Raw genomic sequence first — 72,089 nt, 5'->3', positions numbered from 1 at the left:
TTCATATAATGATATCACAAAAAATTGAGAAATCATTATACTTCTTCTATTATACTTAATCGAATTGAAACATTACACTCATAAAATATCAAACTAATAAAAACTATATCAATAAAGACTAGGGTTTTTATTGATGCATATATTTGAGTTAAAGACATTTACATAAACGATCATTACATGAAACTTCCAAGCAAGCAACAATGATGCAACACAAATTTATCATCTTCTCTTGGTTCAAATCATCCAATAAAAGTTAATTAGAAAATTAGGTTAGATAAAAAGTTAGAATCAAATAAAAGTTGCATCAATATAAAAGAGAATTTAAATATTTATGATATAATAATTTGAATCTCTATTCTGCCACAAAAACATATATCAAGAAATATATAGGTGAAGAGAAACTAAAATTTTCATTATAAAAAATTAAATAGCACTACCAAAGATTTGTGTGTTGAACACGATGATGAAGATGCAATTTCTCGTATTTATATACACAATAATTATTGAAAGAATAATAACAAATAATGACTAATTAAATTATTGATTAAAATTTATATTAGTACAATAAATGACTAAATCATATTGATATTTAGGAAACTTTAAAACGTTACATATAAAAATCAATTTTGACAACTATAAAGTAAAAAATACCATGTTAATTTTACTTTTTATAAACATATTAATATTAATTTTTATTAAAAATTAATTATAATGTAATATCTTATGATCTAGCATTTTTCAATCAAAATTAAAAAGATTTAATAGTGGTGACATATGTTATTTTTCTCTAAAAATTATAAAATTGAAAATATTTCAATAAATTAATTTATACTATAATAAACTATGAAAAATTTTAATAAAAATATTAAATTATGAAATTATATTTATTAAATCTTTAAAAGGTTTTAATAACTCACATATTATGTAAAGTTCATAAAATTAATAGTATACTAATATTTCTATTATGTAACTTGCATGACTAATTATATTATTAATTAAAAATTATATTATAAAAATAAATTATTGAATTATAATAATGAATCAAAGTTTTAATAACCCACATATTATGTAACGTAAACAAAATTAATATTCTAGTAATATTTTTATTATGTAACTTGCATGACTAATCATACTATTAATTAAAATTTATATTAGTACAATAAATGAGTTAATTATAATAATGAAAGAATATGAGTTACATAATATTAAAAAAAATAGTTTAAAGGTCATGAATATGAGTTACATAATATTAAAAAAAATAGTTTAAAGGTCATGAATATGAGTTACATAATATATTTATTTATAATGTCAAAATCTAAATCTTGTAGTAATAAATCTAAATATGAATTGAGTTTTTAATAGACATAATAAATTTCCAAATTAAATTTTCAAAATATTTTAGTAAATAATTGAAATTAATGAAATGTTACATAGTTTTTTTTTTTTTTTTGACAAAAGCAAACTTAACACATTTCATTTATCAAACATTGTTCAATACAAGGAGGAAATATATTAAAGAACATACGCCTAGTCCAAGAATTGGCCGCCTTAGCTAACGTATGGGCAACCGAATTCGCTTGGCGCCTAATGAACTTAACCTCAAAGTTTGGAAAAGAGCATAACAAATTTTGAATAGACTTAATTATAAAACTAAACTCAGAGGATCCAACATGCTTAGTATGGATAGCACTGACAATAACTTGGCAATCGCTTTCAAATATAACATGAGAAAATTGGGAGAAGATAGCATGCTGGATAGCTTCCTTTAAAGCAATAGCTTCGGCTTCAAAAACGGACAAAAGTCCCACATCCCACGAAGTACCTGCACTGATGAATCTTCCCAAGTGATCTCTAAAGCACCACCCCCTATTAGTCGATCCACGACCATTATTAAAACCTGCATCAACATTGCATTTCACCCGATGAACCATAGGTGGAATCCAATCAACCGAATTATTATTATTAACGCACACCATAGACTCCTCTTTGGCTTGAAACCAATCATACCAATTGTGATAAGCTTGTAAACCAATTCTTAGTGCGTCTTCTCGACTATCCTGCCACACCACGTTATTCCTACTTCTCCATAGAGCCTCAAGCATGACCGCAAATCTCCCTGCATCCCTACGGTCCTCACGGCTACAGATGTCCAAAATAATTGCCTTAGCATCATGAAAAGAATGTAAACGAGTGTCAATTAAAGAGGACAAACCTGCTGTCCGCCAACTTTGACTCGTAGAAATACAACCAAAGAAAATGTGCCACTCATCTTCTTCCTCTAACTCACACCAAGGGCAAAGAGAGGGGCAAAGCACATGGTGTTGTTGTAGCTTTGTGCGAGTTGGGAGGCAACCTCTACAAATACGCCATAAAAGATGCTTCGCTCTAGACGGAGCAGATATGCTCCACAAATTCTTCCAATTGCCCTCCACCCCAAGATTCCTAGTACTACTTTGCTTCTCTCTCAGGATCCTATAACCCGATTTGACACTATATTCACCATTTTGCTCCTCTTGCCAAACGAACCTGTCCTCCTTAACCTCCTCCACCAAAGGAACTTTAAGAATAGATTCAGCCCCCGCATGATCAAAGAGATTAGTCACCTTCCCCACATCCCACTGTTTGACATTGGGAAGAAAGAGATCCTTAACAAAGAGTTCATACTGTAACACTCCATTTATTTTCATAATTTAATTTAATTAAATTAATTGAATTATGAGGAATTAAGCAATTGGGCTTGAGTTGTGGTTAGTAAGGGAGGGGGTGCATTGGTAGGCCCTATTACCAATTAAAATAATTTTATTTTATTCTTAATAAAATAGAAGGAGTGGTAGAATAGAGAAGGTTACAGTATTGGGAAAGGAAGTCTGAACGTGAAAAGAGAAGAGGAACGGAGAAGTGCGACTGAGGAAGAGCGAAGAATCAACCTTCAGGTAAGGGGGGACTCTTCCGTTTATCTTCTATTATGGGATTATAGGTAGTATGATAGAATTCGATCGTGTTATTCGGATCAATTGGGTTATGCTTAGGTTGTAGAAATGTTAGGTTTGGGGGAATTGATTTAGAATGAATTGTATTGATCGTGTGTAGTGATAATTGGACGGTTGAATGTATTATAAATGTGTTATAATATGTGTTATTTCACTGTATGCGAAATCTGGTTGGAGTGAGTTTGGTTTGGTAGTGATTTGGTGAAAGAGGGACGAAATCGCAGACTATTTTCTGCTATTCGGAGCGCTGGAAATCGCCAGTTCGCGCCGCGTCCAGGAGTTGGCGCCGCGAACCGCTTGGCAGAAGGCCAGGAAGTTTTGTTGTGCTCAGTACGCGCCGCGAGGGTATGGCCGCGCCGCGAAGGCGTAGTTTCTTCTCGTTCCGCGCCGCGAAACCTTGTTTGCGCCGCGAAGGCGTTGTTCCGATTCGTTCCGCGCCGCGAATGTGTGTGGCGCCGCGTGCTGTTAGTTGTTGCGACATGCCGTTTTGAAAAGTTTAAAAATGTGTAACTTTTAAACCGTAAGCCGGATATTGGTGCCGTTTCGAGTACAGTGAAGCTAATCAAATAATTTATATACTCAAATGGTGTTTTGAGTTGTGGCTTGAATTATTTTTAAAACACTCAATCTTATTTGTTGTAGTGGGATATGCTTATAGGTTCACTAATGAATGTCTTACCTGTATGATGACGTGGTATAACTGGTGTTTATTATACATGTATTGTTGGTATGAAATATGTGTTTTATTGATGATTATGACATTGATCGATGTATGTGGGTGATGAGCATGTTATGGTTGATGCATGCATTCATAATCATTTTGGTGGCTGGTCCTTGACGATGGTGGATCAGTGGTAGCTAATTCCCATTGTGTGGAATTAGTGAGTGGGTGTTACCGTATCCTTGACGATGGTGGGTCGGTGAGTTGGGTTATCCCAGATTTTGGTACCACATGCATGTAGTTGCATTGCATTAGGCTGTTTTGCTATTATAACATGAATGGAAGATTGTCCAATGTTATAATATGTGTTAATTTGGTTGTTTGCTTGCTGATTGTATGGTTTGAATCTGATCATAACTGTGATTGGGTGAATGGCATGTGAAATGATATTTTATTATCTATATCTTATAACATTAGTTAAATGTGAATGAGACTCACCCTTACTGTTGTTATTTTTCAGATTGAGGAGTAGCTCTCGTACTTGGTGAGGATTAGCTCGTCAAGTAGTTCGTTAGAGTCAGTTGGGTCCGTGTCATGCTCTGGTCGTGTAACACTGGGGGCGTCGTTTAGAGTTACTTGTTAAGCTTTTTATTTTGGATGGATTTTTATGTTAACGTCTTAAGTCTGTGACTTGGCTGTTTGTTATTCAGATGTTAAAGATAATTCCGCTGTGTTAAACATGACGATCTGAATAAATTTGGTTGACGTTCTCTTTTATGGCATGACATGAGTATTATTGTTTAATTATTTGGAAGTTGTAATGCCCTTTTTCATGTTTACTCTGATTATCATTTATTATTTATGCGGGGTATTAGAAGGGTGTTACAATAGTGGTATCAGAGCATTGTCGGTCGTTTGAGTCAGAGTCTTAGTGTCGGTTAATCCCTCGTATGCGATTAGTGTAAGGTTGACACTGTCGATACTTCTTGTTCTAATAGATATTGTTTGATATTTAGCAGAACAATGGCTGGAAGAGGAGGAAGAAACGATGATGCTATCGTTGAGGCTCTGGGCATGATTGCTGGTGTGCTGGGAGGGAATGCCAATGGAGCTGGAATTGGTGCTGACAGGCAGCTGAATAGTTTTCAGAGGAACAACCCTCCGTTGTTCAAAGGCACTCACGATCCCGAAGGCGCCCAGAAGTGGCTGAAAGAGATTGAAAGGATCTTCCGGGTGATTGATTGTGACGAAAATCTGAAGGTGAGATATGGGACTCACATGCTGTCTGAAGAAGCTGATGATTGGTGGATGGCTAGTAGGGACGAACTGCAAGCTGCAGGTGTTGCAATCACTTGGGCTGTGTTCAAGAGAGAATTCTTGCGGAGGTACTTTCCTGAGGATGTTAGAGGCAGGAAAGAGATTGAATTTTTGGAGCTGACACAAGGTAACATGACTGTGCCAGAGTATGCGTCCAAGTTTGTGGAGCTAGCAAAGTATTATGTCCACTACAATAATGATGAGGCTAGTGAATTCTCGAAGTGTGTTAAGTTTGAGAATGGTCTCCGCGATGAGATTAAACAGGGTATCAGATACCAGAGGATTCGCAGGTTTGTCGATTTGGTTGACTGCAGCCGAATCTTTGAAGAGGACAATATTAAACTGAAGTCGTCGCACTCTCGCGAGTTAGTCGACAGGAAAGGGAAAAAGCATATGGATCGTGGTAAGCCTTATGGTAAGGGTAACCAGAAAGCTGGAGGCTGGAAGAAGCCTAGTGGGGGAGACTCTAGTGCCCCTATTAAGTGCTTCAAGTGTGGAGAACCTGGACATCGCATTCACGAATGCAAGAGTGAGGAAAAGAAGTGCTATAGATGTGGAAAGGCAGGTCACATTGCTATTGAGTGCAAAGGGAACACTGTAACTTGTTTCAACTGCGGGGAAGAAGGTCATATCAGTCCTAAGTGTCCTAAGCCGAGGAAGAATCAAGCTGGTGGTAAGGTGTTCGCCTTATCTGGTTCAGAGACTACTCCAGATGATCGGTTGATTAAAGGTACGTGTTTTATCCATGGCACTCCTTTAATTGCAATAATAGATACTGGGGCAACTCACTCGTTTATTTCATTGGATTGTGCTAAACGACTGAATTTGGAAATATCTGAGATTAATGGAAGTATGGTCATTGACACTCCTGCGTCGGGTTCAGTGACTACTTCGTTCGCTTGTTTGAACTGTCCAATTGATATTTTTGGTAGAGAATTCGGAATGGACTTAGTGTGCCTTCCGTTGGAACAACTTGATGTTATCTTGGGTATGAATTGGTTGCAATTTAATCGGGTTCATATCAATTGTTTCACGAAGACGGTTATTTTTCCTGAAGATGTCAGTATTGAGGATTTAGCGATGACGGCTAGACAAGTGGATGAAGCAATGAAGGACGGGGCTGTCGTGTTCATGTTGATTACATCCATGGAAGTGAAAAAGAAAGCGGTGAGTAGGGACTTACCGGTAGTATGTGAATTTCCAGAAGTCTTTCCAGAAGATGTAAGAGAATTGCCGCCAGAGAGGGAAGTAGAATTTGCTATTGAACTAATTCCCGGAATTAATCCTGTGTCGATGGCACCTTATCGTATGTCGGCATCGGAATTGAATGAGTTGAAGAATCAATTGGAAGATTTACTTGAGAAGAAATTTATTCGTCCTAGTGTCTCACCGTGGGGTGCACCGGTGTTACTAGTGAAGAAGAAAGAAGGTTCAATGAGGCTGTGTGTGGATTACAGACAACTCAACAAGGTTACTATCAAGAATCGGTATCCCTTGCCGAGGATTGATGACTTGATGGATCAACTAGTTGGAGCATGTGTGTTCAGCAAAATTGACTTGAGGTCGGGATATCATCAGATTCGGGTGAAGACGAACGATATTCAGAAAACAGCATTTAGAACGAGGTATGGTCATTACGAATATACAGTGATGCCATTTGGAGTAACCAATGCGCCGGGGGTTTTCATGGAGTATATGAATAGGATCTTCCACCCTTTTCTGGATCAGTTCGTAGTAGTATTTATTGATGATATTTTGATATATTCTAAGAATGAAAAAGAGCATGCGGATCATCTTAGAGTGGTATTGGAACTATTGAAGGAAAAGAAACTTTATGCAAAACTGTCAAAGTGTGAGTTCTGGTTAAACGAAGTGAGCTTTCTTGGGCATGTAATTTCTAAGGATGGTATTGCCGTTGACCCAACGAAAGTAGAAGCAGTGTCTCAGTGGGAAGCTCCGAGGTCAGTTTCCGAAATCCGTAGTTTCCTTGGTCTGGCGGGTTACTATAGAAAGTTCATTGAAGGTTTTTCAAAGTTAGCATTACCGTTAACTAAGTTGACTAGGAAGGGTCAAGCGTTTGTTTGGGATTCGAAATGTGAAGAAGGATTCCAAGAGTTGAAGAAGAGGTTGACTAGTGCGCCGATCTTGATTTTGCCGAATCCGGCGGAATCTTTTGTTGTTTATTGTGATGCTTCGTTGTCAGGATTAGGAGGTGTACTGATGCAGCATCAACAGGTAGTCGCTTATGCATCGAGACAACTCAAGGTGCATGAGAGAAACTATCCGACTCATGACTTAGAGTTGGCAGCAGTGGTATTTGTGTTGAAGTTGTGGAGGCATTACTTATATGGTTCAAGGTTTGAAGTATTTAGTGATCACAAGAGTTTGAAGTACCTCTTTGACCAAAAAGAGTTGAATATGAGACAAAGAAGATGGTTAGAATTTCTCAAGGATTATGATTTTGAACTGAATTATCATCCGGGTAAAGCAAATGTTGTTGCCGATGCATTGAGTAGGAAGTCCTTGCATATGTCTATGCTTATGGTGAGAGAATTGGATTTAATTGAGCAATTCCGAGATTTGAGTTTAGTATGTGAAGACACTCCTACCAGTGTTAAATTGGGTATGCTGAAGCTGACTAGTAGTATTCTTGAGGAAATTCGAGAAGGTCAGAAGACTGATGTAGAGTTGGTTGATAAGTTGGCTCTGATTAATCAAGATAAAGGAGGTGAATTCAGAATCGACGAGAATGGTATAATGAGGTTTGGTAATCGTGTTTGTGTTCCTGATGTTGCCGAATTGAGGAAGAGTATTCTTGAAGAAGGACATCGTAGCGGATTGAGTATTCATCCTGGTGCTACCAAGATGTATCATGACTTAAAGAAGCTGTTTTGGTGGCCTGGAATGAAAAAGGAAATAGCTGAATTTGTCTATGCTTGTCTGACTTGCCAGAAGTCGAAGATTGAGCATCAGAAACCGTATGGAGCTATGCAACCGTTATTTATTCCAGAATGGAAGTGGGATAGTATATCTATGGATTTTGTTTCAGGTTTGCCGAGGACGGTGAAGAATTGTGAAGCTATTTGGGTTATTGTAGACAGGTTGACAAAGTCTGCTCACTTTATACCAATGAGAATGGATTACCCAATGGAGAAGCTGGCTCAATTGTATATTGACAGGATAGTGAGTTTACATGGTATTCCTTCGAGTATCGTGTCGGATAGAGATCCAAGGTTTACATCCAGATTCTGGGAAGGTTTGCAGAGGGCTTTGGGTACTAAGCTGAGATTGAGTTCTGCTTATCATCCGCAGACGGATGGACAGACGGAAAGAACTATTCAATCACTAGAAGATTTGTTGCGTGCTTGTGTGTTGGAAAGAGGCGGTGCTTGGGATAGTTATCTACCCTTGATCGAATTTACTTACAATAATAGTTTTCACTCGAGTATTGGTATGGCTCCGTTTGAAGCTTTGTATGGTCGGAGGTGTAGAACGCCTTTATGTTGGTATGAATCTGGCGAAAGTGCCGTGATTGGACCGGAAATTGTTCAGGAGACAACAGAAAGGATCAAGATGATTCAGGAGAAGATGAAGACTTCTCAGAGTCGTCAGAAGAGTTATCATGATAAAAGGAGGAGGACACTTGAATTTCAAGCAGGAGATCATGTGTTCTTGAGGGTGACCCCCACAACTGGTGTTGGTAGAGCACTGAAATCAAGGAAGTTGACTCCGCGATTCATTGGTCCGTTCCAGATTACGGAGAGGGTGGGGGAAGTGGCGTATCGTATTGCGTTGCCACCGACGCTTGCGAATCTGCATGATGTATTCCACGTATCACAGTTGAGGAAATACATTGCTGATCCATCTCATGTGATCCAAGTCGATGATGTACAGGTAAAGGACAATCTGACAGTTGAAACTTTGCCTATGAGGATTGAAGACCGAAGGCTGAAACAATTGCGTGGCAAGGAGATAGCACTGGTCAAAGTAGCTTGGGGAGGACCAGCAGGTGGGAATGTGACTTGGGAATTGGAGAGTCAGATGAAGGATTCCTATCCAGAGTTATTTGCCTAAGGTATGTTTTCGAGGACGAAAACTATTTAGTGGGGGAGAGTTGTAACACTCCATTTATTTTCATAATTTAATTTAATTAAATTAATTGAATTATGAGGAATTAAGCAATTGGGCTTGAGTTGTGGTTAGTAAGGGAGGGGGTGCATTGGTAGGCCCTATTACCAATTAAAATAATTTTATTTTATTCTTAATAAAATAGAAGGAGTGGTAGAATAGAGAAGGTTACAGTATTGGGAAAGGAAGTCTGAACGTGAAAAGAGAAGAGGAACAGAGAAGTGCGACCGAGGAAGAGCGAAGAATCAACCTTCAGGTAAGGGGGGACTCTTCCGTTTATCTTCTATTATGGGATTATAGGTAGTATGATAGAATTCGATCGTGTTATTCGGATCAATTGGGTTATGCTTAGGTTGTAGAAATGTTAGGTTTGGGGGAATTGATTTAGAATGAATTGTATTGATCGTGTGTAGTGATAATTGGACGGTTGAATGTATTATAAATGTGTTATAATATGTGTTATTTCACTGTATGCGAAATCTGGTTGGAGTGAGTTTGGTTTGGTAGTGATTTGGTGAAAGAGGGACGAAATCGCAGGCTATTTTCTGCTATTCGGAGCGCTGGAAATCGCCAGTTCGCGCCGCGTCCAGGAGTTGGCGCCGCGAACCGCTTGGCAGAAGGCCAGGAAGTTTTGTTGTGCTCAGTACGCGCCGCGAGGGTATGGCCGCGCCGCGAAGGCATAGTTTCTTCTCGTTCCGCGCCGCAAAACCTTGTTTGCGCCGCGAAGGCGTTGTTCCGATTCGTTCCGCGCCGCGAATGTGTGTGGCGCCGCGTGCTGTTAGTTGTTGCGACATGCCGTTTTGAAAAGTTTAAAAATGTGTAACTTTTAAACCGTAAGCCGGATTTTGGTGCCGTTTCGAGTACAGTGAAGCTAATCAAATAATTTATATACTCAAATGGTGTTTTGAGTTGTGGCTTGAATTATTTTTAAAACACTCAATCTTATTTGTTGTAGTGGGATATGCTTATAGGTTCACTAATGAATGTCTTACCTGTATGATGACGTGGTATAACTGGTGTTTATTATACATGTATTGTTGGTATGAAATATGTGTTTTATTGATGATTATGACATTGATCGATGTATGTGGGTGATGAGCATGTTATGGTTGATGCATGCATTCATAATCATTTTGGTGGCTGGTCCTTGACGATGGTGGATCAGTGGTAGCTAATTCCCATTGTGTGGAATTAGTGAGTGGGTGTTACCGTATCCTTGACGATGGTGGGTCGGTGAGTTGGGTTATCCCAGATTTTGGTACCACATGCATGTAGTTGCATTGCATTAGGCTGTTTTGCTATTATAACATGAATGGAAGATTGTCCAATGTTATAATATGTGTTAATTTGGTTGTTTGCTTGCTGATTGTATGGTTTGAATCTGATCATAACTGTGATTGGGTGAATGGCATGTGAAATGATATTTTATTATCTATATCTTATAACATTAGTTAAATGTGAATGAGACTCACCCTTACTGTTGTTATTTTTCAGATTGAGGAGTAGCTCTCGTACTTGGTGAGGATTAGCTCGTCAAGTAGTTCGTTAGAGTCAGTTGGGTCCGTGTCATGCTCTGGTCGTGTAACACTGGGGGCGTCGTTTAGAGTTACTTGTTAAGCTTTTTATTTTGGATGGATTTTTATGTTAACGTCTTAAGTCTGTGACTTGGCTGTTTGTTATTCAGATGTTAAAGATAATTCCGCTGTGTTAAACATGACGATCTGAATAAATTTGGTTGACGTTCTCTTTTATGGCATGACATGAGTATTATTGTTTAATTATTTGGAAGTTGTAATGCCCTTTTTCATGTTTACTCTGATTATCATTTATTATTTATGCGGGGTATTAGAAGGGTGTTACACATACGTCTCTTGATTTTGTGGTCCTCCAACCCACCGACTTCCTTTATCACGAAGCCATGGTTCATGCATCACCTTAATACTCCTTCCATCCCCTATACTCCACCTACTCCCAATCTTTAACACCTCCTTAGCTTTCCACAAACTACGCCAAACAAAACTCGGATTGTTGCCAACCTTTGAATCTAGATAGGATGAGTGAGGAAAATACCTTGCTTTGAAGATTCTAGATACAAGAGAATTGGGCTTCGACAAAAAATTCCAACCTTGTTTTGCCACCATAGCCATATTGAAAGCTTTGAAATCCCTAAATCCAAGACCTCCCTCCTTCTTCAACATAGTCATTCTCTCCCAAGTCAGCCACCTTATACCTTTGTTACTGCGACCTCCCCCCCACCAAAACGAGTTGAGCATTTTTTCAATGTCGTTCACCACCCCATCCGGAATCAAGTAGATACTCATAATATAGGCCGGAATCGACTGAAGCACTGATTTAATCATAACCTCTTTCCCCGCTTTAGATAAAGACCTACCACTCCAAGAATTGATTCTTCTCCATATCCGATCCTTAATAAAAGAGAACACTGCTTTCTTACTTCTCCCAATCATGGACGGTAGACCCAAATATGTTCCTGTTCCTATAACACGTCTCACCCCCATTACTTTGGCTAAATCCTCTTAAGCTGGCCCACTCAGGTTACGACTGAAAAACACTTCGGATTTAGAAAGATTAATCACTTGACCCGTCGCATCAGCATAAATTTTTAGAATCTCCATAAGGTTAGACACCTCCATAAGATTTGCCCTGCAAAATAGAAAACAATCGTCAGCAAAAAGCAAGTGAGACACACTAGGTGCCCCCCTGCATATATGTGCGCCGTGAATATCTCCTCGTGAAACGGCTCTTTTAATGAGCGCAGAAAGGCCTTCAGAAACCAGAATAAACAGATAAGGTGACAAAGGATCGCCTTGTCTCAATCCCCTTCCAGGAAAAATGGGTCCGACTCTATCAGAATTAACGAGCACCGAATAATGCACCGAAGTTACACACATCAACAACCAATGAATCCATCTCTCATCAAACCCCATGCGCATCATAATCTCTCTCAGAAAACCCCAGTCAACTCTATCGTAAGCTTTACTAATATCAATCTTTAGCGCCAGATTAGCCATGTTACCACTCGTCTTTCTTTTCAACGCATGAATAATTTCAGTAGCTACCATAGCATTGTCAAGAATGGATCTCCCTTCAATAAAAGCAGATTGCTCCTCCGAAACACACTTGTCTAATACCACCTTCAACCGATTAGCAAGTAACTTGGAAATTAACTTGTAAACAACATTACAAAGAGAGATGGGTCTGAGATCCTTCATATTCTTAGGATTAGCACATTTAGGTATAAGACATATGTTAGTTTCATTAAGCTCAGGTGGGAAGAAACCCCTGGTCATCCACGTAGTCACTGCATGAAAGATATCATCACCACACAAATACCAAAAATGCTGGTAGAAAGCCGGGTTGAATCCGTCGGGACCCGGAGACTTATCCGGGTGCTTCTGAGTTAGAGCTTCATATAATTCTGCTTTGGTAATATGCGAGATCAACTTGCTATTGTCATCCTGAGAAATAACCGGCTGAACACAATTTAAGACCGGTTCATACAGCCCCTGCCTTGCAACAAACAATTCTTCAAAATAAGATTTTGCAACACGACTTAGATCCTCTTGCTCTGTTACCACGGCCCCTGTATCATCCATAAGAGAATCTATTCTCTTGAATCTCTTCCGAACAGTAGCCGACTTATGGAAAAATTTAGTATTCGAATCGCCATATTGTAGCCAATGCATTTTAGCTCTTTGTTTCCAAAAAATCTCCTCCTGAATTATAATCTTATTATACTCCCTCTGTGCCTCAATAAATCTAGCTGCTGCCCCTTCGTCATTAGCCGATCTCGCCGCTTCCATGGCTGCCATATGAATTGACAGTGTGTTGAGCTGTTCTTTTGCTTTCACCTTATGCCAGCTTGCTAACTCTTTCACACAGTTATTTATTCGGTTCAGAACCCCATTATTATTAGTAGCCTGCCAACCTCTCTTTACCACATCTGCTAGTTCATCATTTTTTAGCCACGCGTTCTCGAATTTGAAAGAATACTTCCTCAGCTGATTACGTTTAATCGGATCACAGTGCAAAAGAATGGGACTATGGTCCGAATGCGAGGCTAGTAAATTAACTAGCTTAGCTTCCGAGAAAATATCCAACCAATCTTGTGTTACAAGAGCTCGATCTAGCCGTTCTTCGATAACATGATCCGAGCCTCGACTTTTAATCCACGTAAAAGGGTGACCTTCCAACGGCATATCTAACAAATTACAATCCGTAACAGCTTCCCGAAAACCTGCGCATAACCAGTTGGGATGTTGGTGGATACCGATTTTATCATGTTGTGAAAGCAAGTCATTAAAATCACCAATGACACACCACGGTTCTTGCGACATATCTCTAAGCTCACGAAGCATAGACCACGCCTCTCTTCTCCGGTTTCTCTCCGGATATCCATAGTAACAAGTAAGCCGCCAAACTCCTTTCATCTCATCCTCAACCAATATATTCACATAATTCCTAGAGAAGTTGACAATTCTACAATTAGCAGAGTCCCTCCACAGCACCGCCAAGCCACCACTTCTTCCGACGACATCCACCGATAAACAAGAGTCAAATTTTAACATAACACGGATACTTTCAAGCTTCTGCTTCTTCGATAATGTTTCCGAGAGAAATAAAACATCAGGACGATGTTTTTGAGCTAGCTGTCGCAAATTCGGAATTGCACGCGGGTTGCTCAGGCCCCGACAATTCCAGCTGAGAATCTTCATTTGTCCCGGCAGTCCTGGCTTCCAGGACCTGCCGATAAAAAAGACTGGGACAGTTGAACATTATTTGTGCTACTGCTGGATACTTGCTCTCTACGCCTTTTTCGTTCCAACTGATTCTCTTCACAGTCGTCGTCATTACCTTCAGGATGTGATGGTTGGTAGGTCACGGTCAAATGTGGAATAACAGCTTTAGGAGTGTGATATGGGTATTGACTAACTTGGTTGCTGGTGGTCATTTTTGGAACAGTAGTTTTTGGTTTAAATTTATGGGGTCTGGTGTTCAAGTTACTGGTTTTCTGGATATTTGGACTACTAACACTGTGAGGCTTATTCACGACTTTGGGCTGGGAAAACACAATTGGATTTTGTTGATGAGTATTTTGTTTTTGCATGGTGGGGAAATATGGGCTCGTGATTGGTTGGTTCAGCAAAGGTGGGCCGTTAACGTTTTGTTCCAAACGTGGGGGAACATTAGTGATCCATTGTCCCGTGACGTCACCAGCATTAGAATCTGGGGGAGCATTGTTATTAAATGCAAATGATTGTCCTGCCTGCCTGTCTCCAAAGATTCCTTCTGCAATCACAAAGGAGTTATTGCGTAACGGATCTGCTTTCTCCAAATGATTAATTTGCATTGATGGGCTGATTTGACGTTTTAATGCAGAATCTGTGTAATCATGTGACATGTTTATTGATCCTTCAACAATAGTCAGCTCCTGGTGGGTCCCTGCCTGCGAAATATTCTGATCTGACGCTACATCCTGGGAGTGTTGTGCACGCGCCATGCTACCTTCTCCATCAGGCTGCCTTGCACCCATATTCTCTTCTTTCAGCCACTTGGAATTTGATGCACTCATGAATCTTCTATTTTCCACTCTTATCTCATTTGACCATCCTCTAAAACCATCATCCTCTTGCATTGCGAAACGAACTTCACACTTTTGTTCCGAATGTCCCAAAACTCCACAGACAAAACAAAAAAGACCTAGGTTTTCATACTTGAACATAACGGTACACCATTCTCCACCTTTGTTTTTGACTCTCGTATTCTTCTTTAATGGTTGTCGGACATCCACTTTTACTCTCAGACGCATATACTGCCGCCAGAAACTTGAGTTGTTATTCTTATCATATTCCACAAATGTTCCAATATAATTAGCAATGGCTTTGCCCACTTTCTCCAGCATGAGACCGGCAGGGAGATTGTGAATCTGCACCCAGAATTCGACATGAAACAACGGTATTTTTTCTATTTGGATACCTATCTGGACTCTCTCAATGATCAGCAAGTGACTTCCAAATGTCCACGGTCCTCCTTTCAGCGCTGCCTCCATATCAAGCTTATGAGAAAATTGAAACAAAAACAAACCTTCCATGGCCTTCTTGATGATGACCCCCTTGACCGGATGCCACATATCCGCAACTCTCTTCTTCATTGACATAACATGAATTGGTTTATCGCATAAGAATCTTCCTACTAGGCACAACCGCATATCACCCGCCTCCGTTCCTTCATCCTCCACATCGAAACAAAATCCTCCTTCCTCATCATCATCTTGCAAAGATAGATCGTTGATGTTAGTACCCGCCATTCTGTGATAGAACGAACCCAAAACTCACTAGAAAAAGATAGAGATCAAAGCTTCTCAGTGGGAGAAGAAAGAACAAACCCTAGCAGAACTATGAGAACAAACCCTAGAAAGAACAAAAATAGAGATATTCTTTTGATTCTTTAAATGTTACATAGTTTAAAAAATTCAAAAAGTAAGTTTGTAAAATTTAATAATATCTTGTACCGATAATATAACAAATTATAATAAAAAAATTATTCAATAGAAAATTTAAAACAATCATATTAATTAATATTTAGTTGTATTTATAAATTATTATTTTTATAATATTTATCCACTTCAATTCTTTAACACATATTTTTTTTTTTGTTTAGGAGATTTTATAAATAATAGTTATATCAATATAATTTGGGAAGACTTAAAGTATTACATATAAAAGTATAAAATAAAATATACCATGTTAATTTAATTTTTATTAAAAAGTATTATATTAATTTTTATTAAAAGTTATTTTTAATATAATATCTTATAACCTAGCATTTTTTACTCAAAATAAAAAAGATTTAATAGTGGTAGTTGTTTATATTATTGTTATTATTATTATTATTATTATTATTATTATTATATATTTTTTAATAGTGATAGATTATTATATTAATATTATTATAATTTTTTTAATAGTGTTAGTAAAACATTATTATTATTATTATTATTATTATTATTATTATTAGTTATTAATGTAAAATTAATTTTAAAAACATAGAATTAGGGTTGATGTTAGAGTAGCTATGAAGATGACATGTGTCTATGATTGATGTTAGATTAGCTATCAACATGACATGTGTCTAGGGTTGTCATCATGACAACCTTAGATTTATATTAAGTAGATTTTAAAAATCCAGTATGAGTTTTACCGGTTTTTTTGTTACATTTTATCACTTTTTTTTAAAAAAAAAACTCATCATTTACTTGCAGTTTTACCATATTTCTTGAAAAAATTCAAAAATTTCTAAGTAGTAGTTGAGTTCTTACCGGAGGTTTCAAAAAGTTCGGTACATTACTAATATTTTAAAATATTCGGAAAACATTGAAAAGTACCGGATTTCTGGAAATTTTGATATATCAAAATTTTCTCATAAACCTAACAATCAGTAGTTCAAAATGCTTCTTTTGTGCGATCCAGATCCTGATGGTTCCCCTGTAGATTTTACTCTATTTTTCACCACTGACGTAATATGTTTTACTTACATGTGTAATTTTTAACTTGTTCAAAAAGTAATAGGTTTATGATATCTCTGACATTGAAAATTTATTTTGTCTATGTTATAAATAACAGATATTTCCCTCCCAAGCTGACATTTTTGGAAGGGCACAGTCTGTTGGTAAACAACATGATATTATTTTTGTTACTATTCATTCTAATACCGCAATTGAGATCAAAGGGAGAAAAGATAAATGATTATGGGTTATGAGAAATGACGAAACTTCAAAGGAAAGAATGTATCTGAAGGTAGTTATAGTATAAAAGTGAAATGTCCCTTTATGTTGAGATTTATGCCAAGTGGAAGTGGTTGGAAGGTTACAGTTAGGTGTGGGTTTCACAGTTACATACTAGCTAAGGACTTAGATGAACATGACATATTAGGTCGTTTAAGAGATAATGAAAGAAATGTTGTGAATGACATGACCAAATACAATATGGCTCCTAGATACATATTTGGTGCTTTGAAAGACAGAGATCCATAAAACTTGACGAGTGTTACATAGGTGTATAAGGCAAGATATACATACAAGACGAGCAAGAGAGGTGTCTATTGACTGAAATACAACATCTGTTGAGTTTTATTCATGAAGAGAAATACATGTACTAGACCAGAAACATGGACTCTTCAAATATTGTTGTTGATATCTTTTAAACACATATTGATATTGTGAAGTTGTTGAACATGTTTTATTTGGGGTTAATTTTTTATCACACATACAAAACAGACGGGTACTGCATGCTCCAATTGCTTCTATTATAATTTATTAGATTTTGGTTGGAAGTTATTGATTATTTATTGTACATACAAAACAAACAGGTACTAGCCACCAATACTTGAGATTGTTTGTGTTACATCCAGGAAGTTGATGTTTTCGGTTGGATTTGTCTATATGGAACTCGCATTTTCAGTATTATAGAAAATGAAAAAGTTTTTTGCTTCTAAGAAGTTGATACCGAAGGTTTTTGTGACAATTTGTGAACTCGAGTTGACGAATGATGTGGAAGTTATGTTCTCAAACTCAACTCAGATGTTGTGTCTGTTCCATATTTCAAAAATGTTACTATGGATTGTAGGGAGTAGTCGAATCACATACGTATGAGCATGTTATGAATCTAGGGAACAACATCATATATTCGAATAAGGAGTCTGAGTTTTTGTTCCACTTGAAGCATTTTGAGGTTGTATGTGCTGATATTCCTAAATTTTTCAGTGTATGCACAAAACATGGTTGACAACCTATGAAGAAATATTTGTTACTTCTTTGACTAATAGAATCACTCATTTAGAGAACACGATAACAAACAGGTAAATCGTTGTGACTTTGAATATGGGTACATTACTAATTATCACATAATGACCTCCTTTTTCTATTTATGTTTTTTAGGATTGAGTCTGCTCACTAGAGACTAAGAAACATGTTGACATCTAGTAGTGGAGACTTATGTAGAAGTTAGGATGTTGTGAACACCATGTTAAAGTTGCAATTCGGTTCAATTAAAGTACCAATTCGGAAAAGTATTGCCAACATTGAGCATCGGTATAACACTCTGTTCTACTCTAGATTCCACGAGTTCGTTTCAAGAGAATGTATACAACACATTGAAAAGGAGCTAGAAAGGGTAAGACTCGTTGGTTCTAACAAAGATACAAGTGGTTGTTTCATTAGAACAACACATGGGTTACCTTGTGTGTGAGAACTTACATGTCTTCAAATACAAGAAGAGCCTATGTTAGAACCAATTCATGTTATTTGGAAGAAATTATTCATTAAAGAGCATGAGGTCACTAAAGAAGATAGTGGGACACAGTTGGATTTAGAATAAGAATGTGAAGAGTTGAAGAGGTATTTTAGTACATTAAATATTGTAGGTCAGAGGGTGATGGAGAAAAAAGTTCGGGAACTAACACATCCATCCATAACTTTCATGTGTTCATCACTAATGAAGCATAAGCCAAAGAGGGAAAATAAGAAGAGTAAAAAGGGTGAAGAGAGTGATGTGCATCGTGATCCTTCGTAGTGGGAGTATGCTGAGGGCTCGTAGGGAAGTCAAACTACAAGAGATCATGTACAAAACTAATTGAAAGTCAACCGTATCGTCAATCATCAAAACACAATAGTTGTCCCAGCTTCATGTGCTATTGAAGGTTTACTTGGTTATGGCGAAGAATCTTGGTTTTTGGCTCGGACACAATTAGATACTGAAGTTTATCAACAGCATCAAATGTATTCTAACATGTTTTATGACACGATACCTAAAGGTATGAGTGTGTTGCGGGTAGTTAGCTTGGGTATATAGGGTCGTATGATGATTCCTGATACGGGTTACCCTTTGCTTCTATATACTGTGTCATTTTGGTCTCGTTCTCCATGAACCTTAACATCACATTCTTTCCATTAGTGATAGCTCCGTGCATTAGCTCTGAGTAGACACAAAATTATAGCAGTTGGTTTTGTTGACAACTGTCATTGGATTCAAGTGAAGTTGAAACACGGTTGTCCTTCACTTCCTATCACAAAACGACGGAGACAGAACTGTACTGAAGGTGCAAAAGCATGAGAATCAACAATTGAGGACGTATTAGGCATTGATGAAGTTCTGGTATGTCAGATTCCAGATGTCGTACGAAGTGTTGAGATATCTGATCTAAACACAACACATTTGCAAGATATACACAATACTGAAAAGTAAACAGCACACAAGAGTCGTTAACCCAGTTCGGTGTACAACAACACCTACTTTGTAGGCTACCAAGCCGGGGAGAAGATTCCACTATCCGTAGTATCAAATTATAGATTACATAGTTACCACACCCGGTTACAACCTACACACTTAATCCCTACCAATGCAATATTTCTACCTAGGACTCACCTAGGTTTGAGGCCCTCCAAAAGTCCCTTCAATCACAAACAGTAATAAACGACAGTATCAATCAATTTCAGAAGACACGCTTCCATGACAAAACCTATCCAAGACTCTTGACTAAGAACAATAACTTAGAGTTGCTTCAAAGCTTCCTCAAAGAACAATACACCTCTCACCTATAGGCTTCAAGGTGGACAATACTTCTCTTGCTTCACAGCTTTAAGAAGAACATGGTGACCTTCCCACAATCTGGGAAACTCACCTAGACAAACCCTATACTCCTACATCTTGAGCCATCAGAGGACTAGGTTACAAACCTTCTATTTATAACATGTACCCAACTGGATTTGGGCTTCTCAACACAGCTAATATGTTGTTACAAACCAGCAGTAACTTCTGCTACAAACAAGGTCTTCCATTATTTAGTTTCCAAAAATATCTCCATATTTAGAAACTATATATATTATGATTGAACCTTCTGACCTGTTAAGAATACCTCTATATATGATTGCATCATATCCCTGAATATTCTGCAACAATTTGTAATTGTTAAATCATAATAGGCTTAACTAATTAACTACAGCTCAGGCGCGATGTCTTATGCTTCTTCATAGGACATCTCATATGAGACGTTGTCTCAGATGTTGAACCATTTCAACACAACATGTCTTAACATGAGATATGGCTTCTTGCTCAACCTGATCCTATCAACAAGTTAATCCAACCTATCTAAACAAACTGCTACTTTATTTGTTTTACCAAAATAATGCCAATCCATAAACCATGAAACTAACAATCTCCTCCTTTGGCAAATTTTGGCTAAAACAAATGAATTACAAATAAAACCTTAGATAAAATATGAATTACAAATGACACCTTATAAAAAACTCTATACTAACAAAAGTAGATTTCAGCAACTGGGCAGTAGACTGCTGAACACACTGGCATAGCAATATAGACTCAATCTTCAGGTAAGATGTCAGGACACCTTGTGCAACATCTTGAATCCAACATTCTGAATGAGCTCCATTCCCACCAAGAACTTAACACCAATGAGCAGCAACCTGAGGACCAATGAGTAAAGAGTCTAGAGTTCATTTGGTGTACATGAGGAAGAAGATAGCTTACACTCCCCCTCAACCCAGGAACCAATTCTCATCACTGAAGACCAATGATGGCATAAGAGAATGTAATAAGCATTTCTTAATCAGAAGCCACCAATCAACCTATAGCATAAGAGGAAACTTAAGATGTATCCACATGCTACCCTGGGTAACTCACAACACAGGTCACAACTGTGTTCATAACTCAGATTACGGGTGTTCGTGGTGCGGTTTGGGCGGTTTTAACAGAAAAAATCATCCGAACCGCAAGAGAAAAAATTGTGCGGTTTGGTTTGGTTCGGTTGACTTTTAAAAAAAATCTGAACCAAACTAAACCAAATTAATGCGGTTTGGTTCGGTTTGGTTGGTTCGTTTTTTTACAAATATTTTATTGAGCCATACATATACATATAGATGACAACATAATTTTATATTTAGACATTCATACATTATCAAATAACAACAAAACTCGTCATATTTTGACAACAATTTTCCATTTAATATGTAAAAATTAAATTAGACAAAAGTGGAATATTAAACATAAAATAATAGCATAAAACAATATAAAAATTATTATAATGAAATAAAAAAATATAAGAGACAAGAGATTAGTGAAGGTGAAAAAGAAAAAAAAGTGTTGAGAGATTAGAGAAGAAGATGTGCGATGAAAACGAAACTGAGATACGGAACATTTAAATAAAAATGAGAAGGTGGAAGAGAAAGAATATAAAAGAGTAGAGATTATAGAAGAAGAAAGAAGATGTATGTGGCAAAGAAGGTGCGATAATGTTATTAGAGATTTGAGAAGATCGGGACTGAAATTATATGTGTAAGAATGAGAAAATTGTTGGTAATCATAAGGCTAAGGTATAATAGGTTTAAGTTTGGGTTGGATGTGAGTTAAGTAAAACTTAAGTTGTAACATAATGCGGTTTGATTCGGTTTGATTCGGTTTACAAAATACAAACCGCGAACCGAACCTAACCATGCGATTTTGTTAAAAGATGACCCAAACTAATCCGAACCAAATGCGGTTTCGGTTTGGTTTGGTTTGGTTTGCGGTTTTCTATTGGGTTGGTTTGGTTTTGAACACCCCTAACTCAGATCACAAGTCATAAAGAAAATTTCCTCTTCCTCCTTCTTCCTCTTTAAACAGACATAGGACATGACTTCCTCTTTGACATGTCTCGTCAACATTTGAGAAGCCAGGTACCAGACTCATTTGAGTTAATCCTTTCTCCCCCTTTTTGGCCAAAAATTGACAAAGAAAGTGTAACACCCTTCTAAACCCCCGCAAAAATTAGTAAAATACTCAGAGTAAAACATGAAAACAAGGGTGCCACAATTAAAAAAATTAAAACCAAATATAATTCAACTGTCATGCTTTATCAGAAACGATTCATCAAATAAGAATCTCATGTTTATCACAGCAGAATAGTATAACATCACCAAACCAAACCAATGGAAACACAACCCAAAAACCAATAAATAGAGTATAATTACTAAACTCTAAAACTATCGTTCCCAGTGTTACAAGACCAGAACATGACCGACACGACTCAAAAATAAATGGATAGACTCTACGAGATATCCTCACCAAAGCAATAAGCTGCTACTCCTCAATCTGAAAATTATCAACATGTAAGGGTGAGTCTCATTCACAATTATTAAATATTATGCACTCATTAGCAATAAACATCATAGGCATATCATTCACCCAATTATAATACATTCAGATTTTCATACAATCGTTCAGCAACCACACCAATAGATATATCACCAAATATAACACTGAAAGTCATTCAATCATGTTTTATCAATATGCATATGTATGTACTGAGTCTATGCATGTGGTACCAAACATCATGGGATTAACCCATCTGACTGATCTAAACATCATCGAGATACATCCCTACCGGCACAAATTCCACACAATGGGAATTATGCCCACCATTGATCCATACATCACCGGGATCCATCACCAAAATAATTTTTGAATGAATGCACACATATAACATACTTATAACATCACCGATCCGATGCACCGCATCGTCTCAACAAAACTCACCATTATCATCACCGATAAAGTATGCACATGTCCTAGCATCATTCAAATCATATCACACACATTTATATGAAACATATCATCCAATCATGATAATAATCACAACAATTCCATCAACGCATCAACACATTGTCCCATTCAAGAATATATGCATACAATGTTACATTTCATCCACTTAATTAAATCGAGATTTAAAATAAAATCAAGCTACTACCCATCCCACCAGATTATCACATAAAGCAATTAACTAGCTTCGCAACGCCCAAAATGGCAAATAAATCGAACACATGGATTAAAAGACATGAATTTTAGAAAATAATTTATTTTTCAAAAACACACAGCGGTAACCAATTACCTCAATCCAAGTAACTGGTTATTGCCTCTGGTAGTAACTATTTTTTTCAAAAACGTTCAATGGTAACCGATTACCTCAAATGGAGTAACCGGTTACTACATGACGGACAGACCAACATTCTTATTCGTAACATCGGTAACCGGTCACCTCAATCCAAGTAACCGGTTACTGCCTCCCCGACAGCAACACACACACTGCGTACAACAGAGGTAACCGGTTACTACCTCCAGGTAACCGGTTACTTCGTACAAATAACCCTAAAAATCACTTCTAACAGCACTTAAGAATTTCCAATTCAACCAATTTCGTCCCAAACGAACACCACATACAAACAACACCAAATTACATGTTACAACACGATTCTAACACGTTTTAAACATTAATTAACAACTTAGATCATCATCATCATTCAATTTCACCAAATCATACAAAAGTTATGAATTTACTCAAAACCTAACAATCCCCAAAACCCAACATATATCAATCAAATCAAACGATAACCTAATCAATCTTACTACCTTTGAACACATAAGAGAGATTAACCGGAAGAGTCCCCCCTTACCTTAGAGTTTGGTTTGGTTATTCCCCTTCCTATGCTCTTTAGCTCTTTCATGTTCTTCTCTTTTCTTCAAATTTGCCTATTTTGCTTCTATTTCCTCTTTTTCACAATCTTCTCCATTTTATTAAAAATAGTTAAATAATTAGTAAGGCCTACTCAATTAGTACCCCCTCCTTACTAACCACAACATAAAAGCCCATTTAGCATTCTTTCACTATTTCTCAATAATCCATTCAATTAAGTTATTCCAAATAATTAATTTAATTTCCCATTAGATTAATTATTAAATTATGGGGTGTTACAACTCTCCCCCACTAAAAGATTTTTTGTCCTCGAAAACATACCTCAAGTGAAAAGTTCAGGATAGGAGTCCTTCATCTGACTCTCCAGCTCCCAAGTAACATTTCCACCTGCTACTCCTCCCCAAGCTACTCGGACAAAAGCTCTTCCTTTACCACGTAACTGTTTCAACTTTCGATCCTCGATTCTCATAAGCAAAGCTTCAACTGTCAAACTATATTTCACCTGAACGTCATCTACTTGGATCACATGAGACGGATCTGCAATGTATTTCCTCAACTAAGACACATGAAATACATCATGCAAATTCGCAAGCATCGGCGGCGATGCAATATGATAAGCCACTTCTCCCACTCTTTCCATAATCTGAAGTGGACCAATGTAATGCGGCGTCAACTTCCTTAACTTCAAAGCTCGACCAACGCCAGTCATAGGAGTGACTCTCTGAAACACATGATCTCCCTCTTGAAACTCAAGTGTTCTTTGCCTCTTATTATGATAGGTCTTCTGACGACTCTGAGAAGCCTTCATCTTCTCCTGAATCATCTTAATCTTTTTTGTAGTCTCTTGGACAATCTGCGGTCCAATTACCGCACTCTGCCCAGATTCATACCAACATAATAGCGTCATACACCTTCTACCATACAAGGCCTCAAACGGAGCCATACCAATACTCGAATTCGAACTATTGTTGTATCTAAATTCAATCAACAATAGATAACTATCCCAAGCACCGCCTTCTTCCAATACACAAGCACGCAACAGATCTTCCAACGATTGAATCGTCCTTTCCGTTTGACCATCAGTCTGCGGATGATAAGCAGAACTCAGTCTCAACTTGGTACCCAATGCTTTCTGCAAACCTTCCCAGAATCTCAATGTAAATATTGGATCTCTATCTGACACGATACTCGACGGAATACCATGCAGACTCACTGTCTTCTCAATATACAACTGCGCTAATTTCTCCATAGGATAATCCATTCGCATCGGTATAAAGTGAGCAGACTTCGTCAATATATCCATGATAACCCAAATGGCTTCACAGTTCTTAACTGTCATCGGAAACCCAGAAACAAAATCTATAGATATACTGTCCCACTTCCACTCAGGGATAAACATCGGTTGCATTAATCCATAAGGTTTCTAATATTCAATCTTCAACTTCTGGCAAGTCAAGAAAGAGTAACAAATTCAGCAATCTCTTTCTTCATTCCAGGCCACTAAAATAACTTCTTCAAATCATGATACATCTTGGTAGCACCAGGGTGAATACTCAATCCACTACGATGTCCTTCTTCAAGAATAATTTTTCTCAACTCGGCCACATCAAGAACACACCCGATCACCAAACCTCATTACACCATTCTCGTCAATTCTGAATTCACCTCCTTTGCCTTGGTTAATTAGAGTCAACTTATCGACCAACTCAACATCAGTTTTCTGACCCTCTCTAATTTCATCAAGAATACCACTTGTCAGCTTCAACATACCCAATTTAACACTATTAGGAGTACCTTCACATGCCAAACTCAAGTATCTGAATTGTTCAATTAAATCCAATTCTTTTACCATTAACATAGACATATGTAAGGACTTCCTACTCAAAGCATCAACAACCACGTTCGCCTTACCCGGATGGTAATTCAACCCAAAATCATAATCTTTAAGAAATTCCAACCATCTTCTCTACCTCATATTAAGCTCTTTCTGATCAAAGAGATACTTCAGACTGTTGTGATTGCTAAATACTTCAAACCTCGAACCATATAGGTAATGTCTCCATAATTTCAACACAAAGACCACCGCTGCCAACTTTAAATCATGAGTCGGATAATTCCTTTCATGCACTTTGAGTTGTCTCGATGCATAAGCCACTACCTGTTGATTCTGCATCAATACACAACCTAATCCCATTAGTGAAGCATCACAATATACCGCAAAAGATTCCGCCAGATTCGGCAAAATTAGAATAGGAGCACTAGTCAACCTTTTCTTCAATTCTTGAAATCCTTCTTCACACTTCGAATCCCAAATAAACGCTTCACCCTTTCTAGTAAACTTAGTTAACGGCAATGCTAACTTTGAAAATCCTTCTATAAACTTCCGATAGTAACGTGCAAGACCCAGAAAACTACGAATCTCAGAAGCAGGCTTCGGAGCTTCCCACTGAGAAACCGCTTCTACCTTCACCGGATCTACGGCAATACCATTCTTGGAAATCACATGACCAATAAAACTTACTTCACTTAACCAGAATTCACACTTTGATAACTTGGCATAAAGCTTTTTCTCTTTTAATAATTCCAACACAATTCTAAGATGTTCCGCATGTTCTCCTTCATTTTTGGAATATATCAGAATGTTGTCAATAAACACAACAACAAACTCATCAAGGTAAGGATGAAAAATCCTATTCATATACTCCATAAAAACACCAGGTGCATTAGTAACTCCGTATCACTGTATATTTGTAATGACCATACCTTGTCCTGAATGCAGTCTTCTGAATATCGTCCATCTTCACCCGAATCTGATGATATCCAGACCTCAAATAAATTTTACTAAATACAGTTGCTCTGACCAGCTGATCCATCAAATCATCAATTCTCGGCAATGGATACCGATTCTTGATAGTAACCTTATTCAGCTGTTTATAATCCACGCACAGTCTCATCGATCCTTCTTTCTTCTTTACCAGCAACACCGGCGCACCCCACGGTGATACACTAGGACGAATAAATTCCTTCTCAAGTAACTCTTCTAATTGACTCTTCAATTCAGCCAACTCAGATGCCGACATACAATAAGGCGCCATCGACACGGGACTCGTTCCAAGAATCAACTCAATAGCGAATTCCACTTCTCTCTCAGGTGGCAACTCTCTAACATCTTCTGGAAAGACTTCTGGAAAATCACATACAACCGGTAATTCACTACCCACCGCTTTTCCTTTCACTTCCATAGACGCAAATGACATAAACACGGCAGCCCCGTCTTTAACCGCCTCGTTCACCTGTCTCGCGGTCATTGCCAAATCTTCAACACTGACAGCTTCAGGAAATATCACCGTCTTTGTAAAAAAATTAATATGGAACCGGTTGAATTCCAACCAGTTCATTCCCAGAATAACGTCCAGCTGTTCTAATGGAAGGGACACTAAGTCCATCCCGAATTCTCTACCGAAAATATCAATCGGACAATTCAAGCAAGCGAAAGAAGTAGTAACCGAACCCGACGCAGGAGTGTCAATAACCATACTTCTATTAATGTTAGATATTTCTAAGTTCAATCTCTTAGCACAATCCAAGGAAATAAACAAATGAGTTGCTCCAGTATCTATAATTGTAATTAAAAGTGTGCCATGGATAAAACACGTACCTTTAATCAGTCGATCCTCAAGAGTAGTCTCTGACCCAAACAAAGCAAAAACCTTTCCAGCAGATTGGTTCTTCTTTGGCTTTGTGCACTGCGGACTGATATGACCCTCTTCGCCGCAATTGTAGTAAGTCACGGTCTTCATCCTACAATTAGAAGCAATATGACCCGCCTTACCACACTTGAAGCACTTCTTCTCCCCAGTCTTGCACTCATTCCTTCTATGTCCAATCTCGCCACAATTGTAGCACCTAACGAGAGCAGTAGAATCTCCCCCACTAGGCCTTTTCCAATCACCAGCTTTAGGATTTCCTTTACCATATGGCTTACCTCTATCCATAGGCTTCTTACCCTTCTTGTCAATTAACTCGCGAGAGTGAGATGACTTCAGCTTAGTGTTGTCCTCCTAAAAAATTCTACTACAATCCACCAAGTCAGCAAATCTTCGAATCCTCTGGTATCTGATACCTTGCTTGATCTCATCACGAAGACCATTCTCAAATTTGATGCACTTTGAGAATTCACTGGCTTCATCATTGTTGTAGTGATTACAGAACTTTTCCAGCTCAACAAATTTGGAAGCATACTCCGGTACTGTCATATTACCTTGCTTTAGTTCCAAAAACTCAATTTCTTTCCTTCCCCGAACAGCTTCATCAGTGTTGTACACCATCAGCGTTCAACTCAGTTCTAGTAGAAACCCACCAGTCATCCGCTTCACCAGACAACATGTGAGTACCATACCTCACTTTTAGATTCTCAGCACAATCAATAACTCATAAAATCCTTTCAATTTCCTTCAGCCACTTCTAAGCACCTCCAGGATCATGAGCGCCTTTGAACAATGGAGGATTGTTCATCTGAAATTCGCCCAATTGTCGGTTAGCACTAATTCCAGCTCCATTGGCATTTCCTCCCAACACAACTGTAACACCCTTCTAAACCCCGCGACAATTATTAAAATACTCAGTGTAAAACATGAAAACAAGGGTGCCACAATTAAAAAAATTAAAACCAAATATGATTCAACTGTCATGCTTTATTAGGAATGATTCATAAAATAAAAATATCATGGCTAAACTCTAAAACTATCGTTCCCAGTGTTACAAGATCAGAGCATGACCGACACGACCCAAAAATAAATGGATAGACTCTACGAGCTATCCTCACCAAAGCAATAAGCCTCTACTCCTCAATCTGAAAATTATCAACATGTAGGGGTGAGTCTCATTTACAATTAATAAATATTATGCACTATTAAGCAATAAAACATCATAGGCATATCATTCACCCAATTATAATACATTCAAATTTTCATACAATCATTCAACAACAACACAACAGATATATCACCAAATATAACACTGAAAGCCATTCAATCAAGTTATATCAATATGCATATGTATGTACTGACTCTATGCATGTGGTACCAAACATCATGGGATTAACCTATCTGACTGATCTAAACATCACCGAGATACAGCCTTACCGGCACAAATTCCACACAATGGGAATTATGCCCACCATTGATCCAAACATCACCGGGATCCATCACCAAAATGATTTATGAATGAATGCACGCATATAACATACTTATAACATCACCGATCCGATGCACCGCATCGTCTCAACAAAACTCACCATTATCATCCCTGATAGAGTATGCACATGTCCTAGCATCATTCAAATCATATCACACACATTTATATAAAACATATCATCCAATCATGATAATAATCACAACAATTCCATCACTGCATCAACACAATGTCACATTCAAGAATATATGCATAGAATGTTACATTTCATCCACTTAATTAAATCGAGATTTAAAATAAAATCGGGCTAGTGCCCATCCCACCTGATTATCACATAAAGCACATAACTAGCTCCTCAACTCCAAAAAGGAAAAAAAATCGGGCACACGGACTAAAAGAAATGAATTTTAGAAAATATCTTAGTTTTCAAAAACACACAGCGGTCACCGGTTACCTCAATCCAAGTAACCGGTTATTGCCTCTGGCAGAAACTATTTTTTTCAAAAACTTTCAATGGTAACCGGTTACCTCAAATGGAGTAATCGGTTACTGCCTGACAGACAGACCAACATCCCTATTCGTAACAGCGGTAACCGGTTACCTCAATCCAAGTAATCGGTTACTTCCTCCCAGATAGCAACACACACATTGCGTACAACAGAGGTAACCGGTTACTACCCCTAGGTAACTGGTTACTTCGTACCAGTAACCCCAAAAATCACTTCTAACAGCACTTAAGCATTTCCAATTCAACCAATTTCGTCCACAAACGAACACCATATACAAACACCACCAAATTACATGTTACAACACGATTCTAACACGTTTTAAACATCAATTAACAACATGCATCATCATCATCATTCAATTTCACCAAATCATACAAAAGTTATGAATTTACTCAAAACCTAACAATCCCCAAAACCCAACATATATCAATCGAATCAAACGATAACCTAATCAATCTTACTACCCTTGAACACATAAGAGAGATTTACCGGAAGAGTCCCCCCTTACCTTAGAGTTTGGTTTGGTTCTTCCCTTTCCTATGCTCTTCAGCTCTTTCACGTTCTTCTCTTTTCTTCAAATTTGGCTCTTTTGCTTCTATTTCCTCTTTTTCACAATCTTCTCTATTTTATGTAAAATAGTTAAATAATTAGTAAGGCCTACTCAATTAGTACCCTCTTCTTACTAACCACAACATAAAAGCCCATTTAGCATTCTTTCACTATTTCCCAATAGTCCATTCAATTAACTAATTCCAAATAATTAATTTAATTTCCCATTGGATTAATTATTAAATCATGGGGTGTTACTGAAAGCCCTCACAAAACCAAACGCAGACACAACTCATCCACACATAAGCAAAACCCATGTTAAATATGGTAACAAACACTCACAGGATGACAGAGGTAATAGGAGACCTCTATAAAGATCTGGATCTGTTCTTTGATATTAACGATCCTATAATGGTTCAACTGTTCTTGGTCAAAAGGAAACGTTATTCTAGGAGAAACTCTTATCAATTTAATGTGAACTAGTTAATAGCAGCTTTAAACGCCTTTGCTAGATCCTGACTGTTTCTGCTGAAAAGAATTAGTCCTGATACATGCACATGCACAATTAATTCACCTCTCTGCATTCCTATTTGTCACGTGCGTGAACACACTATCAAATATGTTCTTCTCTTAGTCACTCAGGAAACGTGTCCTGTATAATATCCTGACATTTTGTTAGACATTGTCTTATTTTTCTGTCCAACATCAACAACCTGTCAAGGGATGCTTTATCCATATGATACACAATTTAAACAGAGAGGCGTGACTGCCCCATTACTAAGTACTTGTAAAGCAAGCAAATTCTCCTAGAAAACCAAGGTTGTCCATCATACTACTCCTTGAAATATTATGTGTACTAAGATTCAAACAACTAGCTTCATGAAGCTAGAATCACACATGCCATGTTAAGAGCACATTATACCTCCCACCATTAGCTTAATGTCATAACAAATTGACTTAATTCCCTATTTTTCTTGACCAGTACGCAGGCTGCTTAAAAACTGTACCACACAGATATAGATCATGGACATGTACCCCACTCCCCCTGTCATGAAAACCTAATGTTCCTTTAGAGAATTTGCAATTGAGCACCAGATTAAAACACATGAAAAACTACACTCTTTCATGGTGAAGAGCAACTATACTAGGCGTTTTGGGTTGAACCCATCCACATACAAGAAGCTTATTTTAACACATTCTCAGACTGAGATCTAAACTAAATCAGCCTCTTCCAAGGGTAGAATAGGGAGACACCAAAAAGGACAACTTCCTTATCAGATCACATTATCTATCAATATTCCTCTATCCTTACATTTACTAGCAATTGCTGGTACTAGTGAAGTCTTGAACATAATAGCCAAGCATACTATTGAAGACAAGATCAGGATCTGCATATTTTGATCCACAGAATCGTAATTCCTTCTTCTGATAACCATATTGATCCTTAAACATAATCCCAGACATCCTTCAGGAATAATCGACCTTACAACATCATTCAGGACATCTGTTTTTCTTCATAGAACCCAACCGATTGGTTCTTGATTTACCATTTAAAGAACTCATTAAGCTTTATAGTCCTTATATTAAGAAGATCTCAAAAGACCCCACCTTCTATAGCTTATTCAGGTTGTCAAAAATATATGAACACCGGATGAGAGAAATAAACTCTCATACAGTTTCTGACGAATTCAGAAGTTAGATTTGTATCCACACATCAGATAAGTACCCAGCTCTCGATAAGGTCTTTACCATCAGTCACATGCATCAGATCAGACTAACACCCAGCTCTTGATAAGGTCTTTACCATCAAATACATGCACCAAATCAGACTAAAACCCAGCTCTCGACAAGGTATTTGTCATTTGAGGAAAACTTCCCCAAGACATTTGTTCTCACATCCATCTTCTTCATATTCTTGGCAGACGAGGATCCTTCACAACATTCCAGACTTGGTCAGAGACTGGACTTCAACTCCGTCATGGTTAGATATTCTAGCTTTGGAGCCCCATGGTGAACAACAATACTCACCCCATGATCTTCAAAGCAACTTCCTTTTCAAAGGAAGCACACACCTTGAGATGATGTCACAACATCGTATAAGACATCAATCTCAATTATATGGAGTCCACCAATTACTATAGTTCTAGAGATAACACCCATAGCAACTCCATAAGAAAAAATCTTGAGGGAGAACACAAGAGCATAACACTTCAGCAACTGGTCAATTATACAGAAAAATTGGTAGCTATCACCGTGCACCAAAGACTTTCTTTATAAGCAAGTTTCAGACCACCTGTCTGACTATAAGGTTCTATCCTTATCACCAAAAGAGGAAAATCCCTCTTCAAATAGACCTCAATATCCATGGTATTTACTGATCTTCATACCATGAACAGGCTGTCCAAACAAGTATGCATCTCCCATTCTTCAGCCTTAAGAAATTCATCCCAAGTAACTTGGATGATACCAATAGACCACTGGCTGAATCACACCATGACTGTAAGTTAATTTTCCAGAATATTAACTTAACTTAGATTGATGCATCTCCATTGCACACAACCCGTCGTATGTCTCTCCTAATTTATCAGAACAAGAGTTTCATATTCTCATAAACTTGACAAGTGATATCAAGTTTGAGTAAACAACCTATATCCTGTTTGAAAGAAACACCAGTCGTACATATTGAGAAAAATAAATTCTCAATAAATAGATGTCAAGACATTATAGCTGACATCTCAAGAAACTCCAAATCTAGATTTGGAATTCTTCATCATCAACTGTTATGAACTCCTTGAGAATCAGACATTCTTTTCCTTAATAGCAGCACACCACGTGGTTAGTGCACACCCACACAAAGCTCTCTCAACAGAATTTGTTCCACGGCCACAAACAAGATTCCATAAATCTAGCTCCTTTGATCAGAATGATCTCCCAGATATTAGAGAGAATGACATAAGAATTTGACCTTCATATTCAAAAACCTGGATATGATAACAAAATTCTCTTGGACACTGAATCTCAGCCTTTGCACTTCCTACTTACTTGAATTAGAAATAAACTAAATCAAGAAGTAGACAATTTGGTTGACCATCATTAAACCAACCAATCTAAGCCATGTTTTTTGGACTGACATCTTAGATACACAGCCCAAATGTCTCCTCTTCCAAATCAGGAATAGGTTCCAACCATATGTGATCATCACACATTTGTTCAGCACCCATAGCATCTGTTATGCAGCAGGAATCCACACACCTGCTAACAAAATGTCCCGACATCCAGTAGGACATTAGTTTCCTTCTAATGTAGCACAAACACGAAGCTTAGTTCTGCATCCATCCCTTCTTATAGACAAGCACAACAACCCTTGATCACCTTCAAGGTTCACAAAAATCCAAGCTCCAATTACACCAACACTAGCAAGACTTAGAATCACTTTCCTAATTAGGTCAAGTATTAGGAAGACCCTTTTAGAAACCAAAATAAATGGCTCTAATCATTCTTCAATAGTCTGTCAAATGCAAGTCAGGCTTCTTGAAAAATACATCAACCACACACTAAAGTGTCTTTTTGAGTGGACTTGAGAGATAAAACTCAAGTATCGTTGGCAACTTTACATGGTTAGTTGAAAAACAGTCTTGCACACCTCCTATCACCATAGGATACACCTGCTGAGGAGGCCAACCCCAAATTCTTTCCAAGAAAATACCTTACCTGGGACCACTAGGGTTACAAAAGATACCATGCAGCGGAATACACAGACACAACCTCCTCAACAACCTTCAGGCACAACATACACATTTGCACAACCCTCCAGGTGCAACCGGTCAACATAGGTTTGAAAATAAATCAAACCATAGAGTAGCTTATCACCAAAGCTACACGCCTGCAAAATAGCAGACAGGTCCAATTCTCACCCTGTCATGAATAGTCCATCCTCCACTTCTAGGAACCATTCAAACAACAATATGGATTTTTCCCAATTCAAACACCTTTTCAGTAGGTAACATCTACCTTGCCCATAACCAGAAAGTATCTTCCCTAGGATCTCACCAAGAAAATAAAATAAGATGCCTGCTCTGATACCAATTGAAATTTTGGTATGTCAGATTTCATATGTCATACGAAGTGTTGAGACATCTGATCTAAACAAAACACATCTGCAAGATATACACAATACTGAAAAGCAAACAGCACACAAGAGTTGTTAACACAGTTCAGTGTACAACAACACCTACTTTGTAGGCTACCAAGCCAGGGAGAAGATTCCATGATCCGTAGTATCAAATTGTAGATTACACAACAACCACACCCGGTTACAACCTACACATTTAATCCCTACCAATACAATACTTCTACTTAGGACTCACCTAGGTTTGAGGCCCTCCTCAAATACCTTAAATCACAAACAATGATTAACGACAGTATCAATCAATTTCAGAAGACACACTTCCATGACAAAACCTAGCCAAGACTCTTGCCTAAGAACAATAACTTAGAGTTGCTAGCTTCAAAGCTTCCTCAAAGAACAATACACCTCTTATCTACAGGCTTCAAGGTCGATAATACCTCTCTTGCTTCACATCTTCGAGAAGAACATGGTGACCTTCCCACAATCCGGGAGATTCACCTTGACAAACCCTAGACTTCTAGATCTTGAGCCATCAAAGGACTAGGTTACAAACCCTTCTATTTATAACCTGTACCCAACTGGATCTGCGCTTCTAAACACAGCTAATATGTTGTTACAAACCATCAGTAACTTCTGCTACAAACAAGGTCTTCAATTATTTAGTTTTCAAAAATATCTCCATATTTAGAAACTATATATATATATATATATATATATATATATATATATATATATATATATATTCGAATTGAACCTTCTGACCTGTTAAGAATACCTCCATATATGATTGCATTATATCCCTGAATATTCTGCAACAATCTATAATTGTTAAATCATAACAGGTTTAACTGATTAACTACAACTCAGGCGCGATGTCGTATGCTTCTTCATAGGACATCTCATATGACATGTTGTCTCAGATGTTGAACCATTTCAACACAACATGTCTTAACATGAGATAGGGCTTCTTGCTCAACTTGTTCCTGTCAGCAAGTTAATTCAGTCTATCTAAACAAACTGCTGCTTTATTTGTTTTACAAAAATTAATACTAATCCTAAAACCATGGAACTAACAATTGAGAATACGAAGTTAGGACGTCAACATAATTTATTTTTTATTGATATTGTAGCCTACTTTACATTATATGCATATATTTTATTGAGTATAATTTTTTAAAATGTCAAAAAGTTATGTTTTGTTTTTCTAAATCTCAGTACTGTTTATCGGTTTATTTAAAATTTGGTTTTTACTGGATTTTTCAGAATATCTAGTAGGTCTTATAAGTGATGGATTTTTCAAAAAATCTGATATAAGTGTATCGGATTTCTCAAAATAACAGTATATCAGCTCTAGATTTATAAAAAAAATAACTGTTTTTTTATCCACAATTTTGCACATTCCATGATTTTTTACCAACAATTTTAAACAATATTAAGGAATTCTTCATAGATTTACAAAATATCCGATATTTTTTGAAAAAGTTTGATATTTCTTCATCCACGAAAAAATTGACCAAAAAATTATGATACTTTAGCCAAAAATCCGATAATGACATAAACTTTTCAAAGATCCAAATTTTTTTTAAAAGGACATAAGGGCAATTGCATCCCTCGTGTGAGGGTGTCAAAGTGGAGTGTGAATGCCACGTCAAGATAGAGTGTCAAGTCAAGGTAGGGTTTCAGAATAAAATCTCATTTGGATGAATGACTTAATTTCCTTACCTTTGAAAGACTCTTTCTCATTTTGTTATATTTCAAACATCGAATGGATATGAGAAAATAAAGGAAAATCGATAAAGTTTAGATATTTTTCTTCAGTACACACCAACGTAATATTCTCATGATTTTCTACTATATTATACTATATACTATATTATAGTACATACTATATATTATACCCATTTTCCTTCTATATACTACAAAATCTTTTATTTTTAGTGAGTATTTTCTTATACTTGTTTTGGATTATATTCTACGATTCTGTAATTATTTTCAGTCCATTCTTAAATTCTTATCAAAATCATATACATGTATATATATGTATGAAGATTTGATCTATTAACATCAATATTATCAGAAACAATCTAATAGTAAATATGAATGCTTGTAGCAAATGTGGTGACTCTAGGGCTTGTGACTGTGGTGAAGGTAACAGTAATGGTGTTACCATGGGGAGTGCTGGTTTGAAGAAACAGCAAAAACAAAAACAACCTAAGATTCTGAAAAGGGGTCCCGGCGTTGCTGAACTTGAGAAAATCTTGAGAGAAACAGAGACGCCAAGTGATTTACCAGCAACACAAAAAGGAAGCAATGGAGGGTTTTCGATTTCGTTGTCGTGGCCGTGTCCAGATTCGAGTGTTTTGCAGTCTCATGTACCATCGTTGTCCATGGGCGTTGGATCGATGTATGGTGGTGGAGAATCTAGCGAACGAGAACTGTTTGCTATGAATCATGCTGCATGGGAGTCTAATGGAATCCAATCTGATGATTCTGGAAGTTCTCCAATGAATCTGTCTACTGCTATGGTGAGGTTTTACTAAAGAGCTTGCTACAATCGAAGTTTATCTGATGCCGTTTTTAATATGACTACAATCGAAGTTGCAGTTTGGAACTTATTTGGAGTTGCAGACTGCAATTTAAAACCCTAACAGTATAAATATTGTCGGTTAATTCAATGTTTTTAACACTTTAGATGTTAAACATATTTTACATATTTAAAAAATAAAAATTAAATCTATACACTTAATTTAGTGTGGATTTTTTATTTTATTTTGTGTTGTTATATCATTATTATTATTATTTTTACCTAGGGTTTTAATTAATGTGTGTGTACCTGAAGTTTTAATGGTAAATCCACGTAATTTTATATATGCAGATTAATCAGTTTCAAGGGAATTTCATGCCACAGGAGGTACACATGCTTCTCCTATTTGATGTTTCTATTGAGCATAAGCAATATATGTTGGTAGTTTATCTTTTGTCTTACACAACCCAAAATTTAACTGATGATGGTTACATGGTATTCTATAAATATTTAACGGATGCAGGTAAAATTATCAAGATCTTGATCTAGATCGTAAAATCTTATGATTTCACGATCTTACTGTCCAACGATCCATATATTAAATAGAATCATGCGTGGTACTAATCACTTGTGTTCAAGGAATATGAAAATGGATCATTTTCCTGCGAGCATACTTGCTACCAAATTATCATGTAAAAATACTTCAAATAATTTGTAATATTTTTCATTTTAGTAGTATTTTATGATTTTTGTTATTATCTTATTTCTTACAATTTTTTTACCCATCTCGATCTTATAAAAATAATTGAAATAACGCAAACTAACACTTCATCTTTGGACAAATTTCTGATTCCATAGTTCATTGAAAATGATGGTGTTAGCAGCCACAATCACACAGATGAGTATTACAGGTAATAATGTCTTAATTATAAATTACTGAATTTTTTTATCACTAACTTTTTCTTTCTTATCTTTTTTCCATTCAAAGAAACTAAAGTTGTTACTATCATTTGTCATACTAAATTCTCTTCATGTATTATCCAGTGATGCACAATGGGGCAGCACTTTGGAGATCAATAACCAACAGTTCAATTCTGAGTATGATGTCTCCGGTGATGCGAACTTTCTACAATATGTTGTTTCTGAAATTCCTCCACCTCCGATGCCTTCGTCTCCAAGTGTTCATTTTGATGGACATGGTGGTAGACCTTACTTTAACTTCTTAGCAGTGAAAGAAGAAGAAGAGCTGACTGGTACAAATAGTGATGGCATTGATCTTACATTGAAGCTCTGAGTTGGAAATTTCGAAGAATAATGCTTTTTTTATCAGATTGTAATATTCCACCTTCGTTTCTTTGTTCGAGAATATTCATAATACTTTTGACTAAATTAGTAGAAGACCCGTGCGTCCGCACGGGTATCGCAAAACTTAAGATGTAAAACGAACGAAAAATGTAAAACAAAGTTTAAAAGCACGGTAGAGAAATGTATAGTTTCATCCACAATATCATAGAGTATATATATTATAATTAAAATAACCTCAAAACAATGTTTTATAAATATACTGAATGATTGTTTAAATAAAAAATATAGATAGATATGCAATATTAATAAATTTGTCTACATGAGTACTTCGACTATAGATGAAAGTGGATATTATAGTGTAACAAAAGAATCTGAAAAGAATAGAAATAAAAGAATTATCAGTAAATCAAAAATGATAAATTCGAAAATATGTATGCAATTGGTAATAACAATGACAATATGTATGGTTGTATAAGTGTAATACCTGAATAATTGCCATGCTGAATTGTTAGAAGTGAGATTGCCGAACATCTTCGTTGATGTTATAATTGTTTTTCCTTGCAAAAAAGATAAAAAGTACGTATTAAAAACCCCATTATGAAGGGTAAAAATTGATACATTTAAATTATTCATTAACGGAAATAAATAATTGCAACTATAAGAAGGAGAATACCTAAACAACATTGTGAAAAACTTCTTTGAAAACGGCATTAGTGGTATGTTGTAATGCAACTTTGTATTTGTCGTGAATTAGGATTTTCAAACCTGCTTTACTTTTGACTCTTGACATTGCAACATATAGTTGGCCATGGCTGAAAACGTCCTTTGGCAAATATAATCCAACATAGTCTAATGATTGCCCTTGTGATTTATTTATTGTCATTGCAAAAGAAACAATAATGGGGAATTGTCTTCTTATTAGCTTGAATGGCCAAGGTGATTGAGAAGGGGACAAAGACATTCTAGGTATGTAAATAGTGTTTCCAACATGTGTACTTGAAATAATCTTAGCCTCAATAACATGGTTTGCTAACCTTGTTACAGTTAATTTGGTACCATTGCATAGTCCCTCAGATTGGTCCAAATTCCGAATCAACATTACTGTTGTGCCAATCTTTCATTTCATGGAATGATTAGGTAATCCTGAAGTTTTCAAACAGCTTAAGAATTCTGGAGTCAAATGCTCAAAAGCCTCATTGTCATTAGCTTCAGATCTATCAATAGAATCACTACTCAAATACTCATTTTCATCACCTAATAAGAACATTACATGAAAAATGAATAAAATGTAAAAGTAAATGCAGTGCTAAACCATTAAGTTGGTTAATATGAAAGAGAATTGTTTACCTGGAAGTAGATTAGTAATGTAATTGTTGATTTCGTCCACAACCTCTAATGTAGACGCTATAATAGCTCTACTTTGGAGAAATTCAGGATTGGTGAGATTTTCAATGAGGTTTGGGTAGGTACTTTTAACAATAGTCTCAATTGGGTCGAAGAAATTTGCTAAAAGAAAGTCATTTAGAATAGTAATTTCAGCATATCCATCATTTGGTTCAGATACCTTACCATCTCCAACTTGTAAAATCCATTTTGAGAAACTCTCTATCTCTTCAACATTGTTTGAATTTGACCCAGATACCAAGCACATGTTTTTGGTGAGTGTTAGAACCTTGCAATGTTCCCAGATATATGAGGCATTTATTGTTGAATGCATTATATTAGACCTTGTACCTCTTGGTACAACTGGTAGAATTTGTCTAAAATCACCACCAAAGACAACAACCTTTCCTCCAAAAATCTTTTCACATGGTTTCTCAGTTGTACCCATTATATCTTTCAATGATTTGTCAAGAGCCTCGAAACACCACTTGTTAGCCATTGGAGCCTCATCCCATATGATCAACTAAGTCATTTGCAACAATCCAGCAAGGTCAGATTTTTTCTCAATGTTACAAATAGATGTATCAATACATGGAACGAGAATTTTGAATCTTGAATGTGCAGTTCTTCCTCCTGGTAGAAGTAGACTTGCTATTCCACTTGATGCAACATTCAACACAATATCACGATTAGAACGTAAAGCGGCTGAAAGTGTGTTCCACATAAATGTTTTTCCCGTACCACCGTAACCATACAAAAAAAACACACATCCTTTCTGCTCAGTGACCGCATCCATAATTTGGTGAAAAATTCCCACTTGTTCATCTAAATACGAAAAAAAAAGTTAGTTATCATGTTAAACATTAGTCATTGTCAAGTTAAGTTAAAAAAATTACTATATAATTACATAATAATGGACCCCATAAAATTTAATATTTATTGGCAATTTGTAATATATATATATATATATATATATATATATATATATATATATATATATATATAACTTAATGTTGTCAACTTATAATGGCATTGAATCAGTTGCCAAATCACCATATCTTAATAGTTTCTTTGATATAAATGTCCCCATACTTAATGCACTGAAGCAGGTGCCAGTTATCCCAATTTATTTAACAAAATCGATGCAATGCGGTCATGATGGTGCTTAATTGAAAAGCAAAACGCACACAAACTTTATTTAATACACATAACATGCAGTAGGTTAATAATTAAATGCGTAGCACCTAAAGAATGTTTGTTGTTTCAGCATTTTCCCAGAGAAGCATCAGAGTCATTCCTATTGACACACCAGAGGGAAATCGAGATGTTGGACTTCGACACTGGGAAGCTGTACTACTGTAAGATCATGGATGCCAAAAGGAACATTTTTGAGAAATACATTGGCAAGGCATGGTATGAGTTTGTCAGGACAAGGCGTCTAAAGAGGGGGGACGTTGTTGATATCACTCTGTTGGATCCTCCTAATAGGTTGCATGTGTTTGTGAAAAATCGTTTCCCTAATGGCGGTATGTTTATGTAGGAAGTTTTATATGTAGTAGCCTTAAGGTTTTATAATTTATAAGTAATGTGTAAGTTGGACTGGTTTTTGGATCTTCTTTTTGGTTGGAAAGGACATTAGTGATATGCTGTATGGACAAGAAGACGTAAAGAAGCTAATAGGCTAAGTTTTGATTGTTTTCTATGTGTAATGAAAACTCTCCTAAAATGTTCAATGTTGTCATAGTCAAAGTTAACGTATTGCTTACAAATGTTATGAGTTGTTGAGAAATGCTTACTGACAGCATACATTTATAAGAATTGATGCAACTAAAATAATGTGAGAAATGAACGGCAAACATAATGGTTGATACTTTAATGTGCATGAAAAAAGTACAACCCTCACAGTAGCATATGTAAATGCTTTTTTCACTTATTAATTATAAAGAGAATTGAAACCATGTAAATATGGAATGACAAAAGATTGTATATATGATAGATAATAGTATAGAGCAAAAGAAAATAGTCTCTATATACCTATTAGTGACTTAAACAAATTTTGGAATTTAGCTATCTTAGCTGGAATATCATATTGCCTTTCATCGTATATTAACCGATTTCCAAGAAAATCCAAAACATAATATTTAGGATATGGCTTCGGCTTAAACTCATGGAGGCTGCGTCTGTTTTTTTTGTAATTGCTTTTCAATTTCCATCAATGTAAGTTGCTGGAGCTCTTCAGCAGTTAGAGACAATTCTAAAATCATGGAAGAATGAATGACTGTTAAAAAATGTGTTATATAAATTAAACATTATATGACAAGAAATTAAATACATTACCTGGATCCATTGACAATCTTCTCTGTTTGTAATACGGTGAACTGACTTTTTTGAAATGTCGTGGTTAAGCAAGAGTCACCACCGACTTTTATTTTATCCAAATTAATAGAAAGGCTAAAAGAACAGAAAAAAACCTTTTAAAAGATTTTGAGTTCGGGGGGTAAGTTATACGAAGGGAAGGTGTAAGGCACCCTTTGCATCCATGGTTTTCCATGGGCTCTTAATTGCTTAGCTCACTTTTGAATTGTATAAAAACTTTGAAGAAGAACTTTATCTTGTAAATAAGCGTAGTCTTTTTGAATTTGATTTTGAAAAGTGTGGGAAAAAGATTTTGATTTTAGAGCAAACAATTAGTAGCAATTACCCTAAGTTTTGAAATTTGTTCTTTTAGCTTTTCAGGGTGAAAGGGTCTATCCATACCATGAGAGGGCACGAAGTCTTTCAATTGGATATTAAGGGTCATCGAGAAAAGTATCGTTCGCCATAAAACTGTCCCTACCATGTAGAGGTAGGTAGTCTTTAAGGAAGGATAGAATAGTCATTAATCTATTTAGGCATCATGCGAGGATACCTTAGCAATTGGGACAATCATCTTTTACCGAGGCAACATCGAAGGACTAGATGATTTTCAATCTCCTTAGGCAACCTTGCTTTAGGTATCCTCAGAATCGAGGGACTTGACTATTTTTAGTATAATTAGAGGCAACATATAATAAGGCAACAGGCAACAAGAAGGGTTACCCTAAAGGTGTGTGTGTGGCACAATCAGGTGATTAATTCAGATATTGTTATCTTGTAATTAGTGATCTAATTCAGTTCAAGGCTTGCACTCCCTAAGATTACTAACCACCCAGTTTAAAATTGCAGAAATTAAAGGCAGAAAAATAAAAGTCCTACATTATTACAATAAACACATGCGGGGAAGGGGAAATAAAAGACAGAAAATAAGAGGGAACAATAATTAGTCAAAATTCTTGAATGCCTTGATCTTCCTCGAACCCTTGATCAATTCTGAAAATTTAAGAGGAAAATAAATAATGGTGAGTGTAGGAGTAACTCATTGACTATTTAAAGCAAACCTTAATTTAAGACAAAATAACAGTAACATTATATTTAAATAAGAAGAGAATTAGAACTTAGCTTTTCGTTTGTTACGGCGCGTGTCTGAAGAACCCTGGGGTAACCCTGAAAATTTGCACAAAGAAAAGAAATTTTTAGTGTATGAAAGATCTAACGACAAACCTCGCAAACCCTGATTAGGGCACAAGTTAACCATGGTTAATAAAACTTAAAAGTCTAAATTAAAATTAATCAATTAAACCCTAATTAATTAATTATTGATTAAAACCTAATTAATTAAACCAATTTTATTTGGCTAAAAAACTAATTAACTAAGTTAGGTAGAAACCTAAACCTAATATCTTGGCCAAAGGGCCTTGTGGGAACAGGCAAACCCTAATATGACCTTTCTAGGTTTTTTGTGATTTTATGGTTAATTAAACCTAAATAAAAAAATTAAATAATTATTAAACTTAAAACTAAATTATGTTAATTTGCATTAAATCTTAATTGCCCTAAGTTAAAATTAAGTGTGAAAAGAAAAAATCGAAACCTAATTCTATTAATCCTAATTGTTATTGTTAACTCTATACATAAAAGAAAGAAATTGGTTTTAATTAAAAACTGAGTTTTTGTAAAAAAGGGAAACAAAAAGTTTTTTAAAAAAGAACAAAATAAAAATAACAAGGAAAAACAAAACCTGGGCGTGAGAGATCCTGTGTGGCTAGGCCTTGAGGGTCCACCATGGAGTGCTGCATTATGGACGTTGGATTAAGCTGTATGATGATCTAACGGTAGAACGCGAGGATGCATCGCGAGCTTTCAATGGCCATACACACATGATCTGTGAGCAAGAGAAAATAAATTAAAACACATTGGCATCTGGGAATCGAACCCCTTCCTTCAAGCACATGCATTTACATTCCCAGCCACTTGCACTACGCGTTTAATGTGTTACTGGAACGCGCCTTAAATAATATATAAAAAAAAATTAACAAATCGGAAGAACGCGCGTGCCGCCCGACATTTGAATTGGACCAATAGCATGCTGCCACACAGTCATCTTCCTCATCTTCTAGAACCAGTCTCCTTAGCTACGAATCAGCCATTGTTCTGCTGCGATGATGGCCGTAGTTAAACCACCTGTACATACAAAAATCACCAAAACAACAGATAAATAACGATTAAGATCATGTTTTGACTCAGTATCTCAGTCTAAATACGTTGGCGGCCCCGGTTTGGGTTAATTTCGCCTCTGTTTACGGTCCCCAATTTAGAGCTCCAAAACCCTAGCTATGGTGGATCCTTTAATCTGCAATGAAACTCGACTCAAATGGCACAGATAGCTTGCAAACAAGATTCTAAACACAACCATGGATTCAAATATGATTTATGATGTGTGTATAATCGAAATCGAAAATTAAAAACATGGTGCAAACCGTGACTCCAATGATGATGATTACGGATGCTCTACGACTCAGTATTAGTATGGATCGCTTCAGGAGTTTCATGGGAGTGTGAATGCATCTTCAAAACCCTTTAAGAATGGCTACAACTTCAAAGCCAAATATGATTTTTCATGGAAAAAATTGAGTTTTGATTAGGGTGTTCTTGGCTGCCAATCCTCCTCCTTTAACTCTGAGCGTGCCCTAGCCTTTATAAAGGTTGAATTACACTTTGGATCAGAATCAAGGTGAATGGAATGATTGAGATTTGATTTTCAATCATTCATAAATCCCTCTAAATTTTCTCAATCTTCTTCAATTACTTGCTTAGTTCACCAATACTCAATCTCTGATTGATTGTGACTGAGAAATCAATCTTATTGCACCTCCTTCCAATTATTTGATTTTTAGGTGATTTATTTTGATTTATTTTGAACTTAAGTGGATAAAAATTCAAAATAAATAAAATAAATATTGAAAAAAGTATGGATGGGCCTAGAGGTCGTGGACCAGATTAGAAACACATTCTAAGCATAAAAATATAGGCCCATTTAGAAGAAAATCAATTTTGATCAATATTCACTTTATGCATTTTCTCAAAAATCACCCAACTTGTGCAAGTCATAACTCATTCAATATTTATCACATGAATATGATCCAGTACTTTTTGTAAAGCCCAAGATGTCCTCTACAAGCCAATTTGGAACATATTTTTCATTTGGAGGTTTTATCTTGATCATATTGCTCCTGACGAAAAACAGCTTTTTGCGATCTTCTAGAAGGACCTTTAATGTTTTGACTTATATCTCATATGCGGAAGCATTTCTTGACCTTGGTTTTTGATGATTTTGGAGCTTTTCTTGTTGAATCATGATCAATCCTTGACGAATGTGACTTCAAAATATTGATGTTTGACCACAAATCATAAGTTTTGACTGTGATTTGACCGTAGTTGACTTTTAGGTCAAACTGGTCGACTGTTGATCTTTTGAACTGTTGACTGAGCAATCTTATGAATCAGAGTTTCAAACTTGGCAAGAGGATACTGTGAGGCATATGGGAGGCCATGAAGTTCACTTGAGGTATCAGAAGTTGATTTTCCTTGGAGAGAAGCAAAACCCTAATTGTGAAGCCTTTGATTAGGAGAATGTGTACTCAATTGAGTCTCGAGCTTTTGATGCTTGCATGAAAATACAGTGGGCAAATTTTGGGGTATGACACTGTTCATAAAGAATTCCATCAGATAAGTAGATCCAAGTGTTTCGCCAAACGTGATCTGGTCTATTCATCGAAACTGATAACAACATAGTAACAAAAAGCTTTCGCAAAAATATTCCAGGACCCCAATTATACGCCTCTTTAATAGCTTCAATGAACTCTTTGTCCTCTTGTAGAAACCCCATTGCAAAGCATGCCTCTCGGAAACTTTTATGCTTAATCCCCTCAACAGTTTTAAGATCATCATAACTTGTTGGTCCTTTCTTAACAGTTAACAACATCCTCATATAATACAATTCACCAGTTGTCGGAGGAACCCAAATTAACCGACCAATTGTTTAACCTCTCTTCCTCGGTTGCCAAGTTCTTGATTTCTTAATATAAACAAATTTGGATACAAATTGGCCATATGTCTAAGACTTTGCTTCCTCATATTCATTATTGGCAACAAACCATGAAGTAAACATTGATTCAGTCACACTTGCTTTAAGTAAGACATTTCCAATTTGTTCGAAATCTTTGTAGTACACTGAATTTTCTCCTTCCAAGTGAAAAAATAATCTTTCAACAGCTGGCTTCCTTCCATGAATAGAATAAGAAAATATCCTCCAACATGCTTCACTTGGAGACACGTATCTAAAATCAAGGTATTGTTTGATTTCATCGACATGACCCTCTTTTGTGCTATCAGTTGGAGCAATGACAGCAGATATTCGGTCAGAACCCTTGTTGATGTACTTGAAGAGATATTTTATTGAAGTACTCTGATTGCACCATTCCATATTTATGTGTGCCTCATACTTCATTAGTAAACTTGGATTGTGTGGAACAACATGACCGCTATGAAATTTTATTCCATTCTTTTAAATTGTATAACCATTATCTCTCCTTCTATAAACAGGATATCCATCTTGATCAACAATGGTCACATCTTGAAACTTCTTTGGAAAAAACTAGGAACACTTGTCATTTTTCATGCATGGACATTTTGGGTTTGCATTCCCACAAGGTTCGTGTATCATGTGGTTCTTCACCAAATTATATAACCTTGGTTGTTTCAATGGGTCTGGAACCTCGGCTGAAATAATTTTATCTATGTCGTCTGGTGCCGGATATTTATTTGATGGATGCAAGAAAATAAGAATGTGTGCATGTGGCAATACTCGCTTTTGAAATTATATGGTGTACATATCTGAAATAAAAATATTTTCAAAATAAAGTTCTGCATTGTAATTTGTAAGTATGAAAAGACTACAAGTATAAATGACTTACAATCAAGGACTTTACCTAAGACCCCTTTCTTTGTGACGTCAGACAAAAGGCTATCAAACTTCATTTCGAAAAGCCTAGCAATGATGTCAGGTCTATCATGTGGTTTCAAGTTGAGTGGATTCAAAGCTCTTTGAATTTCTGGCCAATTAGGGTTGCATGTGAATGTAATAAATAGGTCAGGAAATCCCACCTTACCGCAGATAGCCATTCCGTCATAGTACAGCTGATCCATAAATCTCCGACTACCTACATATGTTGAGGGTAAGATAACTCTTTTACCGATACTTGACCCTGGTGTTTGAGTTTCATCTCCTTCTGGATTGAGATTGTTATACTTTGACACTCTAAGTTTAGATTGGTTGTTTCTGAGCCATTTCAACCTCTCCCCTTCAAGCATCGTGTACCCATCAACCAAAAATTGCTGGAACAATCTCCGTGACGACAAAAGAGTTTTACCCTCTGCTAACCGAGTTTGAATCCGAAATGCAAGCCATTCTCGAATAGTCAATCTATTTCTTGGATTATCATCAAATATGTCAAGATCTCTGTGGGCAACATTTGGTCTATAACCATCTTCTCCATATGGAAAGATCAATGGATATTGGAAAGTGTAAACTCGGTTTTTTGAGGCGAACTGATTCCTTGCTCTTTTTTTTATCTTTTATATTTTTTTTTATGCAAGAGTCGCCACAGACTTTTATTTTATCCAAAAAAGGAAAGGCATAAAAGAACAGGAAAGACCTTTTGACAGATTTTGGGTTCGGGGGGTTGGCTATACAAAGGGAAGGTTTTAAGCACCCTTTGTATCCATGGTTATCCATGGGCTCTTAATTGCTTAGTTCACTTTTGATTTAAAAATAGAAGAAGTGAAGATGACAGAAACATAAACAATGCGTCCAAATGGACAAAGAAAAAATAGCGGAAGCATAAATAATATGTCCAAATGGACAAAGAGAAAATAGCAGAAGCATAAATAACATGTCCAAGTGGACAAAGAAAAATAGCAGAAATATAAATAATATGTCCAAATGGACAAAGAAAAAATAGCGGAAGCATAAATAATATGTCCAAATGGTAAAAGAGAAAATAGCAGAAGCATAAATAACATGTCCAAGTGGACAAAGAAAAATAGCAGAAATATAAATAATATGTCCAAATGGACAAAGAAAAAATAGCAGAAATATAAATAATATGTCCAAATGGACAAAGAAAAAATAGCAGAAATATAAATAATATGTCCAAATGGACAAAGAAAAAATAGCAGAAATATAAATAATATGTCCAAATGGACAAAGAAAAAATGACAGAAACATAAATAATATGTCCAAATGAACAAAGAAAAAATAACAGAAACATAAATAATATGTCCAAATGGACAAAGAAAAAATAACAGAAACATAAATAATATGTCCAAATGGACAAAGAAAAAATAACAGAAATATAAATAATATGTCCAAATGGACAAAGAAAAAATAATAGAAACATAAATAATATGTCCAAATGGACAAAGAAAAAATAACAGAAACATAAATAATATGTCTAAATGGACAAAGAAAAAATAACAGAAACATAAATAATATGTCCAAGTGGACAAAGAAAAAATAACAGAAATATAAATAATATGTCCAAGTGGACAAAGAAAAAATAACAGAAATATAAATAATATGTCCAAGTGGACAAAGAAAAAATAACAGAAATATAAATAATATGTCCAAATGGACAAAGAAAAAATAACAGAATCATAAATAATAAATAATAAAATAAAGCATAAAGCAAGAAATATAAAGAACAATATAATAAAATGTGGAAATTAAAGTCAATTGTTAGTATGTTAGCACGTGAATCATCTTGAAGCTAGTCAAGTATATTCACGATGTTAGTGAAGATCGATGGTGAGTGAATGATGATCTCGGATTTAAAGTTAATGAAAATTTATCAGAAGCTTGATAGAATCATAGCGACTACACGATAAATTTCCAAAAAAGTCTTAAATCAACTGCATACAATCTCTGCCATATTTGATCTTTTATTTTGATTCGGGACAAAGGAAAAAGATAAGAAATAATATTAAATAATATACAAAAATAAATATAAAACAAATTAAACTTAATTCATTCTTTTTTGTGATTTTTTTTGGAATTGATTTTAAGTTAATTAACAAGCTAATTAAACAAATAATTAAACTTAACAAGAAAAATATTATTTTATATGTCAAAAATTAGATTATAAAAAATATAAACCTAAGTCTAAAAGGAAAATATTTTTGGAGTTTTTTGATTGGTTGAAAATAATTAAAAAAACAATATTTACATAATTAGTAATTAATTAAGCAAAATAAATTAATTATGAAAAGAAATAAAATATTTTTATGTTAAAAATTAAATAAACATTTTATCAACTTAAAACTAAAATTAAAACATTTTTTTTGAGAAATTGAAAATATGCATAAATATGGAGTTTTTAATTCATGAACTCCTAACACTACTACATATTAAAAATTACATTGTACTTACTCTATGATGTCCCAAGAGTGGAATAGAGTGATTGAAATTGATTGAAAGTGGCTATTTGAATGAGCCTTGATTTTTACAAGTTTATTGAAACTTTTGGAAAATATAAAACTTATGCTATGGCTTTGGTGTTTGTTGTTGTGCTCTCCTCTTGTTCCTCTCTTCTTTTTTTTCCTTGAATGAAGAAAATGAAGCTCTATTTATAGGCAAAGAGATATGATCATAAAGCCTTGCAAGTGGAAATTGTCACGATTGATTTTGTGAAAAAAGAATGAAATATTCTTTTATGCTAGGTTAAAAAACTTAACCATAGTTTAATCACTCAAGTATTATTCTCTTCAATCTTGCAATAATATCTTTAAGCATCTTGAATTGGTCTTGATTGGCAACCATAAGCATCTTTGATAATATCTTTGAATTATCTCACTTTAATTAAACTTTAAATGAATAAAATTTAATTAAAATGAAATAAAAATGTCATGAATCATGGATATGTTGTGAATATCTTTAAACATATGAGAATCAAGATTGAATCACAAAAGAATTGGCCTTTTTGAAAAAAAAATCAAATTTTGGTCATTACTTGTTTCATGTATTTTTCCAAAAAAAGGTCAATTTCATCAAGGCATATCTCCCTCAATTTTGATCCTATGAAAGTGTTCTTTTACTTTTTGGAAAGCCCAAGATGTCCTCTACAAGCCACTTTGGAAGCGCTTTTGCATTTGGAGAAGTTATCTTAAAGATATGGGCTCTGACAAAAAATAGCTTTTTGTTGACTTTCAAAATGACCTGTAATGTTTTGGCTTATATCTCTTAGGCGAAAGCATTTCTTGACCTCGGGCCCAACATCAAAGTTGTAGAGAATTTAATTTCCTTGAGAATGAGCTTTGTTTGTAATTTTTTTGATAAATTATGAGAGAGTTATGGTCGGTCAAAGTTCAGTTGACTTTTAGGTAAAAAACTCTAATTTTGCAATTTTGAGTTTTGTTGATTTCTGAACTTTTCTTGATGAATTATGACCAACCATTGATCACATGATGAATCGTTTGACAAAATATGGATGTTGACAAAAAATTGCATTTTTGACTGGCTGTTGACTTTTTGGTCAAACTAGTCGATGAACCGCGGTTTTGCGATCTTTCAATGAATCAAGGTCTTCTCCATTAAATGACATGAATTGAATATAATGTTGATTTGAAGGCCTTTGAATCATATTTTGAGTCTTGGAATCATATCCTGATTAAAAGTCAATCCTCTGGTGAAATTAGGTCAAAACCCTAATTTGGTGCTTCAGGCGATCTGGAGAGTTGTCTGCCTTAAACTGAGCCATCCTTGGACTTGAATATTGATTGGAGGAAACTTTGAATCTTGAGAGAATGTTGAACCTCTTGTGGGCCTCAAACCCTAATTTCTTCAGCTTTCTCTTGATCATTCTCCTGTTTTTAACACACAAGCAACAAACTCTTTTTTTTCTTTTTATTTTTTTGTTAGTAAATAAAAATATGCATGATGATAAATGATAATGATCATGATACTTAGAAAAATGATGGGATCTCAGAGGTTAAAAATTGGGGTGCAACAGATGCCCCTATTTAAGTTTCTTCTATCCGGAGGTGTGAAGATTGGAAATCTTCGTTTCGACGTGATTGAAGAGACTTAAATATATATAAAAACACAATTTTTGAACCTGAGATCCAATGTAATGCTTATGATTATGAATGCATATGATTTCCACGAGATGGAAACAGGACACCACAGGGGAGAAATAAACAGACTCCGTTGGGGAAAAGGTATAAGTCATCCAGGAATAGAATCAGACTTCACAAAAGAAAGAAATAGTCGACAGAAGCTTTCAAGAGTAAGACGTGAAAGGAACTTTGGACAGGAAATCAACAGAGACGTTCAGAAAGAAAAATCTCTGGAACCCACATCAAAAATAATTCAAGAGTAAAATATGAATGAATTTGGAAAGGAGTATAAATTGACAGAGGCATTCAAGAGTAAAACATGATTGAACATCATCACAGGCAATCAAGACTAAAACATGATTGAATAGTATCAAAAGCAATCAAGAGTAAACCATGATTGGATAACGTCATAGGCAATCAAGACTAAAACATGATTGAATACTATCAAAAGCAATCAAGAGTAAACCATGATTGGATAACATCATAGGCAATCAAGACTAAAACATGATTGAACATCATCAAAGACAATCAAGAGTAAAACATGATTGGACAATATCAAAGGTCATCAAGAGTAAAACATGATTGAACAACATCAAGGGTAAAACATGATTGAGACACCAACCGAGAGTAAAGCACGATCAAATAGCATCAAGAGTAAAACATGATTGAATATAAATAAAGATCAATCAAGAGTAAAGCGTGATTGAATAATATTAAAGGTCAATGCCAAGTAAGTTGGACTTTGATCTCAAGGTAAGATGTTGATAACAACAAGACTTGGAAAAATATAAATGAGCATGAATTTGTTTCTATGCATGATTTTGAATTTTTTCTGTGCATGATGAATGCTCAATGCAATGTAGTTATTTATGACAACTGGGATTGACTCTTTTGTGAGGCAAGATTGGAGCTTTGATTCCTCAACACGGAAATTTTACCAACTCTGCTTTGGAAGATGCTTGAATAAACTTCTTGTCACACTGATAACTGTATTAAACAAATGATCCTTTAAGAAGGACTGATAAACTATGCTTGAGGATTGCTGAAGAAGATTGCCCCTGATTGAATAATTGTTGCAAGTTAACTGATCATGGCTTCAACTGAACTATGTTAGGGATGAACTGATCACATATTCAATTCTTGAAATGAATGTTGGGAAGACTTGCCATAGTATACATCTTGAAGAGGATATTCTGATCAACAAATCTTGATTAAACATATGAACAACAGGATCTTAAAGTAACGTGCCCCTGATAGGATCACTGACCAAGTTTCTCGACTGTTTGAACTTCCTAGAAGATGAGTGCTTACTTGCAAATAAAATGTTCATTCAAGAATGGTAATTTTAATGCAATGCTCAAAACATATTTTTGAAATCAAAGTCACTTTTATATGATGTTATATATGTGTAAAACAAATGGCATCACTGGTCAAAACATAAAGGTTAAGACAATCAATGTGAAAGATAAAGCAAAGATATGGTATCAACATAAATGATTGGTAAATCTCTTGGGAGTCAGCTTACGCAACCTTGTTGTAGTATGCTTTCAAAATAAACCTTGCTTCAATTAGGGCTTTTGAAGGTTGTAACGTGGTCAGGTTCACGGTTTAAAAAATAAAAGGTATAAGGCTCAAAATTTTTGTAACCCATCCCATCTTCGTGATGATCTTCAGTCCTAAACCCAGTTAATTCAAAATATGCATTCAGGTTCCAAGAGACTTCTGGAATTTTACCTGTTGTAATGATGAAAGTTCACAAGCCAAGAAAACTTAGTGATGGCAGTCACTTCTTCCTTTTGATAGTCACAACATTTTGTGGTTCAAGAATTTATTGACTTCTCTCTATTTTCTTTCTTTTGATATCCCTAACTTTTGCCTGAACTGTTTATTTTGAACTTACAGTCAGCGGGATGCCTTAATTTTTGCCTAAGTCATTTTTTGATTTTGACTTAGCAGGTTTTTCGTTGATTTTCTTTTTTTGATACTTTTTTTTCTGAAAGATAGTGACTACCTTGCTTAATGATTATAATGAACCATCATTAGCTTTTGATTGGCGTCTCCAACATTTCTTTGATGTACGCGGAGGAAAGCTTGTGATTAAAACACTTGCTGAAAGGTGTATTGAATGATTCTCTTTAAATAGAATGCACAACCAAATTAGATGGGAACTACCCTGCCCCGGGTTAAAATGTGGGTTATTTCGTAAAGAAAGAAACACCAACTTCTAGGCTCAAAGGGGTTGACAAGGGATTAACTTCCTTATTTCTCCAGTGTTTGGGAATTGAAACAATGCTTGTACATCGTCAGCAAAGTTTTATTTGAAAGCATACAGTTCAACAAATTGGGTATTTCGTTGTCATCATCCTCCCTCCAATCTTTGCATAAAACACAAGTTTGATAGAGAAAGCAAAATAGATTTTTTTTTTATTTTTTTTGTAAAAGAAGCATAAACATAGACATAGTAGATGAAAATGAATTCAAACATACGATGCTCATTTCATTAAAACTAACATTCAGGAATAAACAAATTTTAAAAGCAAACAAATACCACTGAGGAAATGCAAACAGTAAGGAAACATGGCCTAGTGACTAATCAATGACGAGGATGAGCTGTCCTGCCTTGATACACAGGCTTTAGGGAGGTAATTGTCCCTGACCCGTTTTCAGCCACTCTGATTCGGCAAAGGATTAGTGACAACATTGGGACCAACACTCTTAAAAGATAACAACTTTGATCTAACCAACTATTGAACTCTGGCCTTCAAAGGGAAACATCTTTCTAAATCATGGCCCGCTGCCCCTTGATGGAAAGGACAATGAAAATCAGACCTAAAACCTTCTGGAAGAGGATTCCGAGGTGGAAGAATCAGCTCGATGGTAGACAGACAACTTCGAAGATGAAGACAGACAAGGATAAGTTTCTTGGGTAACATGGATGTATGTATGCAAATGATGCAATTGTTGTTTATATTATTTGAGTTTCAAAGAACTTAAGATATTAATTTGCAAACATTCAAGCATTGGATTAAAGCATTGATCAAGTTATCATCAAAATCAATCATCCATTTTGGTGGATTAGAGTTTTCACCCCATCAACACCCAAGATCCATTGAGTTTGATGAAACATACGATGTTTACAAAAAAAGACCTCTGAGTTCATTGGAAATCAAAGGAAAAGATTTTTATGAATGTATGAATGCATGAATGCCACATATACAGAAATTGTAACACAAACATGGTGCACATAAGGTAGGTTCCAAAGTTCAACGTGACGAGCATGAGGTCAAAGAACCAAATATGGGATAGTACTAGGGTTAATCACCTACATAACATGTTCTACTAATACGTCAGAGTCTACATTTTTCTTTCGGATATTACCGGCTTGCACAACTGAACTTGTGAGCTAGCAATATTCTCAAGAAATACTCGTCTGAGTGTGGCTCTCCGCATGACAACTAATCCAAGTCTTCACCTGAATAGTTTCTGCGCCACAACCTAATAAGGCCAGGATGGGTTGGGGTTCTACGGCCAACTCAGCTTCTACAGTTCAATGAAAGCAATAATGTCTTCGCTACGAAACATGCTAAACATATATTACCAACAAGGAACCTCCACTGAGCGGAAGGATTCTCACGTACGCCTGTACATGACTATACCCTCCACCTAATTCTTAGGTGTACTTAATCCTGGTTAGGATTTGTCCATAATGTATCTCAAGTGACGGAACCACACATATAGCATGAAATAACAAGTATGTACAAAATAACCAAGTATAAGCAAATATTAAAGTGATCAAAAACTCTAAGGTAACCCCTCTTTGAAAAGATTTTTCAGTCCCCAGCAGAGTCGCCAGTTCTGTAAACTCGGTTTTTTGAGGCGAACTGACTCCTTGCTCTTTTTTTTATCTTTTATATTTTTTTTTATGCAAGAGTCGCCACCGACTTTTATTTTATCCAAAAAAGGAAAGGCATAAAAGAACAGGAAAGACCTTTTGACAGATTTTGGGTTCGGGGGGTTGGTTATACAAAGGGAAGGTTTTAAGCACCCTTTGTATCCATGGTTATCCATGGGCTCTTAATTGCTTAGCTCACTTTTGATTTAAAAATAGAAGAAGTGAAGATGACGGAAACATAAACAATGCGTCCAAATGGACAAAGAGAAAATAGCAGAAGCATAAATAATATGTCCAACTGGACAAAGAAAAAATAGCAGAAATATAAATAATATGTCCAAATGGACAAAGAAAAAATAGCAGAAATATAAATAATATGTCCAAATGGACAAAGAAAAAATAGCAGAAATATAAATAATATGTCCAAATGGACAAAGAAAAAATGACAGAAACATAAATAATATGTCCAAATGGACAAAGAAAAAATAACAGAAACATAAATAATATGTCCAAATGGACAAAGAAAAAATAACAGAAATATAAATAATATGTCCAAGTGGACAAAGAAAAAATAACAGAAACATAAATAATATGTCCAAATGGACAAAGAAAAAATAACAGAAACATAAATAATATGTCCAAATGGACAAAGAAAAAATAACAGAAATATAAATAATATGTCTAAATGGACAAAGAAAAAATAACAGAAACATAAATAATATGTCCAAGTGGACAAAGAAAAAATAACAGAAACATAAATAATATGTCCAAATGGACAAAGAAAAAATAACAGAAATATAAATAATATGTCCAAGTGGACAAAGAAAAAATAACAGAAATATAAATAATATGTCCAAGTGGACAAAGAAAAAATAACAGAAATATAAATAATATGTCCAAATGGACAAAGAAAAAATAACAGAAACATAAATAATAAATAATAAAATAAAGCATAAAGCAAGAAATATAAAGAACAATATAATAAAATGCGGAAATTAAAGTCAATTGTTAGTATGTTAGCACGTGAATCATCTTGAAGCTAGTCAAGTATATTCACGATGTTAGTGAAGATCGATGGTGAGTGAATGATGATCTCGGATTTAAAGTTAATGAAAATTTATCAGAAGCTTGATAGAATCATAGCGACTACACGATAAATTTCCAAAAAAGTCTTAAATCAACTGCATACAATCTCTGCCATATTTGATCTTTTATTCTGATTCGGGACAAAGGAAAAAGATAAGAAATAATATTAAATAATATACAAAAATAAATATAAAACAAATTAAACTTAATTCATTCTTTTTTGTGATTTTTTTTGGAATTGATTTTAAGTTAATTAACAAGCTAATTAAACAAATAATTAAACTTAACAAGAAAAATATTATTTTATATGTCAAAAATTAGATTATAAAAAATATAAACCTAAGTCTAAAAGGAAAATATTTTTGGAGTTTTTTGATTGGTTGAAAATAATTTAAAAAGCAATATTTACATAATTAGTAATTAATTAAGCCAAATAAATTAATTATGAAAAGAAATAAAATATTTTTATGTTAAAAATTAAATAAACATTTTATCAACTTAAAACTAAAATTAAAACATTTTTTTTGAGAAATTGAAAATATGCATAAATATGGAGTTTTTAATTCATGAACTCCTAACACTACTACATATTAAAAATTACATTTTACTTACTCTATGATGTCCCAAGAGTGGAATAGAGTGATTGAAATTGATTGAAAGTGACTATTTGAATGAGCCTTGATTTTTACAAGTTTATTGAAACTCTTGGAAAATATAAAACTTATGCTATGGCTTTGGTGTTTATTGTTGTGCTCTCCTCTTGTTCCTCTCTTTTTTTTTCCTTGAATGAAGAAAATGAAGCTCTATTTATAGGCAAAGAGATATGATCATAAAGCCTTGCAAGTGGAAATTGTCATGATTGATTTTGTGGAAAAAGAATGGAATATTCTTTTATGCTAGGTTAAAAAACTTAACCATAGTTTAATTACTCAAGTATTATTCTCTTCAATCTTGCAATAATATCTTTAAGCATCTTGAATTGGTCTTGATTGGCAACCATAAGCATCTTTGATAATATCTTTGAATTATCTCACTTTAATTAAACTTTAAATGAATAAAATTTAATTAAAATGAAATAAAAATGTCATGAATCATGGATATGTTGTGAATATCTTTAAACATATGAGAATCAAGATTGAATCACAAAAGAATTGGCCTTTTTGAAAAAAAAATCAAATTTTGGTCATTACTTGTTTCATGCATTTTTCCAAAAAAAGGTCAACTTCATCAAGGCATATCTCCCTCAATTATGATCCTATGAAAGTGTTCTTTTACTTTTTGGAAAGCCCAAGATGTCCTCTACAAGCCACTTTGGAAGCGCTTTTGCATTTGGAGAAGTTATCTTAATGATATGGGCTTTGACAAAAAATAGCTTTTTGTTGATTTTCAAAATGACCTGTAATGTTTTGGCTTATATCTCTTAGGCGGAAGCATTTCTTGACCTCGGGCCCAACATCAAAGTTGTAGAAAATTTAATTTCCTTGAGAATGAGCTTTGGTTGGAATTTTTCTGATAAATTATGAGAGAGTTATGGTCGGTCAAAGTTCAGTTGACTTTTAGGTAAAAAAAACTCTAATTTTGCAATTTTGAGTTTTGTTGATTTCTGAACTTTTCTTGATGAATTATGACCAACCATTGATCACATGATGAATCTTTTGACAAAATATGGATGTTGACAAAAAATTGCATTTTTGACTGTCCGTTGACTTTTTGGTCAAACTGGTCGATGAACCGCGGTTTTGCGATCTTTCAATGAATCAAGGTCTTCTCCATTAAATGACATGAATTGAATATAATGTTGATTTGAAGGCCTTTGAATCATATTTTGAGTCTTGGAATCATATCTCGATTAAAAGTCAATCCTCTGGTGAAATTAGGTCAAAACCCTAATTTGGTGCTTCAGGCGATCTGGAGAGTTGTCTGCCTTAAACTGAGCCATCCTTGGACTTGAATATTGATTGGAGGAACCTTTGAATCTTGAGAGAATGTTGAACCTCTTGTGGGCCTCAAACCCTAATTTCTTCAGCTTTCTCTTGATCATTCTCCTGTTTTTAACACACAAGCAACAAACTCTTTTTTTTCTTTTTATTTTTTTGTTAGTAAATAAAAATATGCATGATGATAAATGATAATGATCATGATACTTAGAAAAATGATGGGATCTCAGAGGTTAAAAATTGGGGTGCAACAGATGCCCCTATTTAAGTTTCTTCTATCCGGAGGTGTGAAGATTGGAAATCTTCGTTTCGACGTGATTGAAGAGACTTAAATATATATAAAAACACAATTTTTGAACCTGAGATCCAATGTAATGCTTATGATTATGAATGCATATGATTTCCACGAGATGGAAACAGGACACCACAGGGGAGAAATAAACAGACTCCGTTGGGGAAAAGGTATAAGTCATCCAGGAATAGAATCAGACTTCACAAAAGAAAGAAATAGTCGACAGAAGCTTTCAAGAGTAAGACGTGAAAGGAACTTTGGACAGGAAATCAACAGAGACGTTCAGAAAGAAAAATCTCTGGAACCCACATCAAAAATAATTCAAGAGTAAAATATGAATGAATTTGGAAAGGAGTATAAATTGACAGAGGCATTCAAGAGTAAAACATGATTGAACATCATCACAGGCAATCAAGACTAAAACATGATTGAATAGTATCAAAAGCAATCAAGAGTAAACCATGATTGGATAACGTCATAGGCAATCAAGACTAAAACATGATTGAATACTATCAAAAGCAATCAAGAGTAAACCATGATTGGATAACATCATAGGCAATCAAGACTAAAACATGATTGAACATCATCAAAGACAATCAAGAGTAAAACATGATTGGACAATATCAAAGGTCATCAAGAGTAAAACATGATTGAACAACATCAAGGGTAAAACATGATTGAGACACCAACCGAGAGTAAAGCACGATCAAATAGCATCAAGAGTAAAACATGATTGAATATAAATAAAGATCAATCAAGAGTAAAGCGTGATTGAATAATATTAAAGGTCAATGCCAAGTAAGTTGGACTTTGATCTCAAGGTAAGATGTTGATAACAACAAGACTTGGAAAAATATAAATGAGCATGAATTTGTTTCTATGCATGATTTTGAATTTTTTCTGTGCATGATGAATGCTCAATGCAATGTAGTTATTTATGACAACTGGGATTGACTCTTTTGTGAGGCAAGATTGGAGCTTTGATTCCTCAACACGGAAATTTTACCAACTCTGCTTTGGAAGATGCTTGAATAAACTTCTTGTCACACTGATAACTGTATTAAACAAATGATCCTTTAAGAAGGACTGATAAACTATGCTTGAGGATTGCTGAAGAAGATTGCCCCTGATTGAATAATTGTTGCAAGTTAACTGATCATGGCTTCAACTGAACTATGTTAGGGATGAACTGATCACATATTCAATTCTTGAAATGAATGTTGGGAAGACTTGCCATAGTATACATCTTGAAGAGGATATTCTGATCAACAAATCTTGATTAAACATATGAACAACAGGATCTTAAAGTAACGTGCCCCTGATAGGATCACTGACCAAGTTTCTCGACTGTTTGAACTTCCTAGAAGATGAGTGCTTACTTGCAAATAAAATGTTCATTCAAGAATGGTAATTTTAATGCAATGCTCAAAACATATTTTTGAAATCAAAGTCACTTTTATATGATGTTATATATGTGTAAAACAAATGGCATCACTGGTCAAAACATAAAGGTTAAGACAATCAATGTGAAAGATAAAGCAAAGATATGGTATCAACATAAATGATTGGTAAATCTCTTGGGAGTCAGCTTACGCAACCTTGTTGTAGTATGCTTTCAAAATAAACCTTGCTTCAATTAGGGCTTTTGAAGGTTGTAACGTGGTCAGGTTCACGGTTTAAAAAATAAAAGGTATAAGGCTCAAAATTTTTGTAACCCATCCCATCTTCGTGATGATCTTCAGTCCTAAACCCAGTTAATTCAAAATATGCATTCAGGTTCCAAGAGACTTCTGGAATTTTACCTGTTGTAATGATGAAAGTTCACAAGCCAAGAAAACTTAGTGATGGCAGTCACTTCTTCCTTTTGATAGTCACAACATTTTGTGGTTCAAGAATTTATTGACTTCTCTCTATTTTCTTTCTTTTGATATCCCTAACTTTTGCCTGAACTGTTTATTTTGAACTTACAGTCAGCGGGATGCCTTAATTTTTGCCTAAGTCATTTTTTGATTTTGACTTAGCAGGTTTTTCGTTGATTTTCTTTTTTTGATACTTTTTTTTCTGAAAGATAGTGACTACCTTGCTTAATGATTATAATGAACCATCATTAGCTTTTGATTGGCGTCTCCAACATTTCTTTGATGTACGCGGAGGAAAGCTTGTGATTAAAACACTTGCTGAAAGGTGTATTGAATGATTCTCTTTAAATAGAATGCACAACCAAATTAGATGGGAACTACCCTGCCCCGGGTTAAAATGTGGGTTATTTCGTAAAGAAAGAAACACCAACTTCTAGGCTCAAAGGGGTTGACAAGGGATTAACTTCCTTATTTCTCCAGTGTTTGGGAATTGAAACAATGCTTGTACATCGTCAGCAAAGTTTTATTTGAAAGCATACAGTTCAACAAATTGGGTATTTCGTTGTCATCATCCTCCCTCCAATCTTTGCATAAAACACAAGTTTGATAGAGAAAGCAAAATAGATTTTTTTTTATTTTTTTTGTAAAAGAAGCATAAACATAGACATAGTAGATGAAAATGAATTCAAACATACGATGCTCATTTCATTAAAACTAACATTCAGGAATAAACAAATTTTAAAAGCAAACAAATACCACTGAGGAAATGCAAACAGTAAGGAAACATGGCCTAGTGACTAATCAATGACGAGGATGAGCTGTCCTGCCTTGATACACAGGCTTTAGGGAGGTAATTGTCCCTGACCCGTTTTCAGCCACTCTGATTCGGCAAAGGATTAGTGACAACATTGGGACCAACACTCTTAAAAGATAACAACTTTGATCTAACCAACTATTGAACTCTGGCCTTCAAAGGGAAACATCTTTCTAAATCATGGCCCGCTGCCCCTTGATGGAAAGGACAATGAAAATCAGACCTAAAACCTTCTGGAAGAGGATTCCGAGGTGGAAGAATCAGCTCGATGGTAGACAGACAACTTCGAAGATGAAGACAGACAAGGATAAGTTTCTTGGGTAACATGGATGTATGTATGCAAATGATGCAATTGTTGTTTATATTATTTGAGTTTCAAAGAACTTAAGATATTAATTTGCAAACATTCAAGCATTGGATTAAAGCATTGATCAAGTTATCATCAAAATCAATCATCCATTTTGGTGGATTAGAGTTTTCACCCCATCAACACCCAAGATCCATTGAGTTTGATGAAACATACGATGTTTACAAAAAAAGACCTCTGAGTTCATTGGAAATCAAAGGAAAAGATTTTTATGAATGTATGAATGCATGAATGCCACATATACAGAAATTGTAACACAAACATGGTGCACATAAGGTAGGTTCCAAAGTTCAACGTGACGAGCATGAGGTCAAAGAACCAAATATGGGATAGTACTAGGGTTAATCACCTACATAACATGTTCTACTAATACGTCAGAGTCTACATTTTTCTTTCGGATATTACCGGCTTGCACAACTGAACTTGTGAGCTAGCAATATTCTCAAGAAATACTCGTCTGAGTGTGGCTCTCCGCATGACAACTAATCCAAGTCTTCACCTGAATAGTTTCTGCGCCACAACCTAATAAGGCCAGGATGGGTTGGGGTTCTACGGCCAACTCAGCTTCTACAGTTCAATGAAAGCAATAATGTCTTCGCTACGAAACATGCTAAACATATATTACCAACAAGGAACCTCCACTGAGCGGAAGGATTCTCACGTACGCCTGTACATGACTATACCCTCCACCTAATTCTTAGGTGTACTTAATCCTGGTTAGGATTTGTCCATAATGTATCTCAAGTGACGGAACCACACATATAGCATGAAATAACAAGTATGTACAAAATAACCAAGTATAAGCAAATATTAAAGTGATCAAAAACTCTAAGGTAACCCCTCTTTGAAAAGATTTTTCAGTCCCCAGCAGAGTCGCCAGTTCTGTAAACTCGGTTTTTTGAGGCGAACTGACTCCTTGCTCTTTTTTTTATCTTTTATATTTTTTTTTATGCAAGAGTCGCCACCGACTTTTATTTTATCCAAAAAAGGAAAGGCATAAAAGAACAGGAAAGACCTTTTGACAGATTTTGGGTTCGGGGGGTTGGTTATACAAAGGGAAGGTTTTAAGCACCCTTTGTATCCATGGTTATCCATGGGCTCTTAATTGCTTAGCTCACTTTTGATTTAAAAATAGAAGAAGTGAAGATGACGGAAACATAAACAATGCGTCCAAATGGACAAAGAGAAAATAGCAGAAGCATAAATAATATGTCCAACTGGACAAAGAAAAAATAGCAGAAATATAAATAATATGTCCAAATGGACAAAGAAAAAATAGCAGAAATATAAATAATATGTCCAAATGGACAAAGAAAAAATAGCAGAAATATAAATAATATGTCCAAATGGACAAAGAAAAAATGACAGAAACATAAATAATATGTCCAAATGGACAAAGAAAAAATAACAGAAACATAAATAATATGTCCAAATGGACAAAGAAAAAATAACAGAAATATAAATAATATGTCCAAGTGGACAAAGAAAAAATAACAGAAACATAAATAATATGTCCAAATGGACAAAGAAAAAATAACAGAAACATAAATAATATGTCCAAATGGACAAAGAAAAAATAACAGAAATATAAATAATATGTCTAAATGGACAAAGAAAAAATAACAGAAACATAAATAATATGTCCAAGTGGACAAAGAAAAAATAACAGAAACATAAATAATATGTCCAAATGGACAAAGAAAAAATAACAGAAATATAAATAATATGTCCAAGTGGACAAAGAAAAAATAACAGAAATATAAATAATATGTCCAAGTGGACAAAGAAAAAATAACAGAAATATAAATAATATGTCCAAATGGACAAAGAAAAAATAACAGAAACATAAATAATAAATAATAAAATAAAGCATAAAGCAAGAAATATAAAGAACAATATAATAAAATGCGGAAATTAAAGTCAATTGTTAGTATGTTAGCACGTGAATCATCTTGAAGCTAGTCAAGTATATTCACGATGTTAGTGAAGATCGATGGTGAGTGAATGATGATCTCGGATTTAAAGTTAATGAAAATTTATCAGAAGCTTGATAGAATCATAGCGACTACACGATAAATTTCCAAAAAAGTCTTAAATCAACTGCATACAATCTCTGCCATATTTGATCTTTTATTCTGATTCGGGACAAAGGAAAAAGATAAGAAATAATATTAAATAATATACAAAAATAAATATAAAACAAATTAAACTTAATTCATTCTTTTTTGTGATTTTTTTTGGAATTGATTTTAAGTTAATTAACAAGCTAATTAAACAAATAATTAAACTTAACAAGAAAAATATTATTTTATATGTCAAAAATTAGATTATAAAAAATATAAACCTAAGTCTAAAAGGAAAATATTTTTGGAGTTTTTTGATTGGTTGAAAATAATTTAAAAAGCAATATTTACATAATTAGTAATTAATTAAGCCAAATAAATTAATTATGAAAAGAAATAAAATATTTTTATGTTAAAAATTAAATAAACATTTTATCAACTTAAAACTAAAATTAAAACATTTTTTTTGAGAAATTGAAAATATGCATAAATATGGAGTTTTTAATTCATGAACTCCTAACACTACTACATATTAAAAATTACATTTTACTTACTCTATGATGTCCCAAGAGTGGAATAGAGTGATTGAAATTGATTGAAAGTGACTATTTGAATGAGCCTTGATTTTTACAAGTTTATTGAAACTCTTGGAAAATATAAAACTTATGCTATGGCTTTGGTGTTTATTGTTGTGCTCTCCTCTTGTTCCTCTCTTTTTTTTTCCTTGAATGAAGAAAATGAAGCTCTATTTATAGGCAAAGAGATATGATCATAAAGCCTTGCAAGTGGAAATTGTCATGATTGATTTTGTGGAAAAAGAATGGAATATTCTTTTATGCTAGGTTAAAAAACTTAACCATAGTTTAATTACTCAAGTATTATTCTCTTCAATCTTGCAATAATATCTTTAAGCATCTTGAATTGGTCTTGATTGGCAACCATAAGCATCTTTGATAATATCTTTGAATTATCTCACTTTAATTAAACTTTAAATGAATAAAATTTAATTAAAATGAAATAAAAATGTCATGAATCATGGATATGTTGTGAATATCTTTAAACATATGAGAATCAAGATTGAATCACAAAAGAATTGGCCTTTTTGAAAAAAAAATCAAATTTTGGTCATTACTTGTTTCATGCATTTTTCCAAAAAAAGGTCAACTTCATCAAGGCATATCTCCCTCAATTTTGATCCTATGAAAGTGTTCTTTTACTTTTTGGAAAGCCCAAGATGTCCTCTACAAGCCACTTTGGAAGCGCTTTTGCATTTGGAGAAGTTATCTTAATGATATGGGCTTTGACAAAAAATAGCTTTTTGTTGATTTTCAAAATGACCTGTAATGTTTTGGCTTATATCTCTTAGGCGGAAGCATTTCTTGACCTCGGGCCCAACATCAAAGTTGTAGAAAATTTAATTTCCTTGAGAATGAGCTTTGGTTGGAATTTTTCTGATAAATTATGAGAGAGTTATGGTCGGTCAAAGTTCAGTTGACTTTTAGGTAAAAAAAACTCTAATTTTGCAATTTTGAGTTTTGTTGATTTCTGAACTTTTCTTGATGAATTATGATCAACCATTGATCACATGATGAATCTTTTGACAAAATATGGATGTTGACAAAAAATTGCATTTTTGACTGTCCGTTGACTTTTTGGTCAAACTGGTCGATGAACCGCGGTTTTGCGATCTTTCAATGAATCAAGGTCTTCTCCATTAAATGACATGAATTGAATATAATGTTGATTTGAAGGCCTTTGAATCATATTTTGAGTCTTGGAATCATATCTCGATTAAAAGTCAATCCTCTGGTGAAATTAGGTCAAAACCCTAATTTGGTGCTTCAGGCGATCTGGAGAGTTGTCTGCCTTAAACTGAGCCATCCTTGGACTTGAATATTGATTGGAGGAACCTTTGAATCTTGAGAGAATGTTGAACCTCTTGTGGGCCTCAAACCCTAATTTCTTCAGCTTTCTCTTGATCATTCTCCTGTTTTTAACACACAAGCAACAAACTCTTTTTTTTCTTTTTATTTTTTTGTTAGTAAATAAAAATATGCATGATGATAAATGATAATGATAATGATCATGATACTTAGAAAAATGATGGGATCTCAGAGGTTAAAAATTGGGGTGCAACAGAAAGCAAGATAGCTTGCATGAAACTCATCAATGCGTTTAAGTTTCCCATCCTATTTTTGCATAATGATGTCTCTTTCTTCATCTGTGTCAATGTGCCCAACGATTAAAGCAGCCACCTCAGAAACCGTTGGTTGGTTGTACACTCTTCCATCTGTTGTTCTATTTTCTATTAATCGGAGTTTCAAATTGTGAACATTTCCCTGATTAAGTCTCTGTCTTTCCATTAAGAAACTTTTGGCATGTACGTTATGTGTATACAACATGTCACAAAGTCTTTTTACAATATCTTCATCAATCTTGTCTTTGTTACTGCCAGCAAACAAAGAAACTCATTAGAGTTGTTTCTATTAAGAAATAAGAACAATATAATAGGTGTGGACAATATTTACTACTTACCGTAGGCATTCCATTCTATTTGTAACTTCATTCTCCGTGTCATAAATATAGAGCTGAGCAAATTTTTGGCCATTGTCCTTCGGATGGCAATAAACTCCCTATTCGGTGGCAAAATTGACCTTGGATGCGTATCATTGGTGGGCCATGACCATTGTTGAATTTTTTTGTCTATCTTGGCACCGGGAGAAGTAAATGCAAACATCATGTTGTATGTTCGCAATTGTGACTGAAAACTTCTAGCATCTTTGGAATGTTTATCAAAGAGTAGGTGTGTTAAAAGTAGTGGAGGTTGTTTTAAGAATGGAAGTTCTATCTTGCCATTTCCACTACACAAGGTGTATTTGGGGTTTGCAGAATGTTTGAGTTTGTCCTTCCTTTCCTGGTACCACATTAAAGCATTGCAATGTCTACACTCAATTAATGCAACGCCCAAATCGTCTTACTCTATGACCAAAACAGCATTGAAATCATGATCATAATAAATTGTTGTACAAAAGTAGCTGTAAGGAAAGATGTCATGTTGGAAGTTATGTTTATTGTTATACCTTCAGTGTTGCATTCAGGTTGGTTAGCAATTGAAAATGGTGGACAAAAGTAGTCGTCTTCGAGGCTTTCGTCGTCTGATGAATCTGGCACTGTTATTAAAAAATTTACATTTAATAAACCTAATGTCGGATCACGTATGTTACCAGACAAAGAACATCATTGTATGACCACAATATTAAGAACTGAAAAGGGCATGAAACATGATTCAAAACGCATTTTTATACCGCCATCATCGAAATTAAACGTAACATATATAACTTATAAGCAATGAGTAGGGATGAAAGGTATAAGTAGCCATAAATACCTAAGAAAGGATCATAGTCAGAATCATCATCGTCGCCACTTTCGTAATCCAAGTTAACTATTGGTTTGAATACATTGGTTGCCTTAGGGGTTGTTGTATTTTGTGAAGTTGATCCAGAATGATAGGATGGATAACAGTGTTCTACCATTGTGAAGATCATGAAAAATTAATAAACAAAGTATGCAAATTAATGTATATATTAATCGGAGTCAGCTAAAAAATGCTGCCTAGGAGAAATGGAAAGTTGATTCTCCATTGACAACTTCGGTGTGGTGAATTGAGCTTGATCGTTTCGCAAAAGGTTGTAGGCTCTATCTGGGATTCCAAGAACCTTTTTAGGGCGACCCCTTCCACGTTTGAGTGGGAGTTGGGGTTAAATATGCTTGTATTGTGTCAAGCCTGCAAATGTATGGGGTCCTTTAACTGCAGTGTATGAATAACAACATATATAAAGAAGTTAACTATAATACTCACAGTGTAGGGGAAAGCATATTTGTTGGATCACGTGACTCAAAGACCTTATCTTGGGGCAAAGATGGGGCTTGGTTTTCAATATCTTGAGTCGTTGCAACAGTTGAGAACTTTGAGAGTAGATTTGTACCCATATTACACTGCATTTTCGATTCCGCATGTTTATACTGAGAGGGGCCGGTATGAGTGATAACATTATCATTGCTGACATTTGAACTGTCTAAGGTAAGTTCTAAAAGTGGCTGTCTAACGGTGAATGGTGTAGTTGGATGATAATGCTTTATATATTCGCTTGAATTTTTTATGTTTCAGAATGTAAAACCTACGAAATCGGGCTCTTTTTGAGACAGATTTCCTCCACATAATAGGATCATTCATATTGGCTGCATTGTCGTCAATTAATCTAAAAAAAAATGCACAAGACCAATCAAATTTTTGCACACTTGCATTTGAATAAAGTATTTGAACTACAGCCAATTCAATAAAGTATTATTATTTAGAGGGATGCTATTCTTACATCTAAAAATTTACACCGTATCCTTACACTTAATAAATTACAACAATGGCATTTATTTCTTGGTATTAAAAAAAGTGAAAAATAATGATTAAATATAATAAAATAATCAAATAGTATAAAAATACGGTGTAAAGTGTAAGTTTTAGTGTACAACTATCATTTCCCTATTATTTAACAATGAATTTGGACAAAAACCAATACGGAGACAACATTCGTTTTACTAATTTATTTATTTTTTTGGAAAAGCAAAGGTGATATACACTATTAAATAAATAAACTCTAGCATGAGACATGCTATATTACAATGCTACCAGTACATCATTTCTGCTACAAGAGAAGAAATAAAACCACAACACAAGCCTATAGTATATTATTTGGAAAAGCAAGCCGTACTAATCTACTTAATATAAATGTAAGGTTGTCATGATGACAACCCTAGACCAAAAATCCTAGTATTTGTCTATGTGTCATCTTCACATAACCTCATGTTTATGTGTCATCCTCAAAAAATTCTACCAATTAAAAATAATTAATAATAACACTCAAATATATTCTAATTATAATTCTCAAATATATTATTTAATATTTTATAACTCTCAAGTCTATTTTAATTATAAAGTATACAAATATAAGACAAAAAAACTTTTATATGTATATATTTTTAACTTTTACATGTATATATTTTTTATTTATATTTTTAATAATATTTTATTTTTAAATTCTACAAATTAAATATAATAATAATAAGAATTATAATTTTATTATTTAATATTTTGTAACTCCCAAATATATTCCAACTATAAAGTATAAAAATATTAATTTTTTTTTAAATGTATGTATTTTAATGTTTATATTTTTAATAATATTTTACTGTCTAATATTTATAACTCAAAAAAAATTATACAAATATTAGATAAAAAAATTTTATATGTATATATTGTTAACTTTTATAGTTACAAATAAAAATATAATATAGTTACAAATAATTTTATATGTATATGTATTTTTCACTCAAAATAAAAAGATAATATAGTTACAAATAATTTTATATGTATTTGTATTTTTCACTCAAAATAAAAAGATAATATAGTTACAAATAATTTTTAAAAAATAAATAATATAAAAATACGAGTAATTAAAACTGTGTATTATATATGTAAAGTATTATATATTATATGTTTTATATATCTAAAAATAATACCTATATGTAAAGTATTATATAAGTATTATATATTATATATATCTAAAACTCTGTATATATATATATATATATATATATATATATATATATATATATATATATATATATATATATATATATATATATATATATATATATATATATATATATATATATATATATATATATATATATATATATATATATAGGGGACGACTCAAGTGAGAACACTTGGTTATTATGAGAAACGAGAACAATGAATCACGGCCATTAAATTTTGATTTTGTTGATTTTAATGGACTGGATTGGTTTCTCTTTCTATGATCCTTAGTATTTATTTTAAATCAACATAGAAAGAGAAACCAATCCAGTCCATTAAAATCAACAAAATCAAAATTTAATGGCCGTGATTCATTATTCTCATTTCTCATAATAACCAAGTGTTCTCACTTGAGTCGTCCCCTATATATATATATATATATATATATATATATATATATATATATATATATATATATATATATATATATATATATATATATATATATATATATAATACTTTTTTTTGCGAAAATAATATATGTAAAGTTAAAAATATTTTTATTCTTTTATAATATTTTTCATTAAAAAGCAGGATTTTAATCTAACTAATTTCCTATTACAAATTTTAATTTTACTTACAATTTGATTATATTATTTTATTTTTAAAATCAACAAACAATATTCTTTATTATTGCTATTAATAAAGTTTCTAATAACGGTTTTACAATTTTAAGTTTTATTCTTTTTAATTACTGCAAAAATTAGTGTTTTGAGAATGAAGAGTCGTATGAAACGGTCTATTTAATATACATTTTAATTTATAAATTAAATCATATGGTATAAATTAAATTTAATGATTTGTATTTCCGTTATAAATTTAATTAAAATATATATGATGTTTGATTTTCTTCATAATATCAATTTATTATTCTTAAATCAATCAATTTGTCCCACTTTTTCCTTAAATATATAATCATTTCCACTTTCTTCTTCACACGTATATATTAGACAATTTTTTATCTTTATCTAATTGAAAAGCTTTTGTAAGGTTTCACCTCTTTTTTACCTTTATTCAAATCAATTTCACGCCCATATTTTTCTCTATAAATTTAAATTTGTTATTTTGATTATATTCGACTTTGATTTATAAATATCATTTTGATCGTATCGAAATTCATTTCATAGTCATATTCATATTGTATAATATAATTTTTAATTATAATTTTGTAGGTTTTACAATATGAATGAGAGTCTAATCGGCCCCAACACCTCCAAACAATAATCTTATAACCAAAATTGAAACATACAACTCTTACAATCATTTGGAGCATATTTTAATGTGATTTTAGTGATTGCCATAATAGAATATCTAATAGGTATGCATTTGCATATTCTCCCAATGCATGTTCTTCCACTTTCTATGATTATGTTCATAGTTTTTCTCTCTCCCTCTCTCTTTTTTAAAGCATTATAACAAAAAAATAGTTGGCTTTTGTTATACATCATTTAAATAATATAGTCTTTTTATATAAATTATAGGTAATTTTCTATTTTATTTTACATATCAATTGAATCTTTTATTTTTATTTTATTATTTTTAAATTATTATTATTATTATTATTGTTATTAACTATCGCTATATATCCTTTTAAGTTACATAATTATTTACTAAAAATAAAATTGCAAAATAAATATTTGTTGTAAGTCATAATCGATTTAGTTGTAAGTTATTAAACTCTGAATATTATTTTAAAAGTTATAATGATAAAGTATTTGATTTATTATAATATATATATATATATATATATATATATATATATATATATATATATATATATATATATATATATATATATAATTTGTATTATGAATAATTAATTTATTTCGTTTAATCTATGAGAAACATGAGAACTAATCTACAATCTTTTTAATCATAAGAGTAAATTTAAGAATTAAAATATCAATATTTAATGAAAAAAATAAGATACTTCGTTAAAAATCTACAAACAATATTCTTTTTTATTGCTATTAATAAAGTTTCCAATAACGGTTTTACAATTTTTAGTTTTATTCTTTTTTATTACTGCAAAAATTAGTGTTTTAAGAATGAAGAGTCGTATGAAAGGGTCTGTTTAATATACATGTTAAGTTATAAATTAAATCGTATGGGTATAAATTAAATTTAATGATTTGTTTTTTCGTTATAAATTTAATTAAAATATATGTGATGTTTGATTTTTTTCACAATATCAATTTATTATTTTTAATTCAATGAATGTGTCCCACTTTTTCCTTAAATATATAATCATTCCCTCTTTCTTCCTCACACGTATATATTAGAATAATTTTTTATCTTTATCTAATCCAAAAGCTCTCGGAAGGTTTCATCTTTTTTTTACCTTTATTCAAATCAATTTCATGCCCATATTTTTCTCTATAAATTTAATTTTATTATTTTGATTATATTGACTTTATTTCATAAATATAATTTTGATCGTATTGAAATTCATTTCATATTCATATTGTATAATATAATTTTTTTAATTATGATTTTGTAGGTTTTGCAATTTGAATGAGACTCTAATTAGCCCCAACACCTACAACAATAATCTTATAACCAAAATTGAAACATACAACTCTTACAATCATTTGGAGCATCAAAATTTCAAAACTATAATAATAGTTTGTTATAATCGTAAAGTATGACATATTAATGTAATTTTAGTGATTGTCATATTAGATTATCTAATAGGTATGTATTTGCATATTCTAACAATGTCCTTCCACTTTCTATGATTATGTTTATAGTTTTCTCTCTCTCTTTTTTAAAGCTTTATAACCAAAAAAAGAAATTGGTTTTTGTTACACATCATAGTCTTTTTATATAAACTATAGATATAACCAAAAAAAGAAATTGGTTTTTGTTACACATCATAGTCTTTTTATATAAATTATAGATATGTTTTCTATTTTATTTTACATATCAATTGAATCATATAAGTTATATTTTTTATTTTAATTTTATTATTTTTAAATTATTATTATTATTGTTATTAATATGATAATACTTATTAACCATCGCTATATACCCTTTTAAATTACATAATTATTTACTAAAAATAAAATTGCAAAAATATTTTTTGTTGTAAGTCATAATCGATTTGGTTGTAAGTTATTAAACTCTGAATATTATTTTAAAAGTTATCTAATGATAATGTATTTGATTTATTATAATATATAAATAATATGTATTATGAATAATTTATTTATTTCTTTTAATCTATGAGAAACATTAGGACTAATCTGCAATTTTTGTAATCATAAAAGTATGTTTAAGAATTAAAATATTATTATTTAATGAAAAAAATTAAGATAGCTTCGTTAAAAATTTAATAACTTATATTAATAAATTTTAGAATCATTAAG

General features: G+C 34.1%; 3 protein-coding genes across 3 annotated transcripts; all 3 read right to left on the bottom strand.

The window, feature by feature from the left end:
* Positions 1 to 10,952: 10,952 nt before the first annotated feature.
* Positions 10,953 to 11,615, bottom strand: LOC131595726 (uncharacterized mitochondrial protein AtMg00310-like). The gene has a single exon (XM_058868184.1). It carries the CDS (start codon positions 11,613 to 11,615, stop codon positions 10,953 to 10,955), a length of 663 nt encoding a protein of 220 aa, XP_058724167.1.
* A 27,348-nt stretch (positions 11,616 to 38,963) lies between these two features.
* Positions 38,964 to 39,728, bottom strand: LOC131595717 (uncharacterized). Its single transcript, XM_058868167.1, has 2 exons — positions 39,194 to 39,728; positions 38,964 to 39,100 (listed from the first exon to the last, which is right to left on the bottom strand). The coding sequence occupies exons 1-2, from the start codon at positions 39,726 to 39,728 to the stop codon at positions 38,964 to 38,966; spliced, it is 672 nt and encodes a 223-aa protein (XP_058724150.1).
* A 5,973-nt stretch (positions 39,729 to 45,701) lies between these two features.
* Positions 45,702 to 46,070, bottom strand: LOC131595711 (uncharacterized). The gene has a single exon (XM_058868158.1). It carries the CDS (start codon positions 46,068 to 46,070, stop codon positions 45,702 to 45,704), a length of 369 nt encoding a protein of 122 aa, XP_058724141.1.
* Positions 46,071 to 72,089: the final 26,019 nt, after the last annotated feature.

Source organism: Vicia villosa, linkage group LG1 (genome assembly GCF_029867415.1).
Source record: "Vicia villosa cultivar HV-30 ecotype Madison, WI linkage group LG1, Vvil1.0, whole genome shotgun sequence".
Taxonomy (NCBI): domain Eukaryota; kingdom Viridiplantae; phylum Streptophyta; class Magnoliopsida; order Fabales; family Fabaceae; genus Vicia; species Vicia villosa.
Note: the sequence above shows the minus strand (reverse complement) of the source record. Positions and strands in the feature narration are given on the sequence as shown.

Coding starts and splice junctions, on each gene's coding strand:
- LOC131595726 (XM_058868184.1), bottom strand. CDS start 11,615: ATGGGGGTGAGACGTGTTATAGGAACAGGAACATATTTGGGTCTACCG.
- LOC131595717 (XM_058868167.1), bottom strand. CDS start 39,728: ATGGCTAACAAGTGGTGTTTCGAGGCTCTTGACAAATCATTGAAAGAT. Junction 39,101..39,193: donor CATTACTAATCTACTTCCAG/GTAAACAATTCT, acceptor TGTTCTTATTAG/GTGATGAAAATGAGTATTTG.
- LOC131595711 (XM_058868158.1), bottom strand. CDS start 46,070: ATGGAATGGTGCAATCAGAGTACTTCAATAAAATATCTCTTCAAGTAC.